We start from the raw sequence: 72,089 nt of genomic DNA, 5'->3' as shown, positions 1-72,089 counted from the left end.
TAATGCTGCATAATATTCCATGGTGTACATATACCACAATTTATTAAGCCATTCGTGGATTGAATTTCTAATAAAACTGAACCAATCAGCATTAATTTTGCTCCCCTGCCATCAACTTCAACCAAACCTTCATCAAAACTAATTGCAACACACTGACATGCTATTTTAAATTAGTTTAGCACTTTTCATAAGCACCCAAACAGGAGCTACATTTAACCAAATGATCACATTGTAAATTTTGTCACAACTATAACTTGTCAATACCATATCATATCTCCCTTGTGGAATAGTTATTCTGGACTAACGTAGGAGCCTGCTACTTTTCTAGTAAGATATCTTGTGTCACCTTTCTCTCTTCTGCTACTTGCAGAAAATGTATATAGTTTTCAATGTCCTTGATAGCTTAAACTTCCGTTTCCTCTCTTCACGGTCAACTGTCCTCTTTATACAAGCACATCTTAATTACAACTGCTCTTCTATAAGAATATTACACTTTGCAGGATAACAGATAAAAATTTATGTTGACAAATACTGAAGAACTACATGTACCTGATTCTCTTATTTGAACAATGAAATTACCTCTTACACCTTAATTTACATATGTGTATACACACACACACCCTGAGGGTGCAAAAAATTATACACATTTTAATAAAGTAAACAACGTGTTTTAAAGGTGCAATACTTACTTTGCACATTTGAATTATTCAATCATAATGCATGCTCAACGTGGAGTGTATTGATTTTTGGTATCATATATGTTGAGTATTATAATTTTCATATAGCTTTTTTCTTTCTTAAAATGTGTATAATTTTTTGCACCCTCTATAAAATACACATGCACACACACACACACACACAGATTCATGTATACATACATATATTTATAATATTTATTGTTTACAACATTCAGTGAATTTTCCTGTTCACTTAAAAACTATTAATAAAACCAACTTTCATTGCCCTAGACATAAAACTATTAAAGCTATCAATTTTTAGTGTTCACACTTTTGCCACAAACCTTCTGTTTTCATAGCATTTTGATGATATTATAAGCTGAAATTTATGCTGGAGTCAGGCAGTAAAGGAATTGTGATGGACCCACAAGACAAAAAGAATATTAGTTGTTTCCCTTTGCCACATACCCCCAATGGGGTATAATATTCTGTTCTTCCATGCAGGGGTTACTGTCTCCTCACCATTACAAAATTAATATGTTTTACTTCTATGACTGTAATTTCATGTTTTTCTAATTAATCTTCCACTAAAACTCAACATTTCATTCAGGAAGATGTGCAATCCTACTTTTTAAAAATTTTTTTTATTAAATCATAGCTGTGTATATCAATGCATCTATGTACAATGTGCTGGTTTTATATACAATTTGAAATACTTTCATCAAACTGGTTAACATAGCCTTCACCTCACTTTCTTAATTATTGTGTTCAGATGTGTATACTCTACACTTACTAAATTTGACATGTAACATTTTAAAAGTAGGTCTATATGTTATTCTATATAGCTGCTACCTCTTTCCCCTTATGTTTAGGAATAATCAAAGGGAAGCTAGAAATGGTTTCATTAAGTAAGCAAACACCTTTGTGAAATTAGTGGAGAAGAAGAAAATGAGGCAATAGAGTTAGATAAAAATATGCCCAGCATAAGGCAACAATTTAGCTAGTACGAAATTAAGGGCTATGGGAGGAAAATTTACCATCCATATAATACAATCTTTTCCAGCATACAAAAAAGGTTAACTCTAATTAGGGGTCACATCTGGCATTCAGTAGCTGTTTCTGCATCAGAAGCATACCCTCCTTTAATTTTGTAGCCCAATGTTTCATTGTTTAATGTGACACCATCTATGGATAAGATAGTTTCAATAAACAGCTGGACTCAAGCTTACTGAATTTACCAGAGTGAGATTTAACATAGGTCATCTTCAGAATAATCCTAACAGATCAACCAACAGCTGTGAGAAAGGATACAAAGATAAGGGCTTTAAGGAGCATAGTAGGAAGTCCCCATCTGCTAAGCAAGTAAGTGTGGAGGGCCCATAAGAATGTGGTCATGGCCTAACACAGGTAACTAATGACCAATAGAAACAGACCAATGGAAAAGAGCAATAATTGTCAGAGTTATAGAGAGGTGTATGAAGAGTTGAAACCAATTTCAGAGAGGAAGAGAGATTTATACCCCTGCACTGACCTTGCATCTATGTCTCTCTCATCTTTTCTTTATCATGAAGAGAACCACTTTCCAGATCTCTTTGGAAATGCTCTAAACTTTCCCTTAATGGAAGAATACAAACAACCACATCACAATATCAGGATTTGGTAGGTACAGTCCCTCTGGCAGTAGTTGTGTCCTGCACCCAAGATGGGTGCCATACACCCCTATACTATTCCCATTCAGTAGGATCAACCGAAATTCCCCCTCCCCTGTCTCATCTCCCTCATTATCCCTACCCCCAACATGAATTGAAGTGAGTTTTTCTCCTAAGCAGGTGTGAATTGGATACTCATCTGGCTTCACATTATTCTTTTGATACTTTACTAACAACAATGTGTTTCAACGTCATCCAGTTTAATACAAAAGATGTAAAGTCAGCATCTTGTTCATGGCTGAGTCATATTCCATGGTATGTGTACTCCATAGTTTGTTAATCCATTATGAATTGACAGGCATTTAGGTTGTTTCCACTTCCTGACAATTGTAAATTTAGGTACAATAAACAACTAGTGCAAAGGTCCTTTTGATAAAAGATGTTTTTTCTTATGGATATATGTGAAACAGTGGGATTGCAGAGTCAAATGGGAGATCCAACTTGAGATATTTGAGGACTCTCCATACTTTTTTACAAAGAGGTTGTATCAGTTTGTAGTCCACAAGCAGTGAAAATGTCTTCCCCTCTCTCCGCATCCATGTCAACATCTGCTGCTTTGGGATTTCGATGTGGGATGTGGGATGATCTTACTGGGCTAAGGTGATTTGTCAGAGTGGTTTTGATTTGCATTTATCTCATGATAAGGGATGAGAAGCATTTTTTTCATGTGTGTGTTAACCATTCATCTGTCTTCCTCAGAGAAGTTTCAGTCCATGTCTCTTTCTCAGTGATAGATGGGATTGTTTCTCTCTACTTTTGTTGACTAATTTGAGCTCTCTATAGGTCCTAGTGATAAAATATTTATCAGATTCATAACATGCAAATATTTGGGCTAGCCCATGCTGAAGGTTTTCTATTTGCTTTGATTATTGTGTCCTTAGAGGTGCTTAATTAAGTCCCATTTGTTTATTTTTTTTGTTGTTGCAATTGCCATGGAAGTATTCTTCATAAAGTATTGCCCCAGGACAACATCTTCAAGTTGTATATACACTTTCCTCTACAATTTTTATCATTTCATGCCCTCGATTTTATCATTTCATGTCCTTTACAATTTTTATCATTTCATGCCTTGATTTTTTTTCAGTGGTGAAAGGTATTGTCCAGTTTCAGTCTTTTACAATGTGGTTACTCAGTTCTCCCAGCACGATTTGTTGAATACTAATTTTTTACCCCAGTGATCCTTTCTCGGATTGGCCAAAGATCTGGCCAAAGAGACTGGCTTCATCTCTTTGTTTTCCATTTGCTTCCAAATGTCTATCCCTCCATTTTTGTGCCAACAAGCTGTTTTGATCACCAGGGAATTGTAAGATAGCCTGCATCCAGTTCAATGATACCTCTGGCTTTGTTTTTACTACTAAGAATTGCCTTGGCTATGTGTGTCTTTTTCTTGTTCCATGTGAAATGAAGAACATTTTATTTTATTCTTCAAAGTATGCTGTTGATCTTTTAATGGGGATTGCATGGAATCTGTATATTTCTTTGAGTAGAATGGACATTTTATCAAAGTTGATTTTTTTCCATCCAGGAGTATGGTATGCTCTTCCATTTGTTAATGTCTTCTGCTATTTCTTATCTTAGTGTTTATTAATTTCCTTTGTTGAGGTCCTTTGCCTCTTCTGTTAGGTATATACCTAGGTATTTTCTTTGAAGCTACTTTTATGGGAATTATGTCTCTGATTGTTTTATCAACCTGGCTGTTCTTGGCATATACAAAGGATAGTAATTTGTGGGCATTGATTTTTATGCTCTGAAATGTTACTGTACTTCTTGATCACTTTCTGAAGTTATGTGTCAGTCTCCTGTATTTTGTAAGATCACATCATCAGAAAACAACTAGAGCTTGACTTCCTGTGCTCCTATTTCTATGACTTGTGTATCTTTCTCTTGCCTGTTACACTGCGTAGAACTTCCATTGCTAAATTAAACAGTAGTGGAAACAGAGGACATCCTTGTTTGCTTCCAGTTCTTCATTTTGACATTAGCTGCAATTTTGTTGTAGATGGCTTTGATCAGTTTAAGAAATGTACCTATTTTCTTAAGTGTACTTATTAGAAAAGGAAGCTGAATTTTGTCAAGTGCTTCTTCTGCATATATTGAGAGGATCATATGATCTTTATTTTTACTTTTATTGGTGTGGTGAAATACATGTATGAATTTGTGTATATTAAGATAGTCTTGCATCCCTGGGATGAAACCTAATTGATCATGAAGTGTGTGTGTGTGTGTGTGAATATTGACACAAAAATACTCAATAAAATCTTACTCAAATTATTATGAATATATATATATATATAATACTCAATAAAATCTGACTATATATATATATATATATATATAATCATTTGGGTAAGATTTTATTGAATATTTTTATGTCAATATTCATTAGTGGAGTTGGTCACTAGTTCTCCTTTTTACTCTGTTACTTTCCTGCTTTGGTATCAAATTCCTCCTTAAATTCTTCCTTTATTGCCTTGTTGACTGAGAAGATACAAGGTGTAATTTTAATTTTTTTAATTTTTTTGAGGTTTGATTTGTATCCTAGGATATGATCTATTTTGGAATATGTTTCCTTGGCTGATGAGAAGAATGTATATTCCTTATCTTGATGTTGTGTTCTGTATATGTCTATCTAGCTCATCTATTCTAGGGTCATATTTAAGTTCCTTATACTTTGTTTAGTTTCTGTTCAGAGAATCTATCCAGTTCTGTCATAGGGGTGGGAAAGTTCCCTGCTGTCATAGTGTTATAGGATGTCATATTGCTTAGATTAATTAGGGTCTATTTCATAAATTGGGAACATTTTAGTTGGGTGCATAAATATTTAAGATTTACATGTCTTCTTGTATTGTTCCCTTGACTAGTATCAAGTGACCATCTTTTTCTCTCTTGACTTTAGTTGTTTTACATCCACTTGTATCCAAAAATAAAATTGCAACCCCTACTTTCTTCTGATTTTCATTTTTCTGGAATACTATTTTCCATATCTTTACCCTGAGTCTTGATGTCCTGTAGGGTTAAGTGTGTCTCCTGCAGAAAGTATATGAATGGATTTTACTTTATTATGCAGTCATCTGGCCTGTACATCTGTAATGGAAAATGAAAGCTAGTATCATTTATTGAGCCAATTGATAAGTGTGGTTGACTTCCAAATATCTCATTTTGTGAGAGTCCGTTACTTAGTTTTATCTTTGGTGAAACTGTGGAGACTGGGTTTTGTCCATTTGTTTCTCAGTGTTTACTTTGTTGGTGATCTATTGTTATGGTTGGTGTGGGAAACAGGTCTGTGTATTTCCTGTAGAGCTGGTCTGTATCAGAAAAAATATTTAACTTTCCCATCCAATTATTTTAGTGCTTACTTTAGCAGTATACGTAATTCTGAACTGAAATTTGTTTTGTTTAAGATGGTCAAACATAGATGCCCATTCTTTTCTGGCATGGAAAATTTCAATTAGTCTGCTTTCACCCTGATAGATATATACCTATATTACAGTTGGCACAATTTACAGTTGGCTGATTGCAAACACACACTCTCTCTCTCTGTCTTTCTCTCTCTCTCTCTCCATATATATATTTGACTGTGGACAGATTCATGGTTATGTGTCTTACATATGCTCTGTTTGTGTTGATATGACTCAGGTTTCAATATCCTTCTAAAAGAAGAATTTTGGAATCTGTAGAGAAACTAGGAAATTTTTATTTATGATGTCTTCCAGTAGGGCTTCCATTTCCTTGGAATATCGTTCTTTCTCTTTGGAGATTCCTGCATTTAGCAACTTTAAGTGAAGTACAAAGTGAAGTTTTGTGAAGTCCTATAATTCTCTGAGTGAATGCTCAGCTCTCTCTTCTTTCATGCCTCGTAAACTACCCTCATGAACATTGTACTCCAGCTGTGAGATTATTTCTTTTATTATTATTCATTATTCTCTAGCTGTGATATTCTTTCTTTCTTTTCTTCCCCCCCCCCAGGACATACTTTATTTACACAAGGGAAACATTGGATATAATATTATAGCCTATATTTCCCCCCAAGGATATTATAACCATTTTCTTACATATTTATTCTTTTTTTTATTATTAAATCATAGCTGTGTACATCAATATGATCATGGGGCACCATACACTTGTTTCATAGACTATTTGACACATTTTCATTTCATTAGTTGACATAGCCCTCCTGGCATTATCCTAGTTACTTTGTCAAGACATTTACATTCCACATTTGCCAAGGCATTGAAAGGATCTTTCTTTCTTTTCTATGATTTAATCTGTTACTGATATTTTCTACTACATCCTTAATCCTGGTGGACTCTTTCATTTTCAAAGCTGTGTTATATCTTTTCTATATTCTTCAAAACTTTTATCCATTTTTAATTGTTTTTTCACTTTCCCATTAATTTCTCTTTTTTTATTTTCAATTATAATTTTATTGCAAGTTCTATCTTAAGTATATATTGATTTAAAAAGCATTAAATTATTATTGATCCTATATTAATATCCTAGATACAGTACAAATGCAGGAATTTTTAAACCTTATAGATCCAAACCTAAATACTTTTAGGTCATAATAAAAATAATAAATGCCATAATTAAATTAGATTTTTTTTTTTTTTTTGAGAAACTCAAGCTATCGCCATGGGTAAAGTGTAATGGTGACATCATAGCTCACAGCAACCTCCAAATCTTGGGATCAACCAATTCTCCTGACTCAGTTTTTTGAATTTTTTAGTAGAGACTGAGTATCTGACTCAGGCTGGTCTTGCATCCATGAGCTCAAGTAATATACCCATCCATATTTTAAGTTCCATTTCTGTCATTTCCATTACTTCTTATAGGTGGATTCTTAGCAGGAACCTCTGCAGCAGCTGTCTCATTGTCCCTTGGTGGAATTGCTTGTATTGGTTTTTCATGTTGTAAGAATTTTTCTGTTTGTTCTTCCTCATGTGTTTTTTCTTATTCTTCACTTCTTTCACCTTCTTTTGCTTGTCATGGCCTCCTTTGCTTTCAAGTGCCTTGCCTCAAAGCTTAAGTGTTGAAGTGGCCCTTGATATAAGTTCAAACAGAAGAGAAGGGCAAAGAGCAATTGGTGAGAAAGAAGAGAAAAACAGACAAAGAGAAAAAAATATACGTGAGGCTGGAGGAAAGAAAAGCATTGGCAAAAATGAGAGAAGAATGTCAGAAAGAGAAATAGAGTGACAGGATAAATGGCATTGATTGGCAGGGTACTGTGACCACACTGCAACTCCAGGACTTTGGGGAGGTTGGCTGGATGCACCATCAAATTCAGAGCTCCTTAACCAGTCAGGGTAAAAGCAACTCTCCACTTTCACTAATGATAGAAAGGGAAAGAGAAAGATTAAAAAAAAGACAAAAATTCATCAGTACGTCATATGGGAGCCTTCCAGTGCTGACTTTCCAAAGGTAAAAGCTAAAATCATTCCTTGGATCGTGAACTTGTGACCTCCTTTACGAGGTAAACAGTTAAAATAATGGATATGTTAGCTATCATATGAGAAATTAATATGGAAAATATGAGCAAAGTAGTAAAATCTCAACCAAGACAGAAAGAAAGTGAGAAATATAGAAGAAAGAAAGAATAAAACAAAACGTGAAGCATGTACCCAAACAAAAATATTGACCCAGGGTTCAATCAATATCCCCCAAATAAGAAATGAATTGCCACCAGTACCCCCAAAAGTAAAACAATCAGAACCCCAGCAAAAAAAAAAAAAAAACAAAGACAAATGGGGGAAGGAGGAAAAAGAAACCTAGGTGCCAGGTGTTGCTGTTTTTGTTAGAAGATGGAGAATATGTTACAGAGACCTCTCTTTATTCTTTTTTTCTTTCAATTTACCACCACAGCTTAGTTGAACTTTTTCAGTCAGCCTAGTACCCAAACCAGGTCTAGTGGGTTCAGGGCATTGGGTGTCTCAATCCCTAATATTTTGTCTGGTGCTAAAATTTGTAAAGAAAATCCTCAACATTTATGCTGATGCAGAAACCCAGGAAAAAGATCTCCAGAGGACCTCTGAATTCTGCACATTTTCTATAAGATTCCAGGTATGATGACGGAGTACCTATGTCTTCTGAGTGAAGCCCTGGAAAAATATCATCTCCTTTCTTAAGTGTGCCCACATAAGTGTTAGTGTGAGAAGGTCAGTAGGTGTTCCCAGGACAAGAAAGAAAATTCTCTAGCCTAACTTTGGAATATGAAAGCCTGGCATCTCTTTTGTTTTCCCAGAAGACCACATGGTTCACCAGAATAGGAGCAGGGAGAACACATAGCCTCTTGTAAAAGAAGGGGAGGTGCTAGCATGCAGGATCCACATGAAGTTCACGGAATGCTCTAGAACAGTGGTTCTCAACCTTTTTAATGCCTTAACCCTTTATTGCAGTTCCTCATGTTGCTGTGACCCCCCAACCATAAAATTATTTTCATACACCTGTATTTGTACAGGGTGTATGTGATGTTTTTAGACGACCTCTGTGAAACTGTCGTTTCAGCCCCTAAAGTGGTCGCAACCTACAGGTTGAGAACTGCTCCTATAGAACCTGTCTATCCACTTTTTTTTTTTTTTTTTTTGTACAGACAGAGTCTCACTGTACCGCCCTCGGTAGAGTGCCGTGGCGTCACACGGCTCACAGCAACCTCTAACTCTTGGGCTTACGCGATTCTCTGCCTCAGCCTCCCGAGCAGCTGGGACTACAGGCGCCCGCCACAACGCCCGGCTATTTTTTTGTTGCATTTTGGCCGGGGCTGGGTTTGAACCCGCCACCCTCGGCATATGGGGCCAGCGCCCTACTCATTGAGCCACAGGTGCCGCCCCTGTCTATCCACTTTTTCTCTGGTGATGAATTTCTTTCAGAGTCTTTCTCAAAAATTATAGGTTACTGATTTCTCTGTGGTTTCTCTGGTAAGACTCATCATCTTCACAATGAGTATTATTAATGGTTCAGAAATGGCATTAACTGGAAGGAGAAAAGGGAATAAATCCAACTAATGTGTGCCTTACTTTTGTCACTTTAACTCATTATCCTCTCCTTATACTTTTTCTGTGAAAACGGAACTCCAAAGTATAAGACACTGTTTTCTTTTAGTGTCAGTCTGCAAAGGGTTACTCTTTCTAGGTTTTTTTATTTTTTCAAATTTGAGGCACCTTTTCTTTTTGTTCACCCAGTTCCAAGGAGACTGAAGGCAAATGGGGAAAGAAAGAGCCAATGAGAATAGTCAAGTCCCCAAGGAGTTATATGTGGAGAGTGAGAAGGTTAAAATGCAGGTATGATTCCCTCCTGGAAGTCATCACAAGGGATTTAGGTGGGATCATATGACATTTCTTGTGAAAAATTAATTGGTTTTTTATAACCTCTTCAATAACCTGCACACAGACTACCACATGGGGACATCTTTCTGTGTTTGTGAAGGCATTCTATAACTGAGGGGTGCCTGGGTATCAGGGTGTTCTGTCTTCTCTCTCCGATAAGGTCTACCCTCCACAGAGTGGTTTATAGGTAGTGAGAAAGAGAAAAAGCAGCTCTGGCTCCATTGGCAGTACCATAGTGTGGTGTCTCTGCCAGCTATCACAAGGGAAGTGGGTCACTCCCTGCAACACTTTTTGTATTGTTGTACAAAAAAAAAAAAATTTGCTTTTATGTAACTCCTCCAAGAGCTCTGTGCAGATCCTTGGAGAGTGGGAGACTTTGTTGATCATGTAAGGACACACATTTCGGTTTGTGAAGGGACTCTGCACTTGAGGGATGGTAATGTGTTAGGGTGTTTTGTTTTAACTCTCCTATAGAGGGCCAAAGGATAAGAAGCTTCAATGCCATCTAACTCACATTTGGGATGCCTCTCAAAGAACTGGAAGATCCTCAGACTTGACAGCATAAGAAAAATATTTTTTTTTCTATAACAGAGTTTGGGCTCAGTATTTGTTACCAGATAGGGAAGTCTAGCCCATATGTGGGAATTCAAATTTAACATAATTTTACAGCTACATCTCTTTTGTAGAAATAAGAGAAAGTGATCAGAGGCCTCCTGTGTGCAAGTTTTTATGTTCTTGGGGATAATCCATAATACTGGGAGTCCTGTGTAAAACGTTTTTTTTTTTGTAGAGACAAAGTCTCAATTTACTGCCCTCAGTAGAGTGCCATGACATCACAGAGCTCACAGCAACTGCCAGCTTTTGGGCTCATGCGATTCTCTTGTCTCAGCCTCCCCAGCAGCTGGGACTATAGGCACCTGCCACAACACCCGGCTATTTTTTTGGTTGCAGTTTGGCCGAGGCTGGGTTTGAACCTGCTACCCTCTGTATATGGAGCCAGTGCCCTACTCACTGAGCAACAGATGCCACCCTTGTAAAACATTTTGATGAAGGAGGAATGGACTGGAGGGGAAACAGGCTGAACAAAACACTAATTTTTTTTCTCATGTGATTTATTGGTACTACCTGTGCCAATAATCCAGAACAGAAAGAACATAGGTTAAAAGGAAGAGGAACTAAAAATGAAGAACTCGATGATAGCTTATAGTTCAGAAGAGACCACAGCTTTACCCTCTGCTCCCACCAAGACCCAAGTTTCATCTATTTAATCTAGTTTTCTTTCTCTACTTGAGGTGGCCTCTCCTAACAGACAGCAGGTTACAAAGGCACAGTCCCCTTCAACAAAACAGCCTAAAGACTGTAAAAAGAAACTAGGGGATTTATGAGTAGATTCTGGGAAGTTTATAGTGGAGTTTCAACATTTGACTAATTTTTGTTTTCATTTGCCTTGGAAGGATCTAATTATTTTACTATTGTATTAGTGTACTGTGGATGAGAAACAGAGTACAAATAATAACAGCTGCACAACACAGGGAAGATTGACAACATGCTACTGATCAGAACTTGGATGATTGGGTAAATGCTGTTTCTACCCAAGACGTCAGGTGTAACTATCACTTGGACAAGCAGGGAAGGCTGGCAGACCCGCCAGAGATTACATTCAGACTGGATTTATAGAAAGCATAAGAAAAACATCATTAATGCTGATAAGCTTTTCCAGATTAGCTGAACTGACCCAGAATAAGGAAGAAAATCCAGACTTTTTATGGGAAATCTAGTGGAAACAGTCCAAAAGAATACCAACATAGACCTTGAATCAGCCAAAGGGAGAATTGTGCTTACTATCCATAATTATTAACTAATTGAACTCCAGGATAAGTCACTGGGACCCAAAGGTGACTAAAATGAGCTACTGAACATGGCCATCTCAGTGTTCAACAATCTTGACCTGGAGGACGTGAGTAAAATATGCCAAAAGGCTAAATTTTTCAGAGATCTTATTGTGGCTAATCCTCCTGGTACTTAAAAAGACATGCATATTATCTGGTAGCAGTGTGAAGTCTTTCAATTCATGCGTTAACTGTGGCAAACTGGGCCATGTGAAGACAGAATGTGAGAGAAGAGGCCTAATGTGGATAATAGAGGAGACAGGGTATTATTCTGTGCCACTTGCTGCCACTGTGATGCTTTGGAATACTAGATCCATGATTGTCTCCAAATAAAACTGAGGAAACAATGGCAAATAGATACCCACCTTTGGACTAATGGGGTCCAGGCTCTTCAACAACTCCTACTATCAAGGTAAAAAAAAAGCCATGGATCACTGTGGACAATGCCTGTAAATGTTTTAAATTTTTACTTGAAATGAAACCAGTGTTGTTGTTCTTGTTCTTATAATCGTCATTTGGTTGGTTTTGGTTTGAAAGCCTGTGCCAGTTACCTGTTCTTCTCCTCTTCATTGTTCGCATGATCAGGAAACCCTTTCACAGTTGTTTAGCTTCTCTTTTCCTTTGAGGTTGGGAAGGACTTTTAATTACTCTTCAATTTTTGGTTTCACCCTGAATCATCAGCACACTTTCTGGGAAGATATTTCTTTTTTTTTTTTTCCACTTTTTTTTTTATTAAATCATAACTGTATACATTGATATGATCATGGGGCATCATAGACTCGCTTCATAAACCATTTGACAAATTTTTATCACAGTGGTTAACATAGCCTTTCCAGCGTTATCTCAGAAACTGAGCCAAAACATTTACATTCTACATTTACCAAGTTTCGCAAATACCCCTGTAATATGCACCACATGTGTGATCCCACCGATCCCCCTCCCTCTACCCACCCCCCCTTTCCCACTTCCCCCTATTGTTAAGTTGTAGCTGGGTTATAGCTTTAATGTGAGAGTCCCAAATTAGTTTCATAGTAGGGCTGTGTACATTGGGTATTTTTTCTTCCATTCTTGGGATACTTTACTAAGAAGAATATGTTCCAGCTCCATCCATGTAAACATGAAAGAGGTAAAGTCTCCATCTTTCTTTAAGGCTGCATAGTATTCCATGGTATACATATACCACAATTTATTAATCCATTCGTGGATCGATGGGCACTTGGGCTTTTTCCATGACTTAGCTATTATGAATTGGGCTGCAATAAACATTCTGGTACAAATATCTTTGTTATGTTGTGATTTTTGGTCTTCTGGGTATATGCCCAGCAGAGGGATTACAGGATTGAATGGCAGATCTATTTTTAGATCTCTGAGTGTTCTCCATATATCTTTCCAAAAGGAATGTATTAATTTGCATTCCCACCAGCAGTGCAGAAGTGTTCCCTTTTCTCCACATCCAAGCCAACATCTCTGGTCTTGAGATTTTGTGATATAGGCTAGTCTCATTGGAGTTAGATGATATCTCAAAGTAGTTTTGATTTGCATTTCTCTGATGATTAAAGATGATGAGCATTTTTTCATATGTCTGAAGGCCGTGCGCCTGTCTTCTTCGGAGAAGTTTCTCTTCAAATTCCTTGCCCAGCCTGCGATGGGATCCCTTGTTTTTTTTCTTGCCGATGCGTTTGAGTTCTCTGTGGATTCTGGTTATTAAACCTTTGTCAGAGGTATACCCTGCAAATATTTTCTCCCATTCTGAGGGCTGTCTGCTTGCTCTGCTTACTGTGTTCTTAGCTGTGCAGAAGATTTTTAGTTTGATCAAGTCCCAGTAGTGTATTTTTGAAGCTGCTTCAATTGCCCGGGGGGTTCACCTCATGAAATACTCACCCAGACCAATTTCTTCAAGGGTTTTCCCTGCATGCTCCTCTAGTATTTTTATGGTTTCATGTCTTAAGTTTAAATCTTTAATCCAATGAGAGTCTATCTTAGTTAATGGTGAAAGGTGTGGGTCCAGTTTCAGTATTCTGCAGGTTGCCAGCCAGTTCACCCAACACCATTTGCTAAATAGGGAATCTTTCCCCACTGAAAGTTTTTAATTGGCTTGTCAAAAATCAAATAGCGGTAAGTAGCTGGATTCATCTCTTGGTTCTCTATTCTGTTCCAGATATCTACTTCTCTGTTTTTGTGCCAATACCATGCTGTTTTGATCACTATCGATTTGTAGTAAAGTCTGAGGTCTGGTAGTGTGATTCCTCCTGTTTTGTTTTTATTTCTGAGTAATGTCTTGGCTATTTGAGGTTTATTCTGATTCCATATAAAACGAAGTAATGTTTTTTCAAGATCTTTAAAATATGACAGTGGAGCTTTAATAGGGAGTGCGTTGAAATTATATATTGCTTTGGGTAGTATGGACATTTTGATAATGTTGATTCTTCCCAGCCATGAGCATGGTATGTTTTTCCATTTGTTAACATTTTCAGCTATTTCTTTTCTTAGAGTTTCATAGTTCTGTTTATAGAGATCTTTCACGTCTTTTGTTAGGTAAATTCCCAAATATTTCATCTTCTTTGGCACTACTGTGAATGGGATAGAGTCCTTAACTGCTTTTTCAATTTGCCTGTTGTTGGTGTATATAAAGGCTACGATTTATGAATGTTGATTTTGTAACCTGAGACGCTGCTGTATTCCTTGATCACTTCTAGGAGTTTTGTAGTAGAGTCCCTAGTGTTTTCCAGATACACAATCATATCATCTGCGAATAGTGAAAGTTTGATCTCTTCTGACCCTATCTGGATACCCTTGATCGCCTTTTCTTCCCTAATTGCGGTGCCTAAAACTTCCATTACAATGTTGAAAAGCAGTGGAGACAATGGGCAGCCTTGTCTGGTTCCTGATCTGAGTGGAAATGATTCCAATATGATATTGGCTGTGGGTTTGCTATAGATGGCCTCTATCAGTTTAAGAAAAGTCCCTTCTAGACCAATTTTCTTGAGTGTTCTAATCATGAAGGGATGCTGGATATTCTCAAAAGCTTTTTCTGCATCAATTCAGAGAATCATATCGTCTTTGTTTTTTAATTTGTTTATGTGCTGAATTACATTTATAGATTTACGTATATTGAACCAGCCTTGAGACCCTGGGAGAAAACCAACTTGGTCATGATGTATAATTTGTTTGATGTGTTGCTGGATTCTGTTTGTTAGGGTCTTGTTGAATATTTTTGCATGTATATTCATTAGTGATATTGGTCTATAATTGTCTTTTCTTGTTGGGTCTTTTCCTGGTTTGGGGATCAGGGTGATATTTGCTTCATAGAACGTGTTGGGTAGTCTTCCTTCTTTTTCTAAATTTTGGAACAGGTTGAGTAATATAGGTACTAATTCCTCTTTAAAGGTTTGGTAGAATTCTGATGTGAAACCATCTGGTCCTGGGTTTTTCTTTTTAGGGAGGTTTTGTATAGTTGATGCTATTTCTGAACTTGATATGGGTCTGTTCAACATTTCCACTTGATTCTGGTTAAGTCTTGGAAGGTGGCGTGCTTCCAAGTATCGGTCTATTTCCTTCAGATTTTCATATTTCTGAGAATAAAGTTTCTTGTAGAAGATATTTCTTATCTAAATTAGAAACTGTTGTAATTACTTTCCAAAGATTTTTTTTTTTATTGTAATGAAGGCAGACAATCAGAGTGTAAATGACACACCATCTGATCTATTTGTTATATATCATAACGTGTGGGCACATGGGGTATGCCCAAGGAAAAGAAATGGAAAACCCATAAAAATTCACATCAGACTTGAGATGGGTTATGTAAGAGAGAATAGTATTAAACCTTACCCCAGGGAAATAGGGGTCTAGCTCAATTACACAACAAACAAAAAATATTGAAATGCTGATGATGTTCTTCTCCTTACAAACATCCCATTCTGGATGTACGAAAGTCAAATGGGAAATAGAGATTAGTCTATAAATATAAGAGTGGTGCCTTTGAGTCCAGGGATCCCCTGTATTTACACTCTATACCTCAGATTCCAACTGAAGCACAATATTACTGAGTTTTAGACTAAAAATATTCCCTTTTTACTATTTTTTTTTTTTTTACACTCAGAGTTTCAGCCTATTTTTTATCTTGAATGGACAGACCCTGATACTGGGATTTCTCTCAATTAACTTGAACTGTAGTGCCCTAGAGACTCCAAGACAGTCCTGAAATTTTGGAAATTGTCTCAGTCAATTTCTCAGACACCTGAACTCGGCCCCTCCCAGTGCTTTTATTCATCTTACAAATCTCTAATAGCCATTTATGTGTGGTTTTTCATATAGAAAGTCAAATGAGAAGTTTCTCTTTAAATCCCTTGCCCAGCTTGCGATGGGATCCCTTGTTCTATTCTTGCAAATGCGTTTGAGTTCTCTGTGGATTCTGGTTATTAAACCTTTGTCAGAGACATAACTTGCAAATATTTTCTCCCATTCTGAGGGCTGTTTGCTTGCTTTACTTACTGTGCAGAAGCTTCTTGGCTGTGCAGAAGCTTTTTAGTTTGATCAAGTCCCAGTAGTGTATTTTTGAAGCTGCTTCAATTGCCCGGGGGGTCCTCCTCATAAAATACTCGCCCAGCCCGATTTCTTCAAGGGTTTTCCCTGCACTCTCTTCTAGTATTTTTATAGTTTCAGAAACTTCTCTGAAGAAGACAGGCGCGCGGCCTTCAGACATATGAAAAAATGCTCATCATTTTTAATCATCAGAGAAATGCAAATCAAAACTACTTTGAGATACCATCTAACTCCAGTGCGACTAGCCTATATCACAAAATCCCAAGACCAGAGATGTTGGCATGGATGTGGAGAAAAGGGAACACTTTTGCACTGCTGATGGGAATGAAAATTAATACATTCCTTTTGGAAAGATATATGGAGAACACTTAGAGATCTAAAAATAGATCTGCCATTCAATCCTGTAATCCCTCTACTGGGCATATACCCAGAAGACGAAAAAGCACATCATAACAAAGATATTTGTACCAGAATGTTTATTGCAGCTCAATTCATAATTGCTAAGTCATGGAAGAAGCCCAAGTGCCCATCAATCCATGAATGGATTAATAAATTGTGGTACATGTACAGCATGGAATATTATGCAGCCTTAAAGAAAGATGGAGACTTTACCTCTTTCATGTTTACATGGATGGAGCTGGAACATATTCTTCTTAGTAAAGTATCTCAAGAATGGAAGAAAAAGTACCCAATGTACTCAGACCTACTATGAGACTAATTTATGGTTTGCACATGAAAGCTATAACCCAGTTACAACCTAAGAATAGGGGGAAGGGGGAAAGGGAGGGGAGGGATGGGGGAGGTGGGTAGAGGGAAGGGGATTAATGGGATTACACCAGCGGTGCATCTTACAAGGGTATATGTGAAACTTGGTAAATGGTCTGTAAAGCTAGTGAATGATGCCCCAATGTACACAGCTATGATTTAATTAAAAAAAAAAGGAAGTCAAATGAGTAAATCTGTTGTGGACACTATATGGTGTTAAACTTCCTTAAAATATCAAACAGAAAAGCTCAATTATGAAAAATTGACCTGTTGATCAAGTAGCCAGAAATGTCCAACCCCCTTAAACCACTTTAGAGTATAGAACCTCAGGTGGGTCTCTGTTAGGTAGGCTGATGCCCATTTTTGACAACACAATGTAGCTAAGACCAGTCATCACCCATTTGCCCTTCCAGAGTTCAGGAAAATATCTCCTTGGGTGGAAAAAAAGGACACAAAAAGAGGGCTTCAAGGTGAAAGAGAAGAATTCTGGAGGGCATAAAATGTTGGCACGAGTTAGCCTACATAACAAATGATCCACAGAGAGAGACAATAATCAATGACTTATAAAAAAGAGCAACAATTCTTGGAGACACAAAGAGGCAAATGAAATGGTTGTAACCAATTTCAAAGTCAAAAGTAGAAATGTTTATAGTTTTGCACTGCCATTGAATCACCTTTTCTCCACCACAACAGGAACTCACTATTACCTCTCTTCAGAAGTTTTCTAAATTTCCCCTTTGTTCTTAAATAAAACTTGTGCAGGATACTTTTGCACTCTATTCATACTACTCCTGCTTATTTTCAGTTTTTTTTTTTTCCTTTCAATTACTAGTGAGCTTTTGTTGAATTTTCCAGCTCAGCTAAGTAATCAAACCCAGTTAACAGAGTTTGGTGAGCTGGAATTTCCCCCTAACCTCAACAAGCTGCACTTTGTTTTCACAATTTTTAGGTACCTAAAAGAAAAATGTCTTTAATCAGTGTGTGGTTTTACATCTGTAAATCAAACACATAATTCATTGGCAATGGTCCAAAAGTTGATAGAGCTAGATACAGTCTCAGTGAGTGGACTATTTTCCACTTCATTCTGTCCACTTAATTCAAATACAATATCTTCTATTGCATCAGTTAGATAGGCATTAAATAATTTGTGTTAACACTTGAACAAATACCAAGATTCAACTTAGGTGAGCTATTAGTCTTTACATTTTTCTAGTTAGGAAAATTTATAAATTAAGTTTTACATGGAGTCATAAGTTTTACTTCAAGTCAAAGTTGGAACATTTTCTCCAAGTAAAGCAGATACCACAATTTTATGTAAAACTAGGGTGATACTATAGACAACATACAGGATTTTGTATAGTCAGGGAATAACATATAGTCTGTAATATTGGGAATCCAGTAATGTATTGTTTTCTTTTATGTTTAGATGAAATTATACTTTTCACTATTATTTAGCTTTTAGCCTCCTTGACTAAGCAGCCACAGTCATGGTCCCTGGATATGCAGTTTCCATGACAAAGCTTTCTTTTCTACTACATGTGAAAGAGCAAATAATGAGGCAAATGTTATAAAGAAATATCTAGTATTTACATTGGGGATTCTTATGCTATCTTGCCCCAAATTTCCTAGAAGTTTTTATTTAACTTTCCATAAAATGTTTTGATCTCACTAACCCGGCCCCTGCATGCTATTGTCCATTTTCTCACACAAGACAATGTCTCTGCCAACATTACAGCTCATCATAAAACTCAAAATATTAATGTTTTGACATTTTAGCCTAACTCCATACTAGTAAATTCTCATGTTAAATTGTCATAGATGTTTGCAGATGACACAAGACTGTGGTTCAGAGAAAAAGAAACTACTGTATATGACTCACAACAAAATGAAAACACAGTTTTGTTTCTTTTTTTTTTTTTTTTTCTGATCCTAGGCATTGGTTTATACATAGGCAGAATTCTGTATTTCAGGGGAGAAAGGTTGAGCTAGAGAACTAATATTTTTATTGATAAACAGAAGCAAGTATGCTGTTTGCAGAATATCTTATGCTATTTTTCAGGGCCACTTACTGGAAAAACAACCATAAGAAATAATCTGGAAAAAGAATGGGTTATTCTTCACAATTTTCCCTTTATTTTATTCAGCATATGTGTATAGAGAATCTACTATGTGTTGAGAGTTAAATATGTAATGTGTGTTAACCGCCACCCTCAAGTATCTTAGTGGTATTTCCCTAAAAGCTGCAGGAATAAATGAAGAAAACAACCAAGTCGATAGAATAGACAAAAATACTACATACTTTAAAATAATTGTTTATTTCTACAAAAACGTATTTTGCATATATTTTTAATTTCAGGATATTTAAGGAATAAAATTTATATCAGTTCATGGATTAATCTAAAAGTTCTGAAGTCTGAAATTTTAGTGCAACTGTCACCCATATTGTTTACATCATTCCATTTACATAGTTTTCTATCACCTCCCCAAATCCCATCTTTTGAGTATACTATACCTTTCATACTACACAATGTGTCTCACATACCTACACCTTATTACCCTGCTTATAAAATAAAGCATGTATATCTGTTTTTCTATACTTTTCTGTAATTTACTTATGACAATGTTTTCCAGTACAGTCCATGTTAATGAAAAATATGTTATTTCATTATTTTTATACTTTAGTGATCCATACACACATACATCTTCTTTTTTTATTCACTCTTCAGTTGCTGGACATTTACTTGTATTCCATATCTTTGCAGTTGTAAACTGTGTTTTGGTAAATATACAAGGGCAGGAGTCTTTTCAATGAAATGACTTTTTTTCCCTTTGGTTAGATTACCAGTACTGGTATTCCTGGATTCTGAGGTAGATTTATTTTTAGTTCTTTGATAAAGCTTCATACAGTTGTCTTTTTTCTTTTTGTGCATGTGTTAAGAAATATTAGTTTCATTTAACCAGTTTCACAGGTGAATATTTATTCTATAAAAACTGTACAGATTGTTAGCCGCGCATTGTGGCAGGCACCTGTAGTCTCAGCTGCTCAGGAAGCTGAGGCAGGAGAATCACAGAAGCCCAAGAGCTGGAGGTTGCTATGAGTCCTGTGATGTCATGGCACTCTACTGAGGGTGGTAAAGTGAGACTCTGTCTCTATAAAAAAAAAAACAACTGTACAGATTGTACAGTTTATACATAGTTCAAACTACTGAACAAAAATGTAGGTTCCACAGATACAAGAATACTGAATTAATTGAAAGTAACAGCATTTTTACATACTGTATATCTCTCCATGTGGCAAGGGAGGTGGTAAGTTCTAAGTATAAACTTCAGAACTGTACAAAAATAAAGTTTTGATTTTATTTTGCTAATTCCTACATACAATATGATTGCAAGCATTTCTATTCTGGAATCAGTACCCTCCTGAAAGAATGCATGTGTCTATTCACGCAGGACACTCTTGGACACCATACTCGGTGTTGGACACCATATTCAGTACAGGACACTCTTGGACACTCAGTACTCAGTATTTGCATGGACATAAAAGTAGACACCAAGAACATTAGATGTCAAAAATAAGGTAGTATCTTTTGCTCTGTAAGGAGTTTCTACATTTTATAGTGTGCCAAACAATTTTTAACATATTAAAGAAAATATATTCTCAGTGAATCTAAAAATGACACTTTATGAACATAAAAATAATTTATTTTGGTGTAACACATCAAGCATATGTGGACATAAAAACTAAAACCATATATAAAGTAGTATTTCTGACCCAGCAACAAGAAGCATTTATGTAGTTATTTTTAAAAGGGTCAGAAAAAAATATTTATAACCCACTAGGCCTAACTTATAACTTACACATTCATACTTAAGCTACTCAGTGATTCACTAGTACTGGAAAACAAGCTTTCTTTTAGAGACAATGGTATCTTCATGTTAACTGGGTAAAAACTGGACATGTTTTAGAAAGGGAATAGCAATTGATATCTCAGGATAAGTCTTAGGCATAGGTAGATCTGGTATAGGGGTCTGCTTCTCAGTGGATTTTTTATGAGAAATATGTATTCTAAAAGAAAGTTTTACTTTTGATTTACAATTTTCCATTTGAGGGGATCCTACCTTCTTGGAGACAAAAGCAACATCTCAGATCTTTTCTTATCTACACGTGGGGAGGGTGAAGCTTGCTAATACCCCTTTAGATTCTCTGTAGTAAGAAGGAAAAAATTAGCAAAACAAACATTGCTCCAGACTTTTCCAACATCCAAAAGCAATGAAACAAAATGGTCTTTTACACAGTACTAGCCAAAGAAAATAAAAACAAGAGCTTCCAGGAACAGTTTAGTGCTCACGTTATACTCATACTTGTGTGTATGTTGTATCAAACAATGACCTTTGGACAAAGAAGCTTCATGGCTATTTATTTGAAAGTTACAATACTTAAAAACGTCTTCATAATAAATATCTTGGATGTTTTCAGTTCTGTTTCCAAGAACGAGAACTTATTTCTGACAGTAAAAATGAACTAGGACAACTTGGAGACAATTCATGGTTATTGTCAGGCAGTTTGGCAATAAAACTCATCGATCTTCCTCTGCCAGTATGTAAGAACCAACTTAACTCCATTTTGCTAAAACTAACTTCATCTCGTCCCTCAGTCTTTATTTTGCAGCTGCATATCAAAGGAGTCAGGCAACCTACTCCCTCCCCTGCTCCTGTCCTTGTCCCATGATCTGTGCCTTTGCACAAAGTCTGCTCTGAGCAATAACACTCTTCCAGACAGCCCAGGACAAGTGCTCAGTTTCCTAGACCCCCTATCATTTTGCCCCAGTAGCTCACCTCACCCCCTTCCTTTTTTTTCCTTTCTGTACCCTTAAACACCTCCCTCGTTTTTGAGATTGGGGCTTCTATGCTCTCCTTCTGTGCCAGGACCAGGGAGCCCAGGCTCGAGCTTGTAAATAAACAACCTCTTTCTTTTGCATCAGACTTGGTCTCCAGGTGATTTATGTGGGGGATCCTGTGACTTGGGCACAACATTGGGGGCTTGTTTGAGATAACACCCCCAAATCACCAAGTACCTGCTCCAGTGGTGAGTATGTGTGTGCTGGCATTTGTCTTGTCCTGTTCTGTGTTAGTTCCATTTGTTGAATCTATAGTTGAGACATGGAATCCTGGCAGAGTAGAAGAGGGGACACGCTGTGGATGGAGGACTGGGACATGAATTCCCCAGTCCCTGATCAAGAAGACCATGAGAGGCTATCCTTCTGGTTGAGAGACAAGGCAGGTTGCGACGGCCAGATGGGGTTACACCATTGTCTCATTTTCAGTTTTGCCTGAAAACACACAAGGGCAGGCTTATGTATTGTGGAGGAATCTTGGGTGTTGTTTTGTCTGTGTTTTATCATATTTGGTGGGCGACATGGGACAGATGCAGATGACCCCCTTCTCTCTAACTTTGACTCATTTCCAGGACTTCAAAGACAAAGTCCAAGAGTACAGCTTTAATGTATCCAGAAGTAAACTTGTGTTTTTTTACAGGAATGAATGGCTGCAGTACCATGTCAGATGGCCACAAGAGGGTACTTTTCATCTCCCCATTATCTTTTGGGTCAAAGATATAGTGTATTAGTCTGGGACCAGGCACATAGACCAGATCCCATATATAACTGCTTGTCAGGACCTTGTGGAGAACCTGCCATTGTGGTTAAAACCCTTCCTTCCTCCATCAGGCAAAGAAGTAGCTAGCCTAGAAGGAGAAAAAGGAGAAGTCCCCTGAACCCACTGCCCCTCCCCTGGTCCTCCAAGGAGGAACTCATCTAGAAGTGCTCTTACCCCCTCCCTATCAACCCCCACTCAGGCACCTGTTCCTCAGTGTTTGCTAGACAGCGAGGCCATTCCAGCCCCAGGTCCAGAGGGTAGCCACCGGTGCCACCTCACACCCACCATAGAGCCCTGCGAGATCTGACAGCAGACTCCACATTATTGCCTCTCTGTGTGGCGGACCTCCCTGATGGAGTGAATCCCCAGAATCAGCTGTAACACTATTGGCACTTTGCCACAAGTGATCTCTATAACTGGAAAATGCAGAACCCTACGTTCTCCGAGAAACCTACTGCCTTGATTGACCTCTTAGAGTCAATTCTTTTTACCCACCAGCGTACCTGGGATGATTGTCACCAACATTTACAGGTTCTTTTCACCACTGAGGAATGGAAAACCGCATCTTGGCTGAGGCCAGGAAGTCTGTTGAGGATGCAGACAGAAGCCCCACCAGCAACCAGGCTCTCATCGATGCTGCTTTTCCTCTTACTCACCCCAATTGGGACTTTAATACAGGAATAGGTCAAGTAAGACTCCAAGTCTACCGCCAGACTCTAATAAGGGGTCTCAGTAAAGCGGCTAAAAAGCCAACTAATTTGGCCAAGGTAGATAACGTACAGCAGGAAAAGACAGAATCCCCAGCAGCTTTCTCGGAAAGAATTATGAAGGTATTCCACATGCACACACCCCTAGACCCTGAAGCTGAGGAGAATAGAGCAGCAGTTGTCATGTTCTTTGTTAATCAGTCAGCTCCAGACATTCAGCACAAGCTGCAGAGAATAGATAGACTGGGTGAGAAGTCTTTGGAAAATCTCCTAGAGTTGCTAAAAGAGTCTACAACAACCATGAGACCCTCAAAGAAAAGCAAACAAAAGAAGCTAAAAGACAGACTCAGGATACTACTGGCCTCTACGGCTGCTGTCTCGGATGGAAGAAACAGGTGGCTGTGCTGACTGGCGGCAAGAGGTAAGGAGGGCTCCCCAGGAGGGTAAGGCTTTGCGTCAAGAAAGACCAGTGCACCTAAAAGTAAGGAAAATGGACACTGGGCCTGGGATTGCCCCAAGAAACCACCTCCCAGACTTTAATGCCCCCCCTCCAGGCCAGTCTTGGAACTGAGCAGGCTCGAAGGATGGGGGGGTCAAGGCTCACCTCCCCTCCCCAATCCCCGGGTAATTCTCAGAGTGGAGGGGACCCCAATTAATTTCCTGGTAGATACCAGATCCCAGAATTCAGTCCTGACACATGATCACGACACTATGGATGCCAGGAAATCATGGTTCCAGGGGGCCACAGGCATCAAACAATATTCATGGACTACCCAAAGAACTGTGGACTTATGTGTGGGCCAGTTATCCCATGCATTCATGGTTATTCCAGACTGCTCCTACCCTCTTCTTGGGAAAGACCTCATAACTAAGGTAGGGGCTCATGTCATCTTCAAAGACAAAGGACCCCTTGTCACAGACCAGTATGAAAGTCCCATACAAATACTCACCCTACAACTTGAATATGAGTGCAGACTGCACCAGCAGCAGCCTGAGGGCCATCAGCCAACAGATGTCACTGTATAGCTGAAAATCTACCCACTTGCCTGGGCTAAGACTGGAGGAGTGGGGCTAGCTGCACACTGACCACCAGTCATTGTAGAGCTCAAGCCAATGGCTGAACCCATATGAGACGGCAATATCCCATGTTCAAGAGGACTGGAGGATTTTTAAGAGCGGGATACGAGTGCCCTGTCAATCTGCATGGAACACTACCCTGTTCCGTGTAAAAAAGCCACTGACTAATGACTATAGACCAGTCCAGGACCTAAGAGAGGTGAACAAGCAGGTACTAGACATCCACCCCACCGTCTCAAACCCTTATACACTATTAAGTGCTATCACCCTTGATGGAGTATGGTACACTGTTCTCAACTTAAAAGATGCCTTCTTCAGTCTCCCGCTAGCCCCCCAGAGCCAGGCAATGTTCACCTTTGAGTGGAACCATGACTAGCAAAAGATCCATGGTCAACTTATCTGGACCTGGAGGCTGCAAGGGTTTAAGAACTCCCCCACCATCTTCGATGAAGCCCTACATGAGGACCTGATTGAGTATCGGCAGCAGAACCCTCACCTGACTCTTTTACAGTATGTAGATGACATTCTGATTGCAGCCAAGACAGAAGCAGAATGCTACCAAGGCACCCAGGACTTGCTGACTGCACTAGGAGCTCTGGGGTACCGAGCCTCTGCCAGGAAGGCTCAGACTTGTCAACAAACTGTGAGTTATTTGGGGTACATCCTTAAAGATGGGCAGTGGTGGCTGTCCCAGGCAAGAAAAGAAACATTTCTGAAAATATTTCCAGTGAGGAGTGTGGGAGTTACTTGGGTCAGCTGGGTTTTGCCATCTGTGGATTCCAGGTTCTGCCATCTGTGGATTCCAGGGTTCGTGGAGATAGCAAAGCACCTCTATGAACCCACCTGGGACAGCCTCCCTTTCCAGTGGAACGCAGAACAAGAAAGAGCCTTCCACGCCCTGAAATGAGCCTTGCTCTCGGCCCCACCCCTAGGACTCCCAGATATTACCAAGCCCTTTCATCTGTATGTAGATGAGCACAAAGGCATAGCAAAAGGGGTGCTTGCTCAATCGCTTGGTCCCTGGACCTGGCCAGTTGCCTACCTGTCAAAGAAATTAGACCCTGTAGCGGCAGGCTGGCCCCCATGCCTATGCATCATTGCAGCTACTGCATTGCTAGTTAAAAATGCAGATAAATTAACTTTAGGGCAAGAACTGTTGATCACGACCCCTCATATTGTTGAGGAAGTCCTCAAACAGCCACCAGATGGGTGGGTTAGCAATGCCTGAATCTCCCACTACTGGCCAGGTCCAGAGCCTTCTTCTGAACCCTCCAAGAAATCCAATTCCTACCAAAGACCTCTCTCAATCTGGCAAACCTACTGCCAAATCCGGACCTAGACTGTGTTGACATCCTAGCCCAGTTCACAGCGTAGGCCAGGACATTACAGTCCAACCCCTCCCCGACCTGGAGGCCACATGGCACATAGATGGGAGCAGTTTCATACAAGATGGATACAGATACATGGGAGCAGCAGTGGTGTCTGAGACTGAGACTGTATGGGCAGAGCCCCTCCCAGCTAGGACGTCAGCTCAAAACGCTGAATTCATAGTTCTAACACAAGCCATGAGCCTGGGTAAAGGCCTAAGACTTAACATCTATACCAAAAGCTGATATGCCTTTGCCTCTGCCCACAAACATGGGGCAATGTACCAGGAGAGAGGACTGCTTACAGCAGAGGGAAAGACTATAAAAAATAAAAATGAAATACTTGACCTCCTAAAAGCCTTATGGCTTTCCCAGAAACTAGCCATCATTCATTGCCCTGGCCATGAGTGGGGCAACTCCCCTGTAGCCACAGGCAACCAGTGGGCCGACCAGGTCGCCAGGACTATAGCCACTTTGGCTGTCCAAGAGCTTCCTATTACTACATTGCCAGACCCTAGACCCATAACACTTCCACAACCCCGGAGTATACTTTGGAGGACCTAAAATGGATAAAGCAGATCCCACAAGCCCACTGCCCCAAGAAGTACAAAGGATGGTACATGACCTATGATGGCAAAGTGCTGCTGCCAGCAAAATTAGGATAGGAAATCCTCCATAATCCATTCTTCCACCCACCTAGGGTCATGCAAAATGAAAGACTTGCTGCACCAGGCCAAAATCAAAATACAAAACCAGAATACTAAAATTGACAAAGTCATAGCTTCGTGTAAAGTATGTATTGTGACTAACAGTGTATCCAGCTCCCACAATCCAGGGTCCAGAGAACATGGGATAGAGCCAGGTATGTACTGGGAAGTGGACTTTACTGAAGTTAAGACAGATAAATATGTATACAAATATCTCCTTGATTTTGTAGATATGTTTTCAGGATGGGTAGAAGCATTTCTGATCAGAAATGAGACTGCACAGGTAGTAGCAAAGGAAATACTGGAAGATATAATGCCTAGGTTTGGAATTCCTCATCAGATAGGATCAGATAATGGCCCAGCCTGTACTTCTCAGGTAGTGCAGAGTCTAGCAGAAGCCTTGAGGACTAACTGGAAATTGCATTGTGCCTATCGACCCCAAAGTTCAGGGCAGATAGAGCGGATAAAGTGCACCCTAAAGCAGACCCTTACTAAATTAATCATGAAGACTGGGGATGACAGGGTGTCTCTCCTCTGCTTTGCCCTGTACAGGGTGTGAAACTCACCCTACCTTTTAGGGGAAAAGTCCTTATAAAATTCTCTTTGGAAGGCAACACCCTATAGTCCCTAAGTTGCATTACAATACCCTAACTTCAAAGGGCCCTGATCTTAAAGCTTGGAAAGATTATGCAGTAACTTTACATTTCTATCAAAAGGCACAATGAGCTAATTGAAAGAGACTAACAGCCCTCTACAGCTCAGGATCTGTCACTGAACCACACGCTTTCTGGCCTGGAGACTGGGTATATTTGAAATGTCACTGACAAGATATGCTGGAGCCTCAGTGGAAGGGCCAATACACTGTGGTCCTCATTACTCCCACCACACTCAAGGTTGATGGCATCACCTCTTGGATGCATCACATGAACATTTGCCTAGCCCAGCTTTTCACCATCAAAGAAGACTTCAACACCCACAGTGAAAATTCCTATGAGACCCTGATAACGCACTGAAGCTCAAACTGCAGAAATGCCAGGATCCCTGATGCCACTGTATGTGTACCACTTACTGACTTATTCTGCTTTGCTGATTAAACCCCTCACCACTAACCCTCATTGCCCCATTAAGATAACATGGCTAGTTACTGATGCTAGCACAGGAATGGTGCTCAACCATACCTCTGGAGTTCATCCTAAGGGAACTTGGTTCCCGGAGCTCTTAGTCGACCTATATAATCTGGTAGGGATTAGACCCTGCCCCTCAGGGTGGCAGTCATATTAGTCCAGAAATACTCTAACCAAGTACTTTTGTGTCTTCCCTGGTCACCTTCCTAACAAATGTGGAGGAGCAAGTTCATATTTCTGTAACTCATGGAATTGCGTGTCCACCCGAGACAAGGAGACTTGATCCAAGTAAAGAGGAAGGGTGTTTGGAGAGGGCACACCTGTGCAGGAGGCCCCAAACCTGAAAGTCAGTATCACCTTTATGGAGAAAGGAAAGTGAATGCTAGATTGGGAACTCAGCAAATGGGGGGCGTGAAACTGTACAATGCGCACGGCACAGACCTGGGTAATGTTTTCCAACTCAAAATCTTATACACTCTTATTAATAATAACCCTGCTGCAGTATTAGTAAGCCTAATATAGTGCTTAAGCCTCTCCCTGTAGTAACCCCTAAGCTCTGTGACTCCCATGACTCCCTGGACCAAGCATTCAATACCCAAAGTCTGACTCTAAAACCCAGACCTGTGCCTACCACAGATCCCGATCCACTTTGGAAATTGGTCATTGCTAAATACCAAGTCTTAAATACTTCCAGAAGAGACCTTACTAAGTCCTGCTGGTTATGTATAGAAGCCAGACCCCCATACTATGAAGGAATTACCCTAATAAGCAAACCTAAGATCAGCTCCCTGGCTAGCGACTGCTGTTGGCAACAATCTAAGCCCTGAGTCATCCTACAGTCCATTATAGGACAAGAAACTTGTATAGGTCAGACACCCCCCCATTCCCCACCAAATATCAACATCTATGTAATCAAACTCTCACCTGGGATAGGACTGGGTATATACTTCCCACCAACAATTCCTGGGGACTTGCTCTAGAGGGCTGACCCCGTGTCTACATGGGGCAGTCCTTGATTTAACCCGGGGCTTTTGTGTCTTAGTGCAGCTCATTCCCAAGCTATAACTCATCTATCACTCATAAGAGGACTTACAGCAGGCATACAAGTCAGCTGCAGGCACACTTACAAGAAATAAAAGAGAACCAGTCACAGCAATAACTCTAGCCATGCTCATGGGACTAAGTATAGCAGGAGCAGGCACAGAAATCTCCTCCTTAGTCCTGCAAGACAAGAACTACGGAGCTCTGCACGCTTGAATAGAAAACTCCATTTCCCACCTTCAAGAGTCCCTAACTTCCCTCTCTGAAGTAGTACTCCAAAATAGGTGGGGGCTAGACTTACTGTTCCTTCAGCAAGGTGGATTATGCATAGCCCTAGGAGAAGAATGCTGTTTTTATACAGACCACTCAGGAATAATCAAACAGTCCATGGAGTTAGTGAGAGAAAGTCTCTGCAAAAGAAAACTCAAGCAGAAACAGTCTCAAACTGGTATGAATCTTTGTTCAGCAAGTCATCCTGGCTCACAACTTAAATTTCAACTTAAATTTCAACCATAGCAGGCCCACTTGTAATTCTATTACTACTATTAATTTTCAGCCCCTGCATAATTAATAAATTACTGGCTTTTATCCAAGCTAGAATTAATACTTTTCAATTAATGGTCTTACGGGCACAGTATACCCCCCTCAGCACTGAACGCACAAGCAATGGCATAGCGCTAGGGATCATAAAATGCACTGAAGACCCATGATTGGATCTTCTAGGCACAAGAAAAGGGGGGAATGTAAGGACCATTTTGTTAAAACTAACTTCATCTTGTCCCTCAGTCTTCATTTTGCAGCTGCATACCAAAGGCGTAGGCAACCTGCCCCCTCCCTCACCCCCCATCCTTGCCCCATGATCCATGCCCTTGCAAAACGTCTGCCACAAGTGATGACAACACTCTCCCAGATAGTCAAGGACAATTGCTCAGTCCCCTAGACCCCCTTTCAGCTTGCCCCAGCAGCTCACCTCACCCCATCTTTTTTTTTCTTTTCTGTACCCTTAAAAACCTCTCTCCTTTTTGAGATTGGGTTTTCTCTGCTCTCCTTTTGTTCCAGGAGTCCATCCCCTGAGTACAGCCCCAGATTTTCTTCAGTACTTCACAATCCCTCTCACTGGCCTGTTCCAGCTCCATCTTCATGTTACAGCACACAAGAGTTTTGGATTCCTCAAGCATAACTGGATTACATGAGGCAAGCTCCTTAATTCAAACCATGACTGTCTGGGTGAAGGTCCTGGGCCACAACACCTGTGAGACAACACCCTTGCTACATGCCTCCTGTGTAGTCAGCTTCCACCTGCAGGGCAATATTTCATTTTCAGATGATTCTCTCATAATCTTAGGAAATATAAAGTAGAAGACCCATCTGGACTGTGTCTTAAGGTAGCACAGGGTGTTTGAAATCAAGCTGTTTTCTTAGGCCAAAACACATCAAAAAAGGCAATATGTGGTTGTTCCTAGTCCAATAGAGCAATGGGACATTTACTACTACAATCATAGGCTTCTTAAACTGAATAAACATGTATTCATAAACTTATAACTTCTGGCATTTCAATGCTTTCTCTTTTTCTGTCTTCTGTTAAATGTTGTAAAAAATAAATCAAGTCAAGACTGCAACAAAATACACTGCCAACTGCATTAAGTAGAACCAGCTTACTGTCGTTAGCAGCTGCTGTGGTCAAAGAGCACTCTGGACTTCTTTCATTACCTCTGGATTTAGTTACTCTCTGATGATTTTTGTGGATAACAAGGTGTGGGTGAAGCCATCCTGCTTCCTGACAACAATATCTCTGTATCTGTATGCACTCTGCTGGCTGCATACTGCAACACAACCACTTGTCAAATGTCTGGTCTCTTCTGTCATCAATAAATTTTCTTTTCCTGGCTATCTCTACGTAACAGATGTCTGTATGTTGGTTGTTATTTTGACTGTTAATGCATCCATGGAGGGAGATGTACCTTTTCCACTCATAGCTAAGCTGGTGTCCTTAGCTGCTGTTACAGGGCCAGGCACCTAAGGCACCAGTGAGTCTGGGGCCTGTTCCCCAACTTGACACACTCTGCCCTAGGGTCCAAAAGAGCTCCGACCAGCTTCTCTGTTGTCACCTCAGGTGCCACTCTGTGTTCTTGACCCTGCTTGAGAGTATTCAGTTTGGAGCTCTCATTTTGAAAGCTGAGGCCATGTTCTTAACAGTCTCTTAGACACAAGTATCTTGTAAACTCACTTTGCTAGGTCCATACTTTTCTGGATCAAGGAAGATGGAGCTGTGTTTTTTCTGAACTGCCTGGCAGCAAACAACTGGTTGTTTTTAAACTCGTAGTCTTTGACAAACTCTAACGCCTTAGAAGAGGTTTTAGAAAAGTTGCTATGAATGGATTAGGAGATACGTTTTCTACCATTGCTTGGAAAGTCCCTGTTCATTCTGGTTAATGTTCTTTCTTTCTGCTTTTTGGTGTGGCACCTGTTAAAATAGTGGATAGATTCTTCCCAGTTCACTAGGTGCTGCTCTGGCTCCCAAGTGTCTGCCTGGCTGTTGTACCCATTCCACCAAACCAAGTACTCTGTCTTCCCTTTTTTGTTTTCACTTTTGTTAAAAATTCCTAAAACTTATACATGTCCTTGGAAACCATGGTGGATGACAAAGTCATGGGTGGGAGGGAGGAAAAGGATTGAGGTGATTGACACTTTGTTTCAGTTGGGTCTCTTGGTGTCCTGCGCTTCCTGCTTCCCTTGCTGGTGCTCATCACTGTGAATGAACTAACCTTTTGCACTCAGTGGCTGTTCACTGAAGCCAGGCCAACATATTGCTTTATGACTTAATCATGACCATACATAAATGGAGAGAGGAAGCCGGAGGGTTGGGGGAGGAGAGATCAAGGAGTTTGGCACACTTCTTTGGGAAGAAACACATTTATAAGAGGGATTTTGCCTGAAAAATACATTTAGTATAACCTGGATCTTTGTGCCTTCAATGAGTCTTCAACAATAAAAAACAATAATAATAATAGTCATTCTAATTAAAATGTCTGTCTTTGTGATGTCTATTTGCATTTTCCTGGCCTCTGGTACACGTTAGAGTAATAAGGCAGTGGTTGGAAGTCAATGACCTTGAAGGTCACCAGAACAACAAAAGGGATGGTGCTAACAGATCTGTATGTCTCACATTGAGAGGAGAGAGAAGAGAGAAAAAGGCTATAAGAGATGGAACCAAAGAGAAATTATTTAAAATGGCTCTCAAGACTTTGATGACTGAAAAAAAAATGACCATTTTCTACTATTTTCATAGATTCACAAAAAAAATTGAGAGGAGGAATATTATTTCTAAAACACAGATGAAGAACAAAAAAAAATATATGTGGCAAATAGAACAAATGAAGATCCAAGATCAGGAGGAGTCAGAAGATAATTTATGAAGATAAAAAGCCTATAATAAGCAAAAAAGATTACCATTAAAAATAATCCATGTCTTCCCGAGGCAAATTGGGTAAAGATCGGCCCATTAGAAAGATACAGAGGCCAAAGAGTAAAAATATTTGCTAGGTACAAAGTTTTATTTATTTATTTATTTATTTATTTTTATTTATTTATTATTTTTATTGTTGGAGATTCATCGAGGGTACTATAAAGCAGGTTACACTGATTGCATTTGTTATGCAAAGTCCCTCTTGCAATCGTGTCTTGTCCCCAAAAGGTATGGCACACACCAAGACGCCAACCCCTCCCTCCTTTTCTCTCTCTGCTCTTCCTTTCCACACCCCTCCCTCCTTCTTTTTCTCTTTTCTCTCCCCTTACCCCACCCCCACCGTATACTTAATTGTCATTAATTGTCCTCATATTAAAATTGAGTACATAGAATTCATGCTTCTCTATTCTAGTGATGCTTTACACACTGGAGTCGTCTTCCACTTCCATCCAGGTTAAAACAAAGGATATAAAGTCTCCATTTTTTATAATGGCTGAATAGTATTCAGTACATATACCACAGCATGTTAATTCATTCCTGGGTTATTTTAGGCTGTTTCCACATTTTGGGGATTGTAAATTGAGCTGCAATGAACAGTCTAGTACAAGTGTTTTTATGATAAAAGGATTTTTTTCCTTCTGGGTAGATGCCCAGTAATGGGATTGCAGGATCAAATGGGAGGTCTAGTTTGAGTGCTTTGAGGTTTCTCCATACTTCCTTCCAAAAGGGTTGTACTAGTTGCAGTCCCACTAGCAGTGTAAAAGTGTTCTCTTCTCTTCACATCCATGCCAGCTTCTGCAGTTTTGAGATTTTGTAATGTGGGCCATTCTCACTGGGGTTAGATGGTGTCTCAGGGTGGTTTTGATTTACATTTCTCTAATAATAGGGGATGATGAACATTTTCTCATATGTTTGTTAGTCATTCATCTGTCTTCTTTAGAGAAAGTTTTATTTATGTTTCTTGCCCATTGATATAGGGGATTGTTGGCTTTTTTCATAGGGATTAATTTGAGTTCTTTGTAGATCCTAGTTATCAAACTTTTGTCTAATTAAAAATATACAAATATCCTTTTCTATTGTGTAGGTTGTCTATTTGCTTTGGTTCTTGTCTCCTTAACTGTACAGAAGCTTTTAGGTTTAGTGAAGTCTCATTTGTTTATTTTTGTTGTTGTTGCAATTGCCATGGCAGTGTTCTTTATGAGTCTTTACACCCAGGCCAATATTTTCCAGTGTTTTGTTTTTATGCTTTCTTTGAGGATTATTATTGATTCATGCCTTAAATTTATGTTCTTTATCCTTGAATTAATTTTTGTGGTTGGAGAAAGGTGTGGGTCCAGTTTAAGTCTTTTACATGTGGATATCCAGATCTCCCAACACCATTTATTGAATAGGGAGTCTTTTTCCCAAGGTATGTTTTTATTTGGTTTATCGAAGATTAAGTGGTTGTAAGATGTTAGTTTCATTTACTGGTTTTCTGTTCGATTCAAAGTGTCTATGCCTCTATTTTTATGCCAGTACCAAGCTGTCATCACCACTATTGCTTTGTAGTATAGCTTAAAATCTGATATGGTGATGCCCCCTGCTTTATTTTTATTACTAAGTACTGCCTTAACAATACAGGTTTTTTCTGCTTCCATACAAAATGCAGAGTCATTTTTTCTGTATCTTGAAAGTACAATGTTATTATTTTAATAAGAATGGAATTGGAATAGGTAGATTGCTTTAGGAAGTATAGACATTTCAAAAATGTTGATTCTTCCAATACATGAACATGGTATGTTCTTCCATTTGTTAAAATCCTCTGCTATTTCCTTTCTGAAGATTTCATAATTTTCTTTATAGAGGGCCTTCACTTTCTTTGTTAGGCATATTCCTAAGTATTTCAATTTCTTTGAAACTATGATGAAGGGAGTTGTGTCCTTAATTAGCTTCTCATCTTGACTGTTACTGGTGTATACAAAGGCTATTGACTTTCGGACATTGAATTTATATTCTGAGACATTACTGTATTTGTTGATGAATGCCAGGATTCTTGTGAGTTGAATCTGTGGGATTCTCTAAGTATAAGATGACATCATCCACAAAGAGGCAGAGTTTGACCTCTTCTGCTCCCATTTGGATTCCTTTTATTTTCTTGTCTTGCCTAATTGTATTTGCTAGAACTTCCATCACCATGTTGAATAGTAAAGGTGACAGAGGACAACCTTGTCTGGTTCCAGTTCTAAGAGGAAAAACTTTCAATTTTACACCATTCAGCTAAATATTAGCTGTGGGTTTGTCATAGATAGTTCAATCACTTTCAGAAATGTGCCACCTATGCCTATACTCTGCGTGTTCTAATTAGAAAAGGCTGCTGTATTTTATCAAATGCTTTTTCTGCATATTTTGCAAGGATCATATCTCAAAAGATCTTTTTCCTTCTGTTAATATGGTGGGTAACATTTATAAACTTAAGTATGTTAAAACAGCCTCACATCCCAGGTATCAAACCTAATTGATCATGATGTATGACTTTTTTTATGATAAACTGTAATCTATTGGCTAGAAAATTGTTGAGAATTTTTTTATTTATATTCATGAGTGAAATTTTCTGAATCAATTTCATTGATCTCTGACTTAATTTTGCAGATTTCTTCTACTTGGTTTAGGTTTAGATTGTTTGGATGTTTAGGTTTAGGTTTGGAGATTTCTTCTACTTGGTTTAGGTTTAGATTGTTCTTCTTTTTCCAGTTCCATAAGATGGCTTGGAAGTTTGTTGGTGCACTCTCTTTCTGTTTTTCAAATGTAGGCATCTAGCGGGAGGGAGACAAGATGGCGGACTGAAGCCAGCTTTCAAAAGAGGCTCCCATCCAGAAGGAGAGTTAAGGGACAGGAATTTAGTAAGTATCCTGGTGGACTTGAGCCACACCAAGAGAGAAGGTTGAAAAACGCACGTCAAAACTGCTGAGGCAAGCTGTGATCACAAGGACGCAAACAAAAGGTACAAAATCCACCACCAAGCGGACGGGAGTCCCCCTGCCCCATGAGACTGGCTCAAGAGCCCCACAATTAAACAAATGGGCAGAAATTAAAGGCCCTCCTACTACACTCCACGGACGAGACCTTCTAAAAACTGGACCTACCTCCCCTACTAGGGTGCCGTGGCGTTCTCCTGCCAGGCATAAAACTGAATAAAACTTTAAAAATCCTTTGCCGGCAACCCTGAATCCCCAACACTCCCCTCCCACCCACTGAGGTCTGGAGGCCTGTCCCCCAGAAGTTCGGATTCTTGAGTGATTTCTCAAGGGGAGTGGACAGTCCCCGAGTTGCGACTGGTCAGCATTGACTCTGAGGCACGTGAGTGAAGAGAGGGCACCCGGCTGAGGGGAGTCATGCCTCGGGGGCACTTCCCTGCGGTGTGGTGCAGCAGCCCTCCCCGGGCAACATTACTACACAAAACTGAATAAAACTCTAGATACCCCGCTGAGCGCCCCTACTCTCACTCCAGGTCTGGAGGCCAATCCCCCAGGAGTTTGGATCCTTGGGTGATTTCTCGAGGGGAGTGCACAGTGCCCAAGCTGCCTAAGGTCAGCGCTGACTCTGAGACACGTGAGCGAGGAGAGGGCACTCTGCTGAGGGGAAATCAAGCCTTGGTGGCACTTCCCTGTGGTGTGGTGCAGCAGCCCTCCCCGGGGGGGCAACAGTACGGCCAGGCATAAAACTGAATGAAACTCTAGCTTCCCCCCCACTCCCACATGGGGTCTGGGGGCCTGTCCTCCAAGAGTTCGGATTCTTGGGGGATCTTTCAAGGCGTGTGGACCCAGCATAAACTGCGGCTGCTCAGTGCTGACTCTGGGGCACGAGACAGAGGAGAAAGGGGTCGGCCGAGTGCCCACACCAGAGCGGCAGTTCCCTGGAGGCAGAGCAACAGCCGTTTTTTCTTTAAAAAAACGGCAGAACGGCTCACTTCTGGATATTGTGAGGCCACACACCCTATCTCCCTGGGCAACCAGAGGAGGCCACCGGTGAGCGGGGGATTTCCTGACACTGCTCACAAACCGGGGAACCTTCCAGGGCGGAGTCGACCCAGAGAGGTGATCGGACGCAAGCCTTCAGCAGCAAAGAGGACACAAACCTCCAGCAGAACGTTTAAACTCAGAACAGCCCGTCTTCTGTAGGTGATTTCGGCAGGAACAGAGACAGAACCCCGCAAAGTTGTCTGTTCTGTTAACAGCACCCATCAGGGATGGGGCTAAGCCTGAGTGAACACCTCCATCCCATCACCTGCATCAAGCACTCAAAGATGTCAGGCCCCATTTCCTCCTGCTAAATAGTGGCAGTCTGCGGGGGCCTGGCAGACTTCCTTGCGATTCAGGCAGGTGCAAACCCCTGGAGTGTCTGTTCACTACAGGCAACTGGGTTAGCCATCTGCAGAGATACCAGTGACTGGGTCCCATTGAGGGGCAAAGTGGGGAAGGAGACATCAACCTTCCCAGACTGCTCTCTTTGCTGGGTGGCTCCTCCTGAATCCACGCTGCACTGGGGTGAGCCGTGTCAGAAGAGTAACCAGGCTCCTGTGATCCAGTTCCCAGAGACCTCTTGAACTCTCCCACCCGAGACATACTACACAAAGCAATATATAATTTCAATGCACTCCGTATCAAAGTTCCACTGTCATATTTTAAAGATCTTGAAAAAACAATACTTCGTTTTATATGGAATCAGAAAAAACCTCGAATAGCCAAGACATTACTCAGAAATAAAAACAAAACAGGAGGAATCACACTACCAGACCTCAGACTTTACTACAAATCGATAGTGATCAAAACAGCATAGTATTGGCACAAAAACAGAGAAGTAGATAACCGGAACAGAATAGAGAACCAAGAGATGAATCCAGCTACTTACCGCTATTTGATTTTTGACAAGCCAATTAAAAACATTCAGTGGGGAAAAGATTCCCTATTTAACAAATGGTGCTGCGTGAACTGGCTGGCAACCTGCAGAAGACTGAAATTGGACCCACACCTTTCACCATTAACTAAGATAGACTCTCATTGGATTAAAGATTTAAACTTAAGACATGAAACTATAAAAATACTAGAGGAGAATGCAAGGAAAACCCTTGAAGAAATTGGTCTGGGTGAGTATTTCATGAGGAGAACCCCCCAGGCAATTGAAGCAGCTTCAAAAATACACTACTGGGACTTGATCAAACTAAAAAGCTTCTGCACAGCTAAGAACACTGTAAGTAAAGCAAGCAAACAGCCCTCAGAATGGGAGAAGATATTTGCAGGGTATATCTATGACAAAGGTTTAGTAACCAGAATCTACAGAGAACTCAAACTCATCAGCAAGAAAAAAACAAGGGATACCATCACAGGCTGGGCAAGGGATTTGAAGAGAAACTTCTCTGAAGAAGACAGGCGCACGGCCTTCAGACGTATGAAAAAATGCTCATCATCTTTAATCATTAGAGAAATGCAAATCAAAACTACTTTGAGATCTCATCTAACTCCAATGAGACTAGCCTATATCACAAAATCTCAAGACCAGAGATGTTGGCTTGGATGCGGAGAAAAGGGAACACTTCTGCACTGTTGGTGGGAATGCAAATTAATACATTCCTTTTGGAAAGATATATGGAGAACACTCAGAGATCTAAAAATAGACCTGCCATTCAATCCTGTAATCCCTCCTCTGGGCATATACCCAGAAGACCAAAACTCACAACATAACAAAGATATTTGTACCAGAATGTTTATTGCAGCCCAATTCATAATTGCTAAGTCATGGAAAAGCCCAAGTGCCCATCGATCCACGAATGGATTAATAAATTGTGGTATATGTACACCATGGAATATTATGCAGTCTTAAAGAAAGATGGAGACTTTACCTCTTTCATGTTTACATGGATGGAGCTGGAACATATTCTTCTTAGTAAAGTATCTCAAGAATGGAAGAAAAAGTACCCAATGTACTCAGCCCTACTATGAAACTAATTTGGGACTCTCACATGAAAGCTATAACCCAGTTACAACCTAACAATAGGGGGAAGTGGGAAAGTGAGTCGGGGGTGGTGGGTAGAGGGAGGGGGATCAATGGGATCACACCTGTGGTGCATATTACAGGGGTATTTGCAAAACTTTGTAAATGTAGAATGTAAATGTTTTGGCACAGTAACTGAGATAACGCCGGAAAGGCTATGTTAACCATTGTGATAAAAATGTGTCAAATGTTCTACGAAGCGAGTGTATGATGCCCCATGATCATATCAATGTATACAGTTATGATTTAGTAAAATAAATAAAAAAAAGAACAAATGTTAGGCATCTAATGTGATACATTTTCCTCTCAAAAATGCTTTTACAGTATTTCACAGGTTTTGGTAGCTTGTGTTGTTGTTATTCTTATGCTCAACAAAGTTAATGATTTCCTATTTTATTTCTTCCTGTGCACATCTGTCATTCAATAGAAGGTTGTTTAATTCCATGCCTTTGTCTGGTGTTCAACGTTATTGTTACAGTTGAGTTCCACCTTTAGTTCTTTATGGTCTGAGAAGATACAAGGTAAAATTTCAATTCTTTTGATTCTGTTAAGGTTTGTTTTGTGGTCTAGGATGTTTTCAATTTTGGAGAATGTTGCATGTGGCTATGAGAAGAATATATATTCTTTATCTTTGGAATGGAGTGTTCTATGTGCATCTGTCAAGCACGGTTGTTCTAGGATATCATTTAAATCTCTTATATTTTTGTTTAATTTCTCTTTAGAAAATCTGTCCAGCTCCCTAAGAGGACTTTTAATGTCCCCTGTTATTATGGTATTATCAAATAACATATTGCTCAGACTGAGGAATGTCTGTTTTAAGAATCTCTAAGAATTTAAATTGGGTGCATAAATATTTAGAATAGAAACATCCTCTTGTTGTATTTTTCCCTTGATCAATATAAAGAGACCATCTTTGTCTTTTTTAACTTTAGTTGCTTTGCTTTAAATCCACATGTATTTGAAAATAAGATCACAACTCCACTTTTCTTATGAATTCCATTCACCTGAAAGATTATCTTCCAACCCTTAACTCAGAGTTGTAATTTGTCTTTTGAAGCCAGGTATGTTTCCTGCAGACAGCAAATAGATGGCTTGAATTTTTATTCATTTAGCCAATCTATGCCTCTTCAGTAGAGAATTCAAGCCATTAACATTTATTGAGATAATTGATAAGTGTGGTAGTATTCTATTCATCTTATTTTGTGAGAGTTCATTGCTTAGTTTTATCTTTTGCATCAGTGTGAAAGTTAGGTTCTGTCCATTAATTGCTGAGTTTTTAATTTGCTGCTGATCTATTGTAATGGTCGGTGTGTAGAATAAGTTGAAATATTTTTGTAGGGCTGGCCTTGTTTTGACAAATTTCCTCAATGTTTATATATAAGTAAATGATTTGATTTCTCTGTCAATTTTAAAGCTTAGTATGGCAGTATGTAGAATTATGAGCTGGAAATTGTTCTATTAAAGTAGATTAAAGATAGATGACCATTGTCTTCTTGTTTTGAAAGTTTCATTAGAGAAGTCTGCAGTCACCCTGATAAATTTTATACTGTAGATCAACTGGAACTTACTCCTGGCAGCTTGAAGAATCTTTGCTTTAGTCTTGACTTTGGATAGGTTTATTACAATGTGTCTTGGAGAAGCTCAGTTACAGTTGAGGCAACCTGGGGTCAGATATCCCTCTAAAAGAAGTGTATCAAAATCTTTGGTGATATTTGGGAAATTGTCATTTATAATATTTTCTGGTATGGCTTCCCTTCCCTTGGGGCATTCTTCTTCTTCTTCTGGGATACCTATAACTCATATGTTTGAATTCTTCATAAAGTCCCATTATTCTGTCAGTGAACATTCTGCTTTCTCTTTCTTCTTTTATGCCTCTTTAACTGAGTTATCTCAAGAACTCTGTTCTCTACCTCCGAAATTCTTTCTTCTGTATAGTCTAACCTGTTGCTGATACTTTCTAATGCATCTTTAAGTTCCCTAATTGACTGCTTCAGTTCCTTCAGCTCTGCCATATTCTTCCTATGTTCTTCATATCGTTCACCTCTCATTTGATTCTGTTTTTGGATTTCCTTTTGGTTATTTTTATCAGCAGTTTTCTTCATTGTTTCCATCATTTACTTCATTGTTTTTATTATGTGTATTCTAAATTGCCTTTCTGTCATTTCTAACTTTTCCTTATAGGTGGAATCTTCTGCAGTAGCTAACTCATTGTCACTTGGAGGGGTTTCACTGGACTGGTTCTTCATGTTGCCAGGAGTTTTCTGCTGATTCTTCCTCATGAGTAATTTCTTTCATGTGTTTCCTTGCCCTAATTTTTCTTTCAATTCCTCTTGTTCTTTAAGTTGCTCTGCCTGTGGACAAGGGTTTCAATGAGTCCTTTTGGTATAGGACCAGAAGGATGAGAAGGTTGAAGAGCAAGAAGGAATAAAAGAAAGGGGGAAAAAAAGGAAAGAAAGATATAAATAAAAAAAAGAGAGAGAGAGAGGAGAGGGAGTGGGTAAAAGGGAATATTGACAAGAGGACAAGAGGCACAGAAAGTGGGAGACAGAGCAATATAGGTGTACAGTAGAGCACTTTGATACAACCTTAAAAAAAAGCTGACCTTTGGGGGTGCCTATTGAGTTGTTCCCTTGAGGTTTGCAGCTTTTTGCTAGCCTGTTCAGACACAGTACCCACCTCCTCCAAGTAGAAAGGAAAGACAAAAATGCTATAAATCAAACCAAAACAAGCAAAGAGAAACCTTTATGGGATAAAATTGAGGAGAAAACCTAATAATAAGGGTAGAAACACTAGTAAAAATGAAGTTCTAATTATTGATAAAGGCAACAATGTGAAATTGTATTTAAACTAGAAAAATGGAGAAGGAAAAGAAAAATCTATAGGTAAATGGTGAAAATTAAAAAACAAAACAACAAGAACAACACACACACACACACAAAAAAAAAACAACACAAAGGAAAGCAGTATATATATCTTTCTGAATATTGTCTGGGAAACAGGTGATCTTCTGGAATATGAAATGTTAATCACAATGCTGATATGACTGGAGGCCTCTGCTGATTTCTCAAACCCTTTAGGGTGGAAACACTAAATCTCTCCTCATCCCTTTTAAAAGGTACTTTAAACTACTAAACTTGGCTAAACAGAAGCTTTCTTAGGAAAATGGTTGTCCCTGGGATCACTGCTGAAGGGCTAACCACTTACCTAGTGTGCCAAAACCAGTCTTACTTTGCCTCTGAGGGCTAAGGCTGTAAGGTGGCTCAGTCCCTGCCTTTAGGCTGCTCACTCACTAGATTACTAGATCCCACTTGATCCTTGCTTTGCTACCCGGAGGGCAGAGGTTGCTGGGGCAGTTTTCTCACAATGGCTTCGCACGGCCCACAACCTAACACTTTACTTCCATTTGGCTCAGTGACTCTGTCTGGGGCCCTAGAAAATGCCCAAAGTTCTCCGCACTCTGCCCAACCTCTCCCAAGACAGTTCAATTGACTACCAGCTCCAAAAACACACAAAGTTCTCTGCACTCCTGCCCAAACTCCCCCAAGGCATTTCAACTGAGTACCAGGTCAAATACACAAAAACAGCTCACAGGTAAGACCTTTCCAGTTTGCATTCTCACTGCTGCTGTACTTACAGCTGCTGGTGGGATTAGACCAAACAAACACATGCAACCCCTTTCCAGTTTCCAGTGATTCTGTCCTCCTTTTGGGGTCCAGAAATTTCTTACTGACTCCCTGTGTCCTCAAAGGGATAATTATAGGCAGATCCCACCAGACAGAGTTGCCTGAAGTCTTGTCTCCTCAGACTCACTATGCCCAGTTGCATGGCAGCTTTTACTTAGCTGCCATCCAGCTGGTTACACAGGCTTTATAGGCAAGGGAAGAATTTAATGTTGCTGGTTTCACGAGATGGTACACATTATCTTCAGTGTGTCTTCTATGATGAGTTGTCAGTGTTACATAGAGTAGTCTTGTCTACTGAGAGTAGTGTTGATGAGTATGCAATGCTAAGTCTTACCCCAAAGGGCAAGAAGGGTCAAGGGGACCATGAGCTGAGTTGTGACTTCTGGAAACTGCTTGTTTTGGCCTCCACTGGAGGAAGTGATAACTCAATCCGTGGATCAATGAAGAGTCTGACATTCATATCCAGCTCAACAACAGTCACATGATTATGTGAGGACAAAACATGTCCAAAATCCTAAAAGCACACTCCATGGTTACCAGTTGTCTGAGAGATCACTTCTTTCATAGTGGATACTATGAAATTATGCCACCAATATTAATGCAAATGTAAGTTGAAGGTGGTGCTGCACTCTTCAAGTTTGACTTTTGTGTGAGGAAGTGTTTATTTTTTTTACTCAGTCTTCACAGTTGTATCTGGAAATCTGCACTCATGCCCTTGGAGATGTTTTTGGTATCACACAGACTTACAGGACAGAACAATCCATAACTCAAAAGCATGTGGCTGAGTCCACTCATGTGGAAGCCAAGTGCTCTTTCCTGACCTTTGAGGACCTCCTGAACCAATTGGAGAACTTGATCTGTGATGTGGTAGAGACTCTTAAAATCACCTGCAGCAAGTATAGGGCACTAACTCAACCCATACTTTAAGCCCCCAATCAGCCTTTAAAATAAGTGAGCTATTCAGATGCTATTGTGTGGCTAAAACAACACCATATAGAAAAAGAAGATGGAACTTTCTGCAAATTTGGAGATGATATCTCAGAAGCTCCTATAAGACTGATGACAGACACCATTAATAAACCAATCTTCCTGTGTTGATTTCCTGTGGAGAGAAAGTCCTTCTGTATGCAGCAATGTCCTGAGGATTCCTGGCTTACTGAATCTGTTGATGTCTTGATGCCCAATGTCAGTGTGATTGGGGAAGGTTGAATGTGTACCTGGGATAGTGAAGAACTTATGGCAAGTTATGAAAGAGAAGGGACTGAGCCCACTCCCTACTTATGGTATGCAGATCAGAGGAATGGTACCTGTCCTCATGGAGGACATATCTTGCACCTGGAATGGTTCTTAACTTGGATGCTGAGTAGGTATCACATGCCAGATGTGTGCTTGTACCTCAAGTTTGTCCAATGCTACAGACCTTTATTGATTCCTCCTAAAGAGTGATGAAAAGAATACAGTTCATTAAAGGAATAAAATACCTCTTTAAAAAGGGAACAAAACTCTATAATATTGCCTTTTTTTCATGTGCTGTTCCCTATGCTTTTTATTCCTGCTACACTAAACAGTAGCATAAGGTACTTGAATGTCAAGTGATATATTACATTGCCATTATAAGACAAATGTCCAAGGTGCCGCCTGTGGTTCAGAGGGGTACGGCGCTGGCCCCATATGCTGGAAGTGGTGGGTTCAAACCCAGTCCAGGCCAAAAACTGCAAAAGAAAAAAGTGTCCATTACAGAGTTTGGGGAAAATATAAGTAACTCAGCAGTTGTGAATACATTTTAGCATTTTATCCAATAATAGGTCATAATTTGGAGGTTATATACATAAATTAAACAGTTCAAAATTATGGTCTAAGACATTTTAGTAACTTAATATTTCTGTCCCTTAAGTGTAACTGAATTTTTTAATTTTTAAATATACATATATATATTTAAAATAAATATATATTTTATATATATTGATATTTATATATCTATATATATTGATATATACACTGATATTTATATATCTTGATATTTATATTTAAAAAAAAATATATATATATATTTAGATGTGGGGGGGGTCTCGCTATTTTGCCCAGGCTGGAGTGCAGGGGCTATTCACAGGTGCAATCCCACTACTGATCAGCATGGGAGCTTTGAACTACTCCACTTGTGTCCTGGGCTAGTCATTCCTCCTTAGGCAACCTGGTGGCCCCAGCTCCTGGGAGGTCACCATATGGATGCTAAACTTTAACTAAAGTGCAGACTTTAACTAAACTAAAGTTAACAGACTTTAACTTTACCATGGTTAGCACAGGACATTACAGCCCAGAACTCCTGGACTCAAGCAATCTTCCTGTCTCAGCCTGTCAACTAAGCTAGACTACAGGCACGCACTACCATGCCCAGCTAACTGGAATTTTCTAATTTATTTTATTGCAGCAATGAGTTAAAATAAACATCTTAAGAGAAAATTGGCAATATAGTGTGAATATCTGCTGATATTAGAATAAAGTATAATTCAGAAGTAAACACTAAAATCAAAGGAATGTAAGCCTTTTACATCAGTTATCAACTTTTACTAAATCTATCTAACAGCTTATAATTCCAAGGCATACAAATTGATATGAAAGATTTTGTAAAGATGGAATTTTTCTATAGAATTTGAAGTAAGAGCATAATTTGGAGAGTATTTAAATGATTCACAACATCCCTCTTAGCATTAGTTTAAGCTAAAGAAGCAGATTGATCTCCCCTGTTTCCTATTATTTCCTACGTAATTAAGAACAAATAAGTTCAGAAACAATTTGCTGCCATAATCTTAATAACAACTGTACATGACTGATTTGCCCCCACCATGTCCTTAGATCTAATTTGTGCCACATTATTAATTCACAGCAGGCTTCTTGAATGGCTTTATTTCATATTTATTTACTTTCTTCCCCAAATGCATGCCATGTAGTCTCAATAAGGCTGTATTCCCAGCAATCAATAAAGATACACACATAAAAACTCAGAAACAATTTGCATTTTCCTGATAATCAGTGATGAGCCTCTCTCAATATGTTTGTTGGTCATATGTGTGAATTCTTGTGAAAAATGTCTGTCTGAATCCTTTCCCCAATTTTAATGTGATTATTTGTTATTTTTATTCCTGAGTATTTTATCTTCTTGCAGTTCTGAACATTGGCCTTTTGTAGAATGACTAGCTTGCAAATATTTTCTTGCATTGTTTAGATTGTCTTTTTACTGTGTTATTATTATTACTGTCTATTTCTCTCAATTTTGGAGTGTGGAGGATCTGAGATCAAGGTGTTTGCTGATTTATTTTTGATGAGATCTCTCTTTTGTATCAGCAGAGAAATGTCTTCTTTCTTCCCTACCTGATAAAGATAGTGAGAAGTTTGATATCTTGTATCTCTTCATATAGGAAGATACAACTAATCCTACAGTGACTGGGGACCAAACAACTTTATCTCAACTAATTTTAATTACCTTCCAAACTTCCAAAGACTCACCTCCACATAGCATCATTCTGAGGATTGGGGTTCCAACATGTGACATTGAAATGAAGAAACACAAAATTCACACAATGAAGTTTAGCACAGTGCACACAGTGAAATAATATAAATTTTTTAAAAGTGAAAAAAACACAATTGTAAGAAGAGATTAATAACAGTAAAAGCAGGAAATCATGGACTTTGTTAAGTAAAATAAATTCTTCAAAATTCCAAAACTTTAGTATTTACTGCAAAATTTGAAATAATTTCAGCTGGCCACAGCAAAACAAATGAATTGCAAAATGACAAAGCATATAACAACATGTCATGAAAGTTTGACCCAGCACACAGAGAAACAGCAGAAAGCAGAAATATTTTTGCCTGAATCCAAACGAGAAAACCAAGTGCTAAAACATAAAATTACAGAAAAAAAAATGAGATATTTATTTTAGGAAATAAAGTTAACCTTTAATCAGATTGTTGAACTTTTCCCTCATTTATGAAACACACTTTTTTTTTTTTTGATTGATCTGGTAGAAAACTAATTAGGCAAATCTCAGGCAGAAAAGAAGCTAAATCAAGTGGCCCAAGAGTTGTCTTGTCTCTTTTTTCTTTTCCTCTTTTTTTCTTGATTTTTTAAAATTTCAGTTTAATATGATGATATACAAAATTAGACTACATGTTTTCATTTTTAAAGTTAAGCCCAAGTTTTAGCTGAGTCCTTCAGCCAGGAAACATATCCTACACATCTACATTGTAACCATTAGGTGTGAAATTTCCAGCAAATCAAGAACAAGAAAAAAGCAAATAACTCCATTAATCATTAGATAAGAGCCAGGAACAGAATCTTTCCCCATGAAGACAGATAAATGGCCATAAACACAGAGGAAAATGTTCATCATCCCTAATCATCAGAAAAAGAAAAACAATCCAAATCACCTTTGACATCACGTAACTCAAATGAGATAAGCCCTTATCTCAAGGTTTCAAAGCTACAGAAGTTTCCATGGGTGCAAAAGGAAGATATAATTTATGCATTGTTGGAATTGAAAACTAGAATGGCCATTTTGGAAACATGTATGAAGAATCCTCAAAGAGCTAAAAAAAATCTTTCAATTTAATCCTGCCCTCATTAGGTATCTACCCTGAAGAAATAAACAGTTTGTTGCAGGAAAACAGTGAATTAAAACAGACAGACACCTGCATCAATAATACAGAGGAAGGAGCCTTTAATTGCCCATGAGAACTCAGGTGCCTCAAGGCATGAGATACTGTGTTCCATTCTTCTGTTCTATTTGAACAGTTTTCTCCAAATGATTATACTTTCTTTTTAGCTCAATATTAGCTGTATAGTTACACTTACAACAAAATGTACAAAGAGTTAATGATGAGATTTCTCAAGAGACACAGGGTGCTGTTATTTGTTACATAGTTTTTCCATCAAGGTTATTTTAGCTCAATGTAAGGTTTATTCTTAACTTTGAAGGAAGAGTTTTTCTGCAGCTGCCTACTGCTTTCTCAGGATCATTAAGAAGTATAAGATTTATTTCTCCTTCCTCATTCCCCAATTTTAGTCCCCATTGATTGGAAATGGTGTCTTATCTTATTCTTTGTCAGGATCCAAGTTACTTGATAATATTGTCAAGACATACACACTCTGCTTGCTTTCTCTTTTATCACAATTTGCAGAAACTATGCTTTTGAGAAATTGAGCAAGGATAGATAATAACAAAGTAAAAGCAAAGATTATTCAATTATAAGAAGAAAGCTTATAATTATAAGTCTAAATTTTCTTAGTTTAGAAAAACATTTACTGAATAAAGAATCTGGTTTATGTTGCATGATTTAGAACCACAGAGGAAGAAATCTGCACTGAAATGTCTGAAAGGGGGGAGGCTGCTGCTCACTTTGACATACAGCCACCTCAGTTTATTTCTTACAAGCTTATATACATTTAACAACCTAAGTTTTGCACATACACATTCTAATAATAAGACTAATTAGCAGCCAATGGTTTATGTGATGAGTACAAAAAGTCATGCAGAGTGACCACAAAAACTTATTCAGCCATTTGTCTGAGAAAACAGGTGCATAATATAACTTAAATGCTCATAACCTTATCTTCTTTTCCACTTCCAAAATCCTTTCCAAGATATTCTACAGACAGCCAGACTCTTGTTTGCAGAGTCTGCCTCCCATTTGACTAGTTTGCTAATCAGCTTAGAGAGTCTGAATCTACCTCCCTTTATATGGACTCTGAGAAAGCTACTTTAAACATAAGTTAATGGCACTTGAAGATACATTGAGGCTACAATTCTCCCTTTCCTTTTAAATTATGTAAGAAAATGGAAAACATGGCTGCTTGGCAGTCACTCACTTGGTGAGTTTAGCAGACCCATCTGCAGATTTAACAGAAAGAAAAACAAATAATGAACATTATAACAAGCAATCCTGCAGAAGTTTCAAATAAAATACTCAATTTAGGTAAAGGATTTAACTTTTCTATTTCATTTGAAAATTTTGTTAGTATAGTATCTCCATTAACATGTTCAAGCTTGTGCTGGAACGTGGCATACATCTTTTGTTGTAAGTTAAGAATATCATTAGTTAAATGTTCATGATTTAACAAATGCTTATTTACTTTATCTTAAGGGAATTTAGTTGCATTGTAAAGTACAGAAGTGATACAAAATGAATACATTCCAATCACACAAAATTTAATTTTCTTTTGCAAACTAGACAATTGATCTTCTAACATTACTACTGTTTGTTCTAAATCTGAAAGTTCATTGTGGATTGCAGTATCAATTTCTCTCTGAGCTCCATAAAGCTGCTCAGAGTAGTGGTGCCATTCAGCAATGAAGTCCTGAGTTTTTATTATTTCTGTTAAAGCAACTCCTGCTGCCCCAGGAGTAGAAGTAACAGTAATTATTCCCCAAATTGATGCAATCAGCATTTCAATCAAATGCTTGGTTCTCTGCAGGACCTTCTCAGCAATCATCTGAAGTAGGGACATCGCTGGAGACTCTTGCCACAACTGGGTTAGTTTCACTAGCAGCCAAACACTTGTTATTGCTCTTAAAAAGATATAACTGCTCTTTGGAAACATCAAATTGAACAGAACTGTTAATGCATGTATACATAGCACAGGTTTGCAAACCAGGATTTCTCCACTGGTTTGATTCCAATATATACAACTTTTAAGTCATAGAAAAAGGCAGCAGTGGAAAATAACCAAATAACCAAAAGAAAATCCAAAAACAAAATCAAATAAGAGAACAATATGAAGAATGTAGAAAGGATAAAGAGGAGCTGAAGGAACTGAAATAGTCAATTGGGGAACTTAAAGATGCAACGGAAATCAGGTTAGACCATGCAGAAGAAAGAATTTTGGAGGTACAGGACAAAGTTCTTGAGATAACACAGATAGTTAAAGAGGCAGAAAAGAAGAAAGAGAAACCAGATCATTCACTGTAAGAATTATGGGACTTCATAAAGTGTTACAACAGGAATCCCAAAAGGGGAAGAAGAATGCCCCAGAGGAATGGAAGCCATACTAGAGAATATTATAAATTAAAATTTCCCAAATACCATCAAAGATTCTGAAACATTGCTTTAAGAGAGACATCGGACCCCAGGTAACCTTAACTCTAACCGAGCTTCTCCAAGATACATTGTGATGAACCTGTCCAAAGTCAAGACAAAATAAAAGATTCTGCAAGCTTCCAGGAGTAAGCACCTGTTGACCTACAGGAGCAAATCCATAAGAGTCACTGCAGATTTGTTTAATGAAAATTTCCAAGCAAGAAGACAATGGTCACCTACATTTAATCTACTTCAACAGAACAATCTCCAGCCCAGGATTCTACACTTAGCCAAGCTAAGCTGTAAAATTGATGGAGAAATCAAATCATTTACAGATATACAAGCATTGAGAAAATTTGCCACAATAAGACCAGCTCTACAGGAAATACTTCAACCTTCAGTTCTACACAATAACCATCACAATTGATCAGCCCCAAAGTAAGAACTCAGAAATTAAAGGACAGAACCTAACTTCCAAACTGATGCAAAAGATAAAACTAAACAAAGGACTCTCACAAAATAAGATGAATAGAATACTACCACACTTATCAATTATCTCAATAAATGTTAATACCTAGAATTCCCCACTGAAGAGACATAGATGGGCTGATTGGATTAAAAAACACAAGCCATCCATTTGCTGTCTGCAAGAAACACACCTGGCTTCAAAAGACAAATTACAATTTTGGGTCAAGGGGTGGAAGACAATTTTTCAGGCAAATGTAAAGGAGTTGTGATCTTATTTTCAAATACATGTGGATTTAAAGTAACAAAAGTCAAAAAAGACAAAGATGGTCACTTTATATTGCTCAAGGAAAAAATACAAGAAGATGTTTCAATTCTAAATATTTATTCACCGAATTTAAATGCTCCCAGATTCTTGAAACACACCTTACTCATTTTGAGCAATATGATATCTGATAATACCATAATGATAAGGGACTTTAACACTCCTCTTACAGAACTCAACAGTTCCTCTAAACAAAAATTAAACAAAGATATGAGATTTAAAGAGAACCTAGAACAACTGTGCTTTATAGATGCATATAGAACACTCCATCCCAAAGATAAAGAATATACATTCTTCTCATCACCCCATGGAACATTCTCCAAAATTGATCATATCCTGGGACACAAAACAAATATCAACAGAATCAAAAGAATTGAAATTTTACCTTATATCTCCTCAGACTTTAAGGCACTGAAGGTGGAACTCAAATCTAATGAAAATATTCTACCCAACACAACGGCATGGAAATTAAACAACTTTCTGTTAAATGATAGATGGGTGCGGGAAGAAATAAAACAGGAAATAATCAACTTTCTTGAGCATAACAACAATGAAGACACAAGCTACCAAAACCTGTGGGATATTGCAAAAGCAGTTTTGAGAAGAAAATTTATCGCTTTAGATGCCTACTTTTGAAAAACAGAAAGAGAGCACATCAAGTAACTTATAACCCATCTTAAGGAATTGGAAAAAGAGGAACACTCTAAGCCTAAACCCAGTAGAAGAAAAGAAATGTCTTTCAATGAAATTGAAAACAAAAGAATCATTCTGAAAATTGATAAAACAAGGAGTTGGGTTTTTTTGAAAAAAATTAATAAAATAGATAAACCATTAGCCAGACTAACTAGAAAAGTAAAATCTCTAGTAACCTCAATCAGAAATGATAAAGGAGAAATAACAACTGATCTCACAGAGATACAAGAGATCATCTCTGAATACTACCAGAAACTCTATGCCCAGAAATTTGACAATGTGAAGGAAATGGATCAATATTTGGAATCACATTCTCTCCCTAGACTTAGCCAGGAAGACATAGAGCTTCTGAACAGACCAATTTCAAGCACTGAGATTAAAGAAACAGTAAAAAAGCTCCCAACCAAAAAATATTCTGGTCAGATGGGTTCACAAACTTCTGTTAAAGAACTTATTCCTGTACTGCAGAATTTATTCCAAAAAATTCAGGAGGAAAAAATCTTCCCCAACACTTTCTATAAGGCAAACATCACCCTGATACCAAAACCAGGAAAAGACCAAACTAAAAATGATAATTTCAGACCAATTTCACTTATGAATATAGATGCAAAAATTCTCAAAAAAATCCTAGCCAATACACTACACACAGCTTATCATTCATAAAAGTCCTACATCATGATTCCCCCCCAAAAGGAATGGTTTTATTTATTTGTTTTTTTTTTTTTTGTAGAGACAGAGTCTCACTTTACTGCCCTTGGTAGAGTGCCGTGGCACCACACGGCTCACAGCAACCTCCAGCTCTTGGGCTGACGTGGTTCTCCTGCCTCAGCCTCCCGAGCAGCTGGGACTACAGGCGCCCGCCACAACGCCCGGCTATTTTTTTTGTTGTTGCAGTTTGGCCGGGGCTGGGCCTGAACCCACCACCCTCGGCATATGGGGCCGGCGCCCTACTCACTGAGCCACAGGCGCCGCCCTATTTATTTGTTTTTATTTTTATTAAATCATAGCTGTGTACATTAATATGATCATGGGGCACCATACACTTGGTTCACAGATCGTTTGACACATTTTCATCACACTAATTAACATAGCTTTCATAGCATTTTCTTAGTTATTTTGCTAAGACCTTTACGTTCCACATTTACTAGGATTCACATATACCCTTGTAAGATGCAGGACAGGTGTAATCCCGTTAATCCCCCTCCCTCCAACTACCTCCCCCCTACCTCCCCTCCCTTGTTCCCTTCTCCCTATTCTTAGGTTGTAAATGGGTTATAGCTTTCATGTGAAGATCCTATATTAGTTTCATAATAAGAGTGAGTACATTGGGTACTTTTTCTTCCATCCTTGAGACACTTTACCGAGAAGAATATGTTCCAGCTACATCCATGTAAACATGAAAGAGGTAAAGGCCCCATCTTTTTCTAAGGCTGCATAATATTCCATGGTGTACATATACCACAATTTATTAATCCATTCGTGAATCGATGGGCACTTGGGCTTTTTCCATGACTTAGCAATTATGAATTGGGGTGCAATAAACATTCTGGTACAAATATCTTTGTTATGGTGTGATTTTTGGTCTTCTGGGTATATGCCCAGTAGAGGGATTACAGGATTGAATGGCAGATCTATTTTTAGATCTCGAAGTGTTCTCCATATCTCTTTCCAAAAGGAATGTATTAATTTGCATTCCCACCAGCAGTACAAAAGTGTTCCCTATTCTCCACATCCACGCCAACATCTCTGGTCTTGGGTTTTTGTGATATAGGCTAGTCTCATTGGAGTTAGATGATATCTCAAAGTAGTTTTGATTTGCATTTCTCTGATGATTAAAGATGATGAGCAATTTTTCATATCTCTGAAGGCCGTGTGCCTGTCTTCTTCAGAGAAGTTTCTCTTCAAGTCCCTTGCCCAGCCTGTGATGGGATCCCTTGTTCTTTTCTTGCCAATGCTTTTGAGTTCTCTGTGGATTCTGGTTATTAAACCTTTGTGGGAGACATAACCTGCAAATATCTTCTCCCATTTTGAGGGCTGTTTGCTTGCTTTACTTACTGTGTTCTTGGCTGTGCAGAAGCTTTCTAGTTTGATCAAGTCCCAATAGTGTATTTTTGAAGCAGCTTCAATTACCCAGGGGCTCCTTCTCATAAAACACTCGCCCAACCCAATTCCTTCAAGGGTTCTCCCTGCACTCTCTTCTAGTATTTTTATAGTTTCATGTCTTAGGTTTAAATCTTTAATCCAGTGAGAGTCTATCTTAGTTAATGGTGAGAGGTGTGGGTCCACTATCAGTCTTCTACAGGTTGTCAGCCAGTTCACCCAGCACCATTTGTTAAACAGGGAATCTTTTTCCCTCTGAATGTTTTTAGTTGGCTTGTCAAAGATTAAATAACTGTAATTAGCTGGATTCATCTCTTGGTTCTCTATTCTGTTCCAGACATCTACTTCTCTGTTTTTTTGTCAGTACCATGCTGTTTTCATCACTATTGATTTGTAGTATAGTCTGAGGTCTGGTAGCGTGATTTCTCCTGCTTTGTTTTTATTTTTGAGTAATGTCTTGGCTATTCGAGGTTTTTTCTGATTCATATAATATGAAGTATTGTTTTTTCAAGATCTTTAAAGTATGACAGTGGAGCTTTAATGGGGATTGCATTGAAATTATATATTGCTTTAGGTAGAATGGACATTTTAACAATATTGATTCTTCCCAAACATGAGCATGGTATATTTTTCATTTTGTTAACATTCTCAGCTATCTCTTTTCTTAGAGTTTCATAGTTCTCTTCATATAGATCTTTCATGTCCTTTGTTAGATAAACTCCCAAGTATTTCATCTTCTTTGGCACTACTGTGAATGGGATAGAGTCCTTAATTGTTTTTTCAACTTGACTATTTTTGGTATATATAAAGACTACCGATTTATGAATGTTGATTTTGTAACGTGAGACACTGCTGTATTCCTTGATCACTTCTAAGAGTTTTGTAGTAGAGTCTCTAGTATTTTCCAGATATACAATCATATCATCTGCGGGGAGCGAAAGTTTGATCTCTACTAACCCTATGTGGATACCCTTGCTCGCCTTTTCTTCCCTAATTGCGGTGGCTAAAACTTCCATTACAATGTTAAAAGCAATGGAGACAATGGGCAGCCTTGTCTGGTTCCTGATCTGAGTGGAAATGATTCCAATTTACCTCCATTCAAAATGATATTGGCTGTGCATTTGCTGTAGATGGTCTCTATCGGTTTAAGAAATGTCCTTTCTATACCAATTTTCTTAAGTGTTCTGATCATGAAGGGATGCTGGATGTTATCAAAAGCTTTTTCTGCATCGATTGAGAGAATCATATCGTCTTTGTTTTTTAATTTGTTTATGTGCTTAATTACATTTATAGATTTACATATATTGAACCAGCCTTGAGATCCTGGGGTAACACCGACTTGGTCATGATGTATGATTTGTTTGATAGGTTGATGGATTCTGTTTGTTAGAATCTTGTTGAATATTTTTGCATCTATATTCATTAGTGATATTGGTCTATAATTTTTTTTTCTTGTTGGGTCTTTTCCTGGTTTGGGGATCAGGGTGATGTTTGCTTCATAGAACGTGTTGTGTAGTCTTCCTTCTTTTTCTACATTTTGGAACAGGTTGAGTAATATAGGTACTAGTTCCTCTTTAAAGGTTTGGTAGAATTGTGACGTAAAACGATCTGGTCCCGGGCTTTTCTTTTTGGGGAGATTTTGTATGGTTGATGTTATTTCTGAACTTGGTATGGTCCTGTTCCCCATTTCCACTTGATTTTGGTTAAGTCTTGGAAGGTGACGTGCTTCCAAGTAATGGTCAATTTCCTTCAGATTTTCATATCTCTGAGAGTAAATTTCTTGTAATATTCATTAGGGATTTTTTGGATTTCTGAGGAGTCTGTTGTTATTTCGTCTTTGTTATTTCTTATTGATGAGATTAGAGATTTTACTCTTTTTTTCCATACATCATGATTAAGTAGGTTTCATCCCAGGGAAGAAAGGCTGGTTTAACATATATAAGTCCATAAATGTTATCCACCATATTAACAGAGGCAAAAATAAAGATCATATGATCCTCTCAGAGGATGCAGAAGAAGCATTCAATTATATCCATTATCTTTTCTAATTAGAACACTGAAGATTATAAGCATAGGTGCCACATTTCTAAAACTGATTGAAGCTGTCTATGACAAACCCGCAGCTAGCATTTTACTGAATAGAGTAAAACTGAAAGCTTTTCCTCTTAGAACTGGAACAACAACAAACTAGGTTGTCCTCTGTCACCTTTACTATTCAACATTGTGCTGGAAGTTCTAGCCAATACAATTAGGAAAAATATAGAAATAAAGTGAATCCAAATGGGAGCAGAGGATGTCAAGCTCCCCTTCTTTGCTTATGACATGATGTTATACTTAGAGAATCCCAAAGACTCAACCACAAGACTCCTAGAAGTCATCAACAAATACAATAATGTTTCAGGACATAAAATCAATGTCTACAAGTCAGTAGCCTTGATTTGCCAGTAACAGTCAAGATGAGAAGCTAATTAAGGATACAACTCCTTTCACCATAGTTTCAAAGACAATACAATACCTAGAAATATACCTAACGAAGAAGGTGAAGGACCTTTATAAAAAACATTATGAAGTTCTCAGAAAGGAAATAGCAGAGGATATTAACAAATGGAAGAACATATCATGCTCATGGCTGGGAAAAATTAACATTGTTAAAATGTCTATGCTTCCCAAAGCAATCTACCTATTCAATGCCATTCTGATTAAAATACTAAGATCGTACTTTCAAAATTTGGGAAAGGAGGGGAGACAAGATGGCAGACTGAAGCCAGCTTTCAACAAAGGCTCCCGTCCAGAAGGAAAGTTAAGGGACAGTAATTTAGTAAGTATCCTGGTGGACTTGAGCCTCACCAAGAGAGAAGGCTGAAGAACGCACATCAACACCGCTGAGGCAAGTTGTGCTCACAAGGACGCAAACAAAAGGTACAAAATCCACCACCAAGCAGACGGGAGTACCCCTCCCCCATGAGACCGGCTCAAGAGCCCCACAATTGAACAAGCGGGCAGAAATTAAAGGCCCTCCCACTACTCTCCACGGGAGAGACCTTCTAAAAACTGGACCTACCTCCCCTAATGGGGTGCCGTGGTGTTCTCCTGCCGGACATAGGGCTGAATAAAACTTTGGGAATCCTTTGCCAGCAACCCTGAATCTCCAGCGCTCCCCTCCCACCCACTAAGGTCTGGAGGCCTGTCCCCCAGAACTTCGGATCCTTGGGTGATTTCTCAAGGGGAGTGGACAGTCCCCGAGTTGCGACTGGTCAGCATTGACTCTGAGGCATGCAAGTGAGGAGAGGGCACCCGGCTGAGGGGGAGTCACGCCTCGCGGCACTTCCCTGCGGTGCAGTGCACCAACCCTCCCCAGCATACGGGGCCCAAGACTGAATAAGACTCTGGCCTCCCCGCTGAGAGCTGAGAACCACTACTCTCACTTGGGGTCTGAGGGCCTATCCACCAGGAGTTCGGCTCCTTGGGTGATTTCTCGAGGGGAGTACACAGTGCCTGAGCTGCGTCAGGTCAGCGCTGACTCTGGGACACGGGAGCGAGGAGAGGGCACTCTGCAGAGGGGAAATCAAGCCTTGGTGGCACTTCCCTGCGGTGCAGTGCAGGAGCCCTCCCCAGACCATAGTATTCTGTAAAACTGAATGAAACACTAGCTTCCCCCCCCCACTCCCAATCGGGGTCTGGAGCCCCATCCCCCAAGAGTTCTGATTTTGGGGGGATCTCTTAAGGGGTGTGGACCCAGCACAAACTGCGGCCACTCAGTGCTGACTCTGGGGCGCGGGACAGAGGAGAAAAGGGTCGCCTGAGTGCCCACACCAGAGCAACAGTTCCCTGGAGGTAGATCAACAGCCGTTTTTTCTTTAAGGGCAGAACACTCACTTGTGGATGTTCTGAGGCCACACCCCCTGTCTCCCTGGGCAACCAGAGGTGGCCACTGGCGACACGGCTCACAAACCCGGGAAGCTTCCAGGGCGGGGCCGACCCAGAGAGGTGTTCAGACGCAATTCTCCAGCAGCAAAGACGTTTGAAATCAAAACAGCCCGTCTTCTGTAGACGACTACAGGAACAGAGACAGAACCTCAAAAAGTTGTCTATTCTGTTCTGTTCTGTTAGCAGCATCCATCAGGCACGGGGCTAAGCCTGAGTGAACACCTCCTTCCCATCAACTGCATCAAACACTCAAAGATGTCAGGCCACATCTCCTCCTGCTAGATAGCGGCAGTCTGCGGGGGCCTGGCAGACTTCCTTGCGATTCAGGCAGGAGCAAACCCCTGGAGTGTCTGTTCACTGCAGGCAACTGGGTTAGCCATCTGCAGAGATACCAGTGACTGGGTCCATCGGAGGGGCAAAAAGGGGAAGGAGACATCAACCTTCCCAGACTGCTCTGTTTCCTGGGTGGCTCCTCCTGACTCCACGCTGCACTGGGGTGAGCCATGTCAGAGGAGTCACGAGGCCCTGTGATCCAGTTCCCAGAGACCTCTTGAACCCTTCCACCCAAGACAAGTGCGATTGAGACAGTTGATTCGGACCTTTTGAACTGGGCTAATAGACTGAGGACTTTTCAGGCGGTGCCCAGCGTGTGCGATTGTAGGAAGGTTTGATTCTCCTTTTCCAACTGGGGCCAGAGGTGGGCAGGTGGGGTGACTTAATTGCTGATTTTTCCACACAGCTGAGACTTCAAGCCAGAGTAGAAGTTGCAATAGGATCAAACAGAAACCAGCTGAAAACAAGACAGAACCACTTTGCTCCACCACACCAGACAGGGCCCCAGTTTCTCAGGCCACAACACTGTACGGGCCCTCAATAAAACCCCAGGGGAAAAACCAAAGGGAGTAAACCATGGGGCTGAATCAGCAGAAAAACTCTGGTAACATGAATAACCAGAATAGATCAACCCCCCCAAGAAAAGATACGGCAGATGTGATTGAAGATCCCATTCATAAACAACTGGCTGAGATGCCAGAAGTCGAATTCAGAATTTGGTTTGCAGACAAGATTAATAAAATGGAATTAGGAATTCGAGGAGAAATTCAAAAATTGTCTCAAGAATTTAACGAATTTAAAGACAAAACCACCAAAGACTTAGACACACTGAAACAAGAACTTACAGCCCTCAAAGATATCAAAAATACAGTAGAATCCCTCAGTAACAGAATGGAGCAAGCAGAAGAAAGGATTTGTGACATTGAAGATAAAGTCTTCGAACAATCCCAATCTCTCAAAGAGGAAGAGAAATGGAGACAAAAACGGATCACTCACTCAGAGAACTCTCAGGTAATTCGAAAAAAAACAACATAAGTGTTATAGGAATTTCGGAGAATGATGAAGTGGTTGCCAAGGGCACAGAGGCCCTTCTACATGAAATTATGAAAGAAAATTTTCCAGACATGCCTAGAGAATCTGAAATTCAGATAGCAGACAGCTTCAGAACCCCAGCACGATTCAACCCCAATAAGCCATCTCCCAGACATATCATAATTAGCTTCACTAAAGTTAATATGAAAGAGAAGATTCTCAAAGCAGCCCGGTGAAAGAAAACTATAACGTACAAAGGTAAGAATATTAGAATAACTGCAGATCTCTCTGCTGAAACTTTTCAAGCCAGAAGAGGCTGGTCATCAACATTTAATCTCCTAAAGCAAAAAAACTTTCAACCCAGGATCTTGTATCCAGCTAAACTGAGTTTCATCTATGATGGAGAAATTAAATACTTCAATGAAATTCATATGTTGAAAAAAATTTCCATAAGGAAACCAGCTCTTCAGAATGTTCTCAGACCTATCCTCCACAATGAACAACCCAATACTATACCACAATAGTAAACTCACTCAGAAACTACGGATCAAACTGCAACTCCCACACTGGCGAAAGGATTGAAAATGTCCACTGGACCTTTCAAAAACTCGATACCCAAAATTCCACCAGACTTATCAATACTCTCCATCAATGTCAACGGCTTAAACTGTCCTCTAAAGAGGCATAGGTTAGCTGAATGGATACAAAAACTCAAGCCAGATATTTGTTGCATACAAGAGTCACATCTCAACTTAAAAGACAAATACAGACTCAGGGTGAAAGGATGGTCATCCATATTTCAGGCAAATGGTAATCAGAAAAAAGCAGGTGTTGCAATTTTATTTGCAGATACAGTAGGCTTTAAACCATCAAAAGTAAGGAAGGACAAGAATGGTCACTTCATATTAGTTAAGGGTAATACTCAATATGACGAGATCTCAATTATTAATATCTATGCACCCAACCAGAATGCACCTCAATATATAAGAGAAACTCTAACAGAAATGAGTAACTTGATTTCCTCCAGCTCCATAATCGTTGGAGATTTCAACACTCCCTTGGCAGTGTTTGATCGATCCTCCAGAAAGAAGCTGAGCAAAGAAATCTTAGATTTAAACCTATCCATCCAATATTTAGATTTAGCAGACATCTAAAGAACATTTCTTCCCAACAAAACTGAATACACATACTTCTCATCAGCCCACGGAACTTACAACAAAATGGATCACATTTCAGGTCACAAGTCTAACCTCAGTAAATTTAAAGGAATAGAAATTATTCCATGTATCTTCTCGGACCATCGTGGAATAAAACTTGAATTGAGTAACAACAGGAATCTGCATACCCATACAAAAACATGGAAGTTAAATAACCTTATGCTGAATGATAGCTGGGTCAGAGATGAGATTAAGAAAGAAATCACCAATTTTTTGGAACAAAACGACAATGAAGATACAAGCTATCAGAACCTCTGGGACACTGCAAAAGCAGTTCTAAGAGGGAAATTTATAGCTCTGCAAGCCTTCCTCAAGAGAACGGAAAGCGAGGAAGTTAACAACTTAATGGGACATCTCACGCAACTGGAAAAGGAAGAACATTCCAACCCCAAACCCAGTAGAAGAAAAGAAATAACCAAAATTAGAGCAGAATTAAATGAAATTGAAAACAAAAGAATAATACAACAGATCAATAAATCAAAAAGCTGGTTTTTTGAAAAGGTCAACAAAACAGATAAACCTCTGGCCAACCTAATCAGGAAAAAAAGAGTAAAATCTCTAATATCATCAATCAGAAACAACAAAGACGAAATAACCACAGACACATCAGAAATCCAAAAAACCCTTAATGAATATTACAAGAAACTTTATTCTCAGAAATATGAAAATCTGAAGGAAATAGACCGATATTTGGAAGCACGCCACCTTCCAAGACTTAACCAGAATCAAGTGGAAATGTTGAACAGACCCATATCAAGTTCAGAAATAGCATCAACTATACAAAACTTCCCTAAAAAGAAAAGCCCAGGACCAGATGGTTTCTCATCAGAATTCTACCAAACCTTTAAAGAGGAACTAGTACCTATATTACTCAATCTGTTCCAAAAGGTAGAAAAAGAAGGAAGACTACCCAACACGTTCTATGAAGAAAACATCACCCTGATCCCCAAACCAGGAAAAGACCCAACAAGAAAAGAAAATTATAGACCAATATCACTAATGAATATAGATGCAAAAATATTCAACAAGATCCTAACAAACAGAATCCAGCAACACATCAAACAAATTATACATCATGACCAAGTTGGTTTTCTCCCAGGGTCTCAAGGCTGGTTCAATATACATAAATCTATAAATGTAATTCAGCACATAAACAAATTAAAAAACAAAGACCATATGATTCTCTCAATTGATGCAGAAAAAGCTTTTGAGAATATCCAGCATCCCTTCATGATCAGAACACTCAAGAAAATTGGTCTAGAAGGGACTTTTCTTAAACTGATAGAGGCTATCTACAGCAAACCCAAAGCCAATATCATATTGAATGGAGTTAAATTGGAATCATTTCCACTCAGATCAGGAACCAGACAAGGCTGCCCATTGTCTCCATTGCTTTTCAACATTGTAATGGAAGTTTTAGCCACCGCAATTAGTGAAGAAAAGGCAATCAAGGGTATCCATATAGGGTCAGAAGAGATCAAACTCTCGCTCTTCGCAGATGATATGATTGTGTATCTGGAAAACATTAGGGACTCTACTACAAAACTCCTAGAAGTGATCAAGGAATACAGCAGAGTCTCAGGTTACAAAATCAACATTCATAAATCGGTAGCCTTTATAAACACCAATAACAGTCAAATTGAAAAAGCAGTTAAGGACTCTATCGCATTCACAGTAGTGCCAAAGAAGATGAAATATTTGGGAATTTACCTAACAAAAGACGTGAAAGATCTCTATAAAGAGAACTATGAAACTCTAAGAAAAGAAATAGCTGAAAATGTTAACAAATGGTAAAACATACCATGCTCATGGCTAGGAAGAATCAACATTATCAAAACGTCCATACTACCCAAAGCAATAAATAATTTCAATGCACTCCCTATTAAAGCTCCACTGTCATATTTTCAAGATCTTGAAAAAACATTACTTCGTTTTATATGGAATCAGAAAAAACTTCGAATAGCCAAGACATTACTCAGAAATAAAAACAAAACAGGAGGAATCACACTACCAGACCTCAGACTTTACTACAAATCGATAGTGATCAAAACCGCATGGTATTTTCATAAAAACAGAGAAGTAGATATCTGGAACAGAATAGAGAACCAAGAGATGAATCCAGCTACTTACCGCTATTTGATTTTGACAAGCCAATTAAAAACATTCAGTGGGGAAAAGATTCCCTATTTAACAAATGGTGCTGGGTGAACTGGCTGGCAACCTGCAGAAGACTGAAATTGGACCCACACCTTTCACCATTAACTAAGATAGACTCTCATTGGATTAAAAATTTAAACTTAAGACATGAAACTATAAAAATACTACAGGAGAATGCAGGGAAAACCCTTGAAGAAATTGGTCTGGGTGAGTATTTCATGAAGAGAACCCCCCCGGGCAATTGAAGCAGCTTCAAAAATACACTACTGGGACTTGATCAAACTAAAAAGCTTCTGCACACCTAAGAACACAGTAAGCAGAGCAAGAAGACAGCCCTCAGAATGGGAGAAGATATTTACAGGGTATATCTTTGACAAAGGTTTAATAACCAGAATCCACAGAGAACTCAAACGCATCAGCAAGAAAAAAACAAGGGATCCCATCGCAGGCTGGGCAAGGGATTTGAAGAGAAACTTCTCTGAGGAAGACAGGCGCACGGCCTTCAGACATATGAAAAAATGCTCATCATCTTTAATCATCAGAGAAATGCAAATCAAAACTACTTGGAGATATCATCTAACTCCAATGAGACTAGCCTATATCACAAAATCTCAAGACCAGAGATGTTGGCGTGGATGCGGAGAAAAGGGAACACTTCTGCACTGCTGGTGGGAATGCAAATTAATACATTCCTTTTGCAAAGATATATGGAGAACACTCAGAGATCTAAAAATAGATCTGCCATTCAATCCTGTAATTCCTCTGCTGGGCATATACCCAGAAGACCAAAAATCACAACATAACAAAGATATTTGTACCAGAATGTTTATTGCAGCCCAATTCATAATAGCTAAGTTATGGAAAAAGCCCAAGTGCCCATCGATCCACGAATGGATTAATAAATTGTGGTATATGTATACCATGGAATACTATGCAGCCTTAAAGAAAGATGGAGACTTTACCTCTTTCATGTTTACATGGATGGAGCTGGAACATATTCTTTTTAGTAAAGTATCCAAAGAATGGAAGAAAAAATACCCAATGTACACAGCCCTACTATGAAACTAATTTGGGACTCTCACATGAAAGCTATAACCCAGAGAGGGGAGACAAGATGGCGGACTGAAGCCAGCTTTCAACAAAGGCTCCCGTCCAGAAGGAGAGTTAAGGGACAGGAATTTAGTAAGTATCCTGGTGGACTTGAGCCTCACCAAGAGAGAAGGCTGAAGAACGCACATCAACACCGCTGAGGCAAGTTGTGATCACAAGGACGCAAACAAAAGGTACAAAATCCACCATCAAGCGGACGGGAGTCCCCCTCCCCCATGAGACCGGCTCTGGAGCCCCACAAATTAACAAGCGGGCATAAATTAAAGGCCCTCCCACTACACTCCACGGGAGAGACCTTCTAAAAACTGGACCTACCTCCCCTACTGGGGTGCCGTGGCGTTCTCCTGCCAGACATAGGGCTGAATAAAACTTTGGGAATCCTTTGCCGGCAACCCTGAATCCCCGGCGCTCCCCTCCCGCCCACTGAGGTCTGGAGGCCTGTCCCCCAGGACTTCGGATCCTTGGGTGATTTCTCAAGGGGAGTGGACAGTCCCCGAGTTGCGACTGGTCAGCATTGACTCTGAGGCGCGCCAAGTGAGGAGAGGGCACCGGGCTGAGGGGGAGTCACGCCTCGCGCACTTCCCTGCGGTGCAGTGCACCAACCCTCCCCAGGCATACGGGGCCCAAGACTGAATCAGACTCTGGCCTCCCCGCTGAGAGCTGAGAACCCCTACTCTCACTCGGGGTCTGAGGGACTATCCCACAGGAGTTCGGTTCCTTGGGTGATTTCTCGAGGGGAGTGCACAGTGCCTGAGCTGCGTCAGGTCAGCGCTGACTCTGGGACACGTGAGCGAGGAGAGGGCACTCCGCTGAGGGGAAATCAAGCCTTGGCGGCACTTCCCTGCGGTGCAGTGCAGGAGCCCTCCCCGGACCGTAGTATTGCGTGAAACTGAAGAAACTCTAGCTTCCCCCCGCCCCACTCCCAATCCGGGTCTGGGGGCCCATCCCCCAAGAGTTCTGATTCTTGGGGGATCTCTTAAGGGGTGTGGACCCAGCAGAAACTTTGGCCGCTCAGTGCTGACTCTGGGGCGCGGGACAGAGGAGAAAAGGGTCGCCTGAGTGCCCACACCAGAGCAGCAGTTCCCTGGAGGTAGATCAACAGCCGTTTTTTCTTTAACGGCAGAACGCTCACTTCTGGATATTCTGAGGCCACACCCCCTGTCTCCCTGGGCAACCAGAGGAGGCCACCGGTGACACGGCTCACAAACCCAGAAGCCTCCAGGGCGGGGCCGACCCAGAGAGGTGTTCAGACGCAATTCTCCAGCAGCAAAGACGTTTGAACTCAAAACAGCCCGTCTCCTGTAGGCGACGACAGGAACAGAGACAGAACCTCACAAAGTTGTCTGTTCTGTTCTGTTCTGTTAGCAGCATCCATCAGGGACGGGGCTAAGCCTGAGTGAACACCTCCTTCCCATCACCTGCATCAAACACTCAAAGATGTCAGGCCCCATCTCCTCCTGCTAGATAGCGGCAGTCTGCGGGGGCCTGGCAGACTTCCTCGCGATTCAGGCAGGAGCAAACCCCTGGAGTGTCTGTTCACTGCAGGCAACTGGGTTAGCCATCTGCAGAGATACCAGTGACTGGGTCCGACGGAGGGGCAAAGTGGGGAAGGAGACGTCAACCTTCCCAGACTGCTCTGTTTCCGGGGTGGCTCCTCCTGACTCCACGCGGCACTGGAGTGAGCTGTCTCAGAGGAGTCACCAGGCCCCTGTGATCCAGTTCCCAGAGACCTCTTGAACCCTTCCACCCGAGACAAGTGCCGATTGAGACAGTTGATTCGGACCTTTTGAACTGGGCTAATAGACTGAAGACTTTTCAGGTGGTGCCCTGGGTGTGCGATTGTAGGAAGGTTTGATTCTCCTTTTCCAACTGGGGCCAGAGGTGGGCAGGTGGGGTGACTTAATTGCTGATTTTTCCACACAGCTGAGACTTCATGCCAGAGTAGAAGTTGCAATAGGATCGAACAGAAACCAGCTGAAAACAAGACAGAACCACTTTGCTCCACCACACCAGACAGGGCCCCAGTTTCTCAGGCCACAACACTGTACGGGCCCTCGATAAAACCCCAGGGGAAAAACCAAAGGGAGTAAACCATGGGGCTGAATCAGCGGAAAAACTCTGGTAACATGAATAACCAGAATAGATCAACCCCCCCAAGAAAAGATACGGCAGATGTGATTGAAGATCCCATTCATAAACAACTGGCTGAGATGTCAGAAGTCGAATTCAGAATTTGGTTTGCAGACAAGATTAATAAAATGGAATTAGGAATTCAAGGAGAAATTCAAAAACTGTCTCAAGAATTTAACGAATTTAAAGACAAAACCACCAAAGACTTAGACACACTGAAACAAGAACTTACAGCCCTCAAAGATATCAAAAATACAGTAGAATCCCTCAGTAACAGAATGGAGCAAGCAGAAGAAAGGATTTCTGACATTGAAGATAAAGTCTTCGAACGCTCCCAATCTCTCAAAGAGGAAGAGAAATGGAGAGCAAAAACGGATCACTCACTCAGAGAGCTCTCAGATAATTCGAAAAAAAACAACATAAGGGTTATAGGAATTTCGGAGGCTGATGAAGTAGCTACCAAGGACACAGAGGCCCTTCTACATGAAATTATGAAAGAAAATTTTCCAGACATGCCTAGAGAATCTGAAATTCAGATAGCAGACAGCTTCAGAACCCCAGCACGATTCAACCCCAATAAGCCATCTCCCAGACATATCATAATTAGCTTCACTAAAGTTAACATGAAAGAGAAGATTCTCAAAGCAGCCCGGCGAAAGAAAACTATAACGTACAAAGGTAAGAATATTAGAATAACTGCAGATCTCTCTGCTGAAACTTTTCAAGCCAGAAGAGGCTGGTCATCAACATTTAATCTCCTAAAGCAAAAAAACTTTCAACCCAGGATCTTGTATCCAGCTAAACTGAGTTTCATCTATGATGGAGAAATTAAATACTTCAATGACATTCATATGTTGAAAAAATTTGCCATAAGTAAACCAGCTCTTCAGGATGTTCTCAGACCTATCCTCCACAATGACCAACCCAATCCTATACCACAAAAGTAAACTCACTCAGAATCTTTGGATCAAACTCCAACTTCCACACTGGCGAAAGGATTAAAAACGTCCACTGGACCTTTGAAAAACTCGATACCCAAAATTCCACCAGACTTATCCTTACTCTCCATCAATGTGAATGGCTTAAACTGTCCTCTAAAGAGGCATAGGTTAGCTGACTGGATACAAAAACTTAAGCCAGATATTTGTTGCATACAAGAGTCACATCTCAACTTAAAAGACAAATACAGACTCAGGGTGAAAGGATGGTCATCCATATTTCAGGCAAATGGTAATCAGAAAAAAGCAGGTGTTGCAATTTTATTTGCAGATACAGTAGGCTTTAAACCATCAAAAGTAAGGAAGGACAAGAATGGTCACTTCATATTAGTTAAGGGTAATACTCAATATGACGAGATCTCAATTATTAATATCTATGCACCCAACCAGAATGCACCTCAATTTATAAGAGAAACTCTAACAGACATGAGTAACTTGATTTCCTCCAGCTCCATAATCGTTGGAGATTTCAACACTCCCTTGGCAGTGTTGGATCGATCCTCCAGAAAGAAGCTGAGCAAAGAAATCTTAGATTTAAACCTAACCATCCAATATTTAGATTTAGCAGACATCTACAGAACATTTCATCCCAACAAAACTGAATACACATACTTCTCATCAGCCCACGGAACTTACTCCAAAATTGATCACATTTTAGGTCACAAGTCTAACCTCAGTAAATTTAAAGGAATAGAAATTATTCCATGCATCTTCTCGGACCATCATGGAATAAAACTTGAATTGAGTAACAACAGGAATCTGCATACCCATACAAAAACATGGAAGTTAAATAACCTTATGCTGAATGATAGCTGGGTCAGAGATGAGATTAAGAAAGAAATCACCAATTTTTTGGAACAAAATGACAATGAAGACACAAACTATCAGAACCTCTGGGACACTGCAAAGGCAGTTCTAAGAGGGAAATTTATAGCACTGCAAGCCTTCCTCAAGAGAACGGAAAGCGAGGAAGTTAACAACTTAATGGGACATCTCACGCAACGGGAAAAGGAAGAACATTCCAACCCCAAACCCAGTAGAAGAAAAGAAATAACCAAAATTAGAGCAGAATTAAATGAAATTGAAAACAAAAGAATAATACAACAGATCAATAAATCAAAAAGCTGGTTTTTTGAAAAGGTCAATAAAATAGATAAACCTCTGGCCATCCTAATCAGGAAAAAAAGAGTAAAATCTCTAATATCATCAATCAGAAACAACAAAGACAAAATAACCACAGACTCATCAGAAATCCAAAAAATCCTTAATGAATATTACAAGAAACTTTATTCTCAGAAATATGAAAATCTGAAGGAAATTGACCGATACTTGGAAGCACGCCACCTTCCAAGACTTAACCAGAATCAAGTGGAAATGTTGAACAGACCCATATCAAGTTCAGAAATAGCATCAACTATACAAAACCTCCCTAAAAAGAAAAGCCCGGGACCAGATGGTTTCACGTCAGAATTCTACCAAACCTTTAAAGAGGAATTAGTACCTATATTACTCAACCTGTTCCAAAATTTAGAAAAAGAAGGAAGACTACCCAACACGTTCTATGAAGCAAATATCACTCTGATCCCCAAACCAGGAAAAGACCCAACAAGAAAAGAAAATTATAGACCAATATCACTAATGAATATAGATGCAAAAATATTCAACAAGATCCTAACAAACAGAATCCAGCAACACATCAAACAAATTATACATCATGACCAAGTTGGTTTTATCCCAGGGTCTCAAGGCTGGTTCAATATACGTAAATCTATAAATGTAATTCAGCACATAAACAAATTAAAAAACAAAGACCATATGATTCTCTCAATTGATGCAGAAAAAGCTTTTGATTATATCCAGCATCCCTTCATGATCAGAACACTCAAGAAAATTGGTCTAGAAGGGACTTTTCTTAAACTGATAGAGGCTATCTACAGCAAGCCCACAGCCAATATCATATTGAATGGAGTTAAATTGGAATCATTTCCACTCTGATCAGGAACCAGACAAGGCTGCCCATTGTCTCCATTGCTTTTCAACATTGTAATGGAAGTTTTAGCCACCGCAATTAGGGAAAAAAAGGCGATCAAGGGTATCCGTATAGGGTCAGAAGAGATCAAACTCTCGCTCTTCGCAGATGATATGATTGTGTATCTGGAAAACACTAGGGACTCTACTACAAAACTCCTAGAAGTGATCAAGGAATACAGCAGAGTCTCAGGTTACAAAATCAACATTCATAAATCGGTAGCCTTTATATACACCAACAACAGTCAAATTGAAAAAGCAGTTAAGGACTCTATCCCATTCACAGTAGTGCCAAAGAAGATGAAATATTTGGGAATTTACCTAACAAAAGACGTGAAAGATCTCTATAAAGAGAACTATGAAACTCTAAGAAAAGAAATAGCTGAAAATGTTAACAAATGGAAAAACATACCATGCTCATGGCTAGGAAGGATCAACATTATCAAAATGTCCATACTACCCAAAGCAATATATAATTTCAATGCACTCCCTATTAAAGCTCCACTGTCATATTTTCAAGATCTTGAAAAAACATTACTTCGTTTTATATGGAATCAGAAAAAACCTCGAATAGCCAAGATATTACTCAGAAATAAAAACAAAACAGGAGGAATCACACTACCAGACCTCAGACTTTACTACAAATCGATAGTGATCAAAACAGCATGGTATTGGCACAAAAACAGAGAAGTAGATATCTGGAATAGAATAGAGAACCAAGAGATGAATCCAGCTACTTACCGCTATTTGATTTTTGACAAGCCAATTAAAAACATTCAGTGGGGAAAAGATTCCCTATTTAACAAATGGTGCTGGGTGAACTGGCTGGCAACCTGCAGAAGACTGAAATTGGACCCACACCTTTCACCATTAACTAAGATAGACTCTCATTGGATTAAAGATTTAAACTTAAGACATGAAACTATAAAAATACTAGAGGAGAATGCAGGGAAAACCCTTGAAGAAATTGGTCTGGGTGAGTATTTCATGAGGAGAAACCCCCGGGCAATTGAAGCAGCTTCAAAAATACACTACTGGGACTTGATCAAACTAAAAAGCTTCTGCACAGCTAAGAACACAGTAAGCAGAGCAAGCAGACAGCCCTCAGAATGGGAGAAGATATTTGCAGGGTATAACTCTGACAAAGGTTTAATAACCAGAATCCACAGAGAACTCAAACGCATCAGCAAGAAAAAAACAAGGGATCCCATCGCAGGCTGGGCAAGGGATTTGAAGAGAAACTTCTCTGAAGAAGACAGGCGCACGGCCTTCAGACATATGAAAAAATGCTCATCATCTTTAATCATCAGAGAAATGCAAATCAAACTACTTTGAGATATCATCTAACTCCAATGAGACTAGCCTATATCACAAAATCTCAAGACCAGAGATGTTGGCGTGGATGTGGAGAAAAGGGAACACTTCTGCACTGCTGGTGGGAATGCAAATTAATACATTCCTTTTGGAAAGATATATGGAGAACACTCAGAGATCTAAAAATAGATCTGCCATTCAATCCTGTAATTCCTCTGCTGGGCATATACCCAGAAGACCAAAAATCACAACATAACAAAGATATTTGTACCAGAATGTTTATTGCAGCCCAATTCATAATTGCTAAGTCATGGAAAAAGCCGAAGTGCCCATCGATCCACGAATGGATTAATAAATTGTGGTATATGTATACCATGGAATACTATGCAGCCTTAAAGAAAGATGGAGACTTTACCTCTTTCATGTTTACATGGATGGAGCTGGAACATATTCTTCTTAGTAAAGTATCCCAAGAATGGAAGAAAAAATACCCAATGTACACAGCCCTACTATGAAACTAATTTGGGACTCTCACATGAAAGCTATAACCCAGCTACAACTTAACAATAGGGGGAAGTGAGAAAGGGGGGGTGGGTAGAGGGAGGGGAATCGGTGGGATCACACCTGTGGTGCATATTACAGGGGTATTTGCGAAACTTGGTAAATGTAGAATATAAATGTTTTGGCACAGTAACTGAGATAACTCTGGAAAGGCTATGTTAACCACTGTGATAAAAATGTGTCAAATGGTTTATGAAGTGAGTGTATGATGCCCCATAATCATATCATTGTATACAGTTATGATTTTATAAAAAAATTAAAAAAAAAAAAAGAAAGCTATAACCCAGCTACAACTTAACAATGGGGGGAAGTGGGAAAGGGAGGGGTGGATAGCGGGAGGGGAATCGGTGGGATCACACCTGTGGTGCATATTACAGGGGTATTTGCGAAACTTGGTAAATGTAGAATGTAAATGTTTTGGCACAGTAACTGAGATAATGCCGGAAAGGCTATGTTAACCACTGTGATAAAAATGTGTCACATGGTTTATGAAGTGAGTGTATGATGTCCCATAATCATATCATTGTATACAGTTACGATTTAATAAAAAAAGAAAAAGAAAATAAAAATAAATAAAAATAAATAAATATTAAAAAAAAACACTTGGGAAAAAAAATGATTCTGCATTTTGTATGAAATCAGAAAAAAACTCATATAGCTAAGGCAGTTCTTTTTTTTTTTTAATTAACATTAAATCCTAGCTGTATACATTAATGCGATCATTGGGCACCATATATTGGTTTTATAAACAGTTTGACACATTTTCATAATGCTGGTTAATATAGCCTTCCTGGCATTTTCTTGGTTATTGTATTCAGACAATTATATTGTACATTTACTGAGTTTCACATGTACCCTTGTAAGATGCATCACAGGTGTAATCCCACCAATCACCCTCTGTCTGCCCATCCTCCCCACTCCTACTAAATTATGGCTTTCATAAGAAAGCTATAACCAAGTTCTAACCTAAGAATATGGGGGAAGGGAGGGGGAAGGGAGCTGCAGGAGTTTTTGTTTTTTTTTTTAATTGTTGGGGATTCATTGAGGGTACAACAAGCCAGGTTAGCAGTTCTTAGTAATGAAAACAAAGCTGAGGGCATCACCATACCAGATTTTAGGTTGTACTACAAAGCCATAGTGGTTAGGACAGCATGGTACTGGCACAAAAATAGAGACATAGTCAATTGTAATCAAATGGAAAACCAGGAAATGAAACTAACATATTACAAACACCTAATCTTTGATAAACCAAACAAGAACTTACATTTTACTGAATGGAGTAAAACTGAAAGCTTTTCCTCTTAGAACTGGAACCAAACAAGTTTGTCCTCTGTCACCTTTACTATTCAACATAGTGCTGGAAGTTCTAGCCAATAAAATTAGGCAAGACAAGGAAATAAACGGAATCCAAATGGGAGCAGAGGAGGTCAAACTCTCCCTCTTTGCTGATGATATGATCTTATACTTAGAGAACCCCAAAGACTCAACCACAAGACTCCTAGAAGTCATCAAAAAAGACGGTAATGTTTCAGGATATAAAATCAATGTCCACAAGTCAGTAGCCTTTGTATACACCAATAACAGTCAAGATGAGAAGCTAATTAAGGACACAACTCCCTTCACCATAGTCTCAAAGAAAATGAAATACCTAGGAATATACCTAACGAAGGAGGTGAAGGACCTCTATAAAGAAAACTATGAAATCCTCAGAAAGGAAATAGCAGAGGATATTAACAAACGGAAGAACATACCATGATCATGGATGGGAAGAATCAACATTGTTAAAATGTCTATACTTCCCAAAGCAATCTACCTATTCAATGCCATTCCTATCAAAGTACCTACACAGTACTTTCAAGATTTGGAAAAAATGATTCTGCGTTTTGTATGGAACCAGAAAAAACCCCGTATAGCTAAGGCAGTTCTTAGTAATAAAAATAATGCTGGGGGCATCAGCATACCAGATTTTAGTCTGTACTACAAAGCCATAGTGCTCAAGACAGCATGGTACTGGCACAAAAACAGAGACATAGACACTTGGAATCGAATTGAAAACCAAGAAATGAAACTAACATCTTACAACCACCTAATTTTTGATAAACCAAACAAGAACCTACCTTGGGGGAAAGACTCCCTATTCAATAAATGGTGTTGGGAGAACTGGATGTCTACATGTAAAAGACTGAAACTGGACCCACACCATTCCCCACTCACAAAAATTGATTCAAGATGGATAAAGGACTTAAATTTAAGGCATGAAACAATCAAAATCCTCAAAGAAAGCATAGGAAAAACGCTAGAAGTTATTGGCCTGGGGAAAGACTTCATGAAGAAGACTGCCATGGCAATTGCAACAACAACAAAAATACACAAATGGGACTTCATTAAACTGAAAAGCTTCTGTACAGCTAAGGAGACAACGATCAAAGCAAAGAGACAACCTACACAATGGGAAAGGATATTTGCATATTTTCAATCAGACAAAAGCTTGATAACTAGGATCTATAGAGAACTCAAATTAATCCACAGGAAAAAAGCCAACAATCCCATATATCAATGGGCAAGAGACATGAATAGAACTTTCTCTAAAGATGACAGACGAATGGCTAACAAATACATGAAAAAATGGTCATCATCTCTATATATTAGAGAAGTGCAAATCAAAACAACCCTGAGATATCATCTAACCCCAGTGAGAATGGCCCACATCACAAAATCTCAAAACTGCAGATGCTGGCGTGGATGTGGAGAGAAGGGAACACTTTTACACTGCTGGTGGGACTGCAAACTAGTACAACCTTTCTGGAAGGAAGTATGGAGAAACCTCAAAGCACTCAAGCTAGACCTCCCATTTAATTCTGCAATCCCATTAC

The 72,089-nt window shown here is 39.4% G+C and overlaps 2 pseudogenes; one reads left to right on the top strand and one right to left on the bottom strand.

Annotated features, from left to right (window-relative positions):
• Positions 1 to 21,456: 21,456 nt before the first annotated feature.
• Positions 21,457 to 30,601, bottom strand: LOC128578971 (chromodomain Y-like protein; annotated as a pseudogene).
• An 11,656-nt stretch (positions 30,602 to 42,257) lies between these two features.
• Positions 42,258 to 43,201, top strand: LOC128578970 (asparagine--tRNA ligase, cytoplasmic-like; annotated as a pseudogene).
• Positions 43,202 to 72,089: the final 28,888 nt, after the last annotated feature.

This window comes from Nycticebus coucang, chromosome Y, assembly GCF_027406575.1.
Source record: "Nycticebus coucang isolate mNycCou1 chromosome Y, mNycCou1.pri, whole genome shotgun sequence".
Classification (NCBI taxonomy): Eukaryota; Metazoa; Chordata; class Mammalia; order Primates; family Lorisidae; genus Nycticebus; species Nycticebus coucang.
This window is presented reverse-complemented; position numbering and strand designations above follow the sequence as displayed.